This window comes from Nothobranchius furzeri, chromosome 1 (assembly GCF_043380555.1).
Source record: "Nothobranchius furzeri strain GRZ-AD chromosome 1, NfurGRZ-RIMD1, whole genome shotgun sequence".
Lineage (NCBI taxonomy): Eukaryota > Metazoa > Chordata > Actinopteri > Cyprinodontiformes > Nothobranchiidae > Nothobranchius > Nothobranchius furzeri.
Genome location: NC_091741.1, coordinates 41,649,144 through 41,721,232, shown reverse-complemented (window position 1 = coordinate 41,721,232; position 72,089 = coordinate 41,649,144). Strand labels below are relative to the sequence as shown.

The 72,089-nt window shown below is 43.1% G+C and overlaps 1 protein-coding gene across 1 annotated transcript; it reads left to right on the top strand.

Moving 5' to 3' along the window:
- Nucleotides 1-32,361: 32,361 nt before the first annotated feature.
- Nucleotides 32,362-54,912, top strand: mtpn (myotrophin). The gene is made up of 4 exons (XM_015960894.3): nucleotides 32,362-32,704; nucleotides 37,249-37,362; nucleotides 37,908-37,991; nucleotides 54,454-54,912. Exons 1-4 carry the CDS (start codon nucleotides 32,633-32,635, stop codon nucleotides 54,538-54,540), a joined length of 357 nt encoding a protein of 118 aa, XP_015816380.1. The 5' UTR covers nucleotides 32,362-32,632; the 3' UTR covers nucleotides 54,541-54,912.
- The last annotated feature ends 17,177 nt before the right edge of the window (nucleotides 54,913-72,089 follow it).

The following is a 72,089-nucleotide window of genomic DNA, read 5'->3' as shown; positions in this document are numbered from 1 at the left end:
TGCGCCTTCGGGTTGGGGAACGGGTCTTGATTGTTGTTTGTGCTTATGGGCCAAATATCAGTTCAGAGTACCCACCCTTTTTGGAGTCCCTGGGATGAGTGCTAGATAGAGCTCCATCAGGGGACTCCATTGTCCTGCTGGGGGACTTCAATGCTCACGTGGGCAATGACAGCATGACCTGGAGGGGTGTGATTGGGAGGAACGGCCCACCTAATCTGGACTAGAGTGGTGTTTCGTTATTGGACTTCTGTGCAAGCCGCCGGTTGGCCATAACAAACACCATGTTCGAACATAAGGATGCCTGTTGGTACACTTGGTACCAGGGCAGCCTAGGTTGCAGGTCGATGATAGACTTTGTAGTCGTATCAACTGACCTGCAGCTGTATGTTTTGGACACCCAAGTGAAGAGAGGAGCTGAGCTGTCAACTGATCACCACCTGGTGGTGAGTTGGATCAGATGGCGGGGAAGATGCCGCATAGACCTGGCAGACCCAAGCGCACAGTGAGGGTCTGCTGGGAACGCCTGGCAGAAGAACCTGTTAAGACGGTCTTCAACTCCCACCTCCGGCAGAGCTTTGACCGCGTCCCGAGAGCAGTGGAGGACATTGACTCCAAGTGGGCCTTGTTCCCCTCTGCGATTGTTGAGGCAGCTGTTGCTAGCTGTGGTCGCAAGGTGGCCGGTGCCAGTTGTGGTGGCAACCCCCGTACTCGCTGGTGGACACCAGAGGTTTGGGGAGCCTTCAGGCTGAAAAAGGAGGCCTACAGGGCGTGGCTGGTCTGTGGGTCTCCGGAGGCAGCAGACAGGTACCGGATAGCCAAGCAGGGTGCAGCAGTGGCAGTTGCTGAGGCAAAATCTCGGGTGTGGGAGGAGTTTGGTGAGGCCATGGAGAAAGACTATTGATCGGCTCCAAGAGGTTCTGGCAAACTGTCCAGCACCTCAGTAGAGGAAGGCAGCAACTCGCTCACACTGTTTACAGTGGGGATGGGGAGCTGCTGACGTCAACTGGGGCTATAGTCGGATGGTGGAAGGAATACTTTGAGGAGCTCCTCAATCCCACCTACGCGCATTCCGAGGAGGAACCAGATTCGGGAGATCTGGGGATGGACTGTCCAATCTCGGGGGCAGACGTTGCTGATGTAGTCAAACAACTACACAGCGGCGGAGCTCTGGGGGCGGATGAGATTCATCCTGGGTATCTCAAGGCTATGGATGTTGTGAGGCTGTTGTGGTTGACACGTCTCTGCAACATTGCGTGGTCATCAGGGGCAGTTCCTGTGTAGTGGCAGACCGGGGTGGTGGTCCCCGTCTTTAAGAAGGGTGACCTGAGGGTGTGTTCCAACTATAGGGGGATTACACTCCTCAGCCTCCCTGGAAAGGTCTACTCCAAGGTACTGGAGAGGAGGGTCCAATTGATAGTTGAATCTCAAGTTGAGGAGGAGCAATGTGGTTTTCGTCCTGGCCGTGGAACTGTGGACCAGCTCTATACCCTTGCAAGGGTGATGGAGGGGGCATGGGAGTTTGCCCAACATATCCACATGTGTTTTGTGGATTTGGAGAAGGCTTATGACCGTGTCCCCAGGGGCACCCTGTAGGGGACGCTTCAGGAGTATGGGGTGGGTGGCTTTCTGTTAAGGGCCATTCAGTCCCTTTACCAGAGGAGCGTGAGTTTGGTCCGCATAGCCGGTAGTAAGTCGGGCTTTTTCCCGGTGAGGGTTGGACTCCGCCAGGGCTGCTCTTTGTCACCGGTTCTGTTCATTACCTTTATGGACAAAATTTCTAGGCACAGCCATGGTGTGCAGTGTGTTGAGTTTTGTGGCAGGAGAATCTCGTCTCTACTTTTTGCGGATGATGTGGTCCTCCTAGCTTCATCCAGCTCTGATCTTCAGCTCTTGCTGGGTAGGTTCGCGGCCGAGTGTGAAGCGGCTGGGATGAGGATCAGCACCTCAAATCTGAGACCATGGTTCTCGACCGGAAAAGGGTGGTGGCTTGCCAACTCCGGGTCGGGAGAGAGGTCCTACCTCAAGTGGAGGAGTTAAAGTATCTTGGGGTCTTGTTCACAATTGAGGGTAGAAGAAATCGGGAGATCGACAGGCGGATTGGTTCAGCGTCTGCAGTGATGCGGACGCTGAGCTGATCTGTCGTAGTGAAGAGGGAGCTGAGCCAGAAAGCCAGGCTCTCGATTGACTGGTCGATCTACGTGCCAATCCTCACCTATGGTTATGAGCTTTGGGTAATGACTGAAAGAACGAGATCGAGGATACAAGCGGCCGAAATGAGTTTCCTACGTAGGGGTGGCCGGGCTCAGCCTTAGAGATAGGGTGAGGAGCTCGGACATTCGAGAGGGACTCAGAGTAGAACCGCTGCTCCTCTGGATCGAAAGGAGTCAGTTGAGGTGGTTTAGGCATCTGGTCAGGATGCCTCCTGGACGCCTCCCTGGGGAGGTGCTTTGGGCATGTCCTGCCGGCAGGCGGCCCCCGGGTCGACCCAGGACATGTTGGAGAGGTTGCATCTCCAATCTGGTCCGGGATCGCCTTGGGGTCCTGCTGGAGGAGCTAGTGGAGGTGGCCGGGGAGAGGATGGTCTGGAGCTCCCTAGTTGGGATGCTGCCCCCGCGACCCGGACACGGATAAGCGGAGGAAGACGACGACGACTTTGGTACTGAACCGAGCTGACCTGAGGTTTTATCTGTTAAAAGGAGGGTGGGGCCCTCTGCTGTAATCTAAGAGTTTAGAGTAGTTTGCCTTCCAGTGCAGTGCTGCAAATCCTAAAAGTGTGTTGTGAATTATTCTTAGAAGATTCAGTTGAGATTCAGTGTTTAAGAAACTGTAGGGACAAATTAACGTGCTCGAAAAAGTTGTGACTTCTTTTTTTAGAGATAAGATCAAAACAGGCTCCATGCAGCAAAACTCATAATGAAAACGACCAACCTGTTTTTTCTTGTTTAGCGTTTTCCAGGGAAAACATAACAAAGATCTTTGAGAACATATCAGTGTAAACCCTCTTTTAAACCCATCTTGACCTTAGAACTCTCCTTTCCCACCATCGCTGGAATGCATCGTCTCAGCTGACATGAAAAGAAATCAAATGAAAATATAACTGTCATGGTAGTGGGGAGTTTCCTGACCCAAGACATGCAGAATCACACTAGGAGGCAGAGGTAAGTAAAAATAAGAATGTTTTATTTTGTAAGGGAAACTAAAGGCGCACCGCCAGACGTGGCGGTGATGATCAGCACAGCTCCGGGGCTGGGTCTGCTGAGACAAGCAATGGTCACGATAGGGCAGAGTAGAATGCTAGGAGGTATTGGTTTCTGTAGATCTTACGGTAGGATTGAGATCCAAGATACTGAGGGGAAAGTCAGGACTGGGGAGAGCTACGGAGGTGGGGAATCCAGAATCATAGGGGGGTGAGCGGTGGCAGAGAAGGTCGGTCCAAGTGTGGAGGGAGATCAGGCTCTAAGGTGAAATCCAGGTTATTGCAGAACTGGTCAGTGGTGAGAGTTCCCAAAGTGAGTAATCATCCAGCGAAGTGAAGTGATCTCCCAGCTCCTCATATCCTGGATCGGTTGATTAGGAATTAGCTGCAGCTGGCCACTCTCCAGAACCGCCCACCTGCAGAGACTGAAGCAAGGTGAACCGAATAGTGCAACACTCACCCCAGATCCTGACAATAACTAACACTCATTTTAGTGTTTTATTACCACTGAGGCTAGAAATACAAATTTGACTCTAAACAAAAAAATTTATAAATAAAATGTACATCGAGAGGAGCCAGTTGAGGTGACTCAGGCATGTGGTCAGGATGCCTCCTGGATGCTAAGGCTGGGCGGATCGATCTAAAATATCAATAGAATCGATCTAACGTTGGTATTGAGTATTTATTAGATACCTGGGTGATGATATCGATTCAGTTTCTTCTAGCCTGGCAAGCCATGACGTACTCACCGCTACAGATGTCGGTCAATGAGGCAGTCCACCAAACTCCGTCAAAGAAGATGCAAAACACATCCTTTTCCTAAATAAATGTTAATACTTCTATCTGATCTTGACTCAAACAAAAGCTAAAGTCATAACAGTCCAAACTTGATGCCAAAACCGTTTCAAACGAGCGGTTGACCGCCGACTTGTCACGTTTGTTTTTTCCAATAACATCCCGCCTACTTAGTGGTGCGATTGACCCATGAAATCTATAGAGCGCTATGATTGGACCACTACTGACCGGCAGCCATCTTGATTTGTAGTTTACCTGGCTGATATCTGTGATTGGACCATTTTGAGCGGCAGCCATGTTTGTTTGCAGGGACATCCTGCCTGCCTCGCTAAAAGAGTGCTGTGATTGGCCCAACAAACCATTAAAGCACTGTGATTGGAATGCCATGGATGTCAGTCAATGGGGCAGTCCGTTACATTTTAAAAAAGTAAAACCGCGCGCCAGCACGAGACAAGCGCAGAACAGCAGAGAGCACTGTTGTGGCTGCGTGATGGCAGACTGAAAAAGGAGCGCCATTTGGAATTATTTTTTACACAGCTTTATACATTTCAAATAGAAAAAAAAATCTTGAGTTTGTTAAATATTTTTAAACCATTATGAGTTTCCTAACAAAAATTTTATTTGCCTGAAAATGTTTCCTGTATTTTGTTATCATCGTACACATGATTTATTATGGGAAAACTTACAAAATAATGAAGTAATCAATATGAAAATCTTGTCTGAAAACTCAAGTTTAATTGATCTTATTTATATTAATAAATTCCACAAAACTAGATGGTACTAGACTAGTAGTAAAAAATATCGGTATCAGCAATACTGGCCCCTGTATTTACTTGGTATCGGATCAATACCAAATTTTGAAGTATCGTACAGCACTACTGGACACCTCCCTGGTGAGGTTTTCTGGGCACGTCCAACAGGGAGGAGGCCTAAAGGTAGACCCAGGACACGGTAGAGGGACTGTGTCTCTCACCTGGCCAGGGAACGCCTTGGGATTTCCCCGGAGGAGTTGGCCCACGTGGCTGGGGAGAGGGAAGTCTGGGCCTCTCGACTTAGGCTGCTGCCCTCATGACCCGACTTCGGATAAGCGAATGAAAATGGATGGATGGATGACATGTACCAGCAGCATTATTTAACATAACCATTAAACATAATTGTTGACTTTCTGATGAATGAATGGTCTTTTATGGACCTGAGTTGAGCAAGACCGATTCTGTTTATAATGCATAAATGAAAAGAGGAAATTGTTGTGGAGAAACATTCCAGTTTTTGTATAGAACACAACATGAGAATAAGTATGGTACATGGATTTGTAGTTGGTGTACATATTTGGCACAGGGCCTGGCAACTATATTAAGGGGGGATCGCCTGCCCTGGATCCAGAGGTGCCTCCAGAAAATTTTGATAAGGGTGGCGAGATGGGCCCACGAAAGTTTTGGGGTGGCACACCAAATTTTGGTCCTTTTGGTAACTCTGGGAGAGTTCAGATGTGGCAATGCATTGCATTGCTCTTTTATTCATTTTTATTAAAAAAAACACTTAACCCTTTAAGCGCAAAAGTTGTAATATTGCAACAAGTGTCATTGCTGACTTTGACGAGCCACAGGTACAAATATGATCCCTTTTGAAGTTACTACTTTACACCAGAAGATAGTGGAGATGTGTAACTTCAGGCTGAGCAACACTTATTGGTGTGTTTATGTTGAAAGTTTCGGAGTGTTGTTTGAACACTGACTCCCGTCAAGAGGTTGGCTAAATATGGCTTAAAAAGCATTTATCTTGTGTGAGGGCAATATAAATCCAAAAATACAATACAAAAGATAAACAATGAAATTAAATTGTAAAAGAGCTTTATATATGTATATATAAATTAAACATTTCAAACTATAATGAAATTTTCTAAATAATCTGTAAAAATGATGCATTCCAATAAGGCAGCCTGATGACCTCATAATATGCAAATTAGATGAGTGAATTTTCTCCCAACACAAACTTTGTGTCCAACTGAAGATTTTTCTTTCTTTTTTTTTTTTTTTTTTTTACCGTGTCCTGTCTGGCTGTGAAGCAAGCAGAATTGATGTCTGAATGCTGGTGACAAGCCTTACAGATTTATTCTCAGGTGGAGCATCAAAGTGTTTGCTTTTAATGTCACGCCTGATACTTAAAACTTTATTGTTATTGTTGTTGAATGCTTTGTAATTCCGACCAGACACGGAGACAGAGGTGAAAGAGAAAGGAAGAGAAAAGGTGGAGAGAGAGGGAGGGGGGGGGGCGCGGGGGGGGGGGGGGGTTCCATAAAAATAAACAATGAACAAGAGTCTGCTTCTAAACCAGCAGAAAAAGACAAAAAAAAAACAAAAGGACACAAAAAAGGGACACAACAACAATACAACAAGATCTACCTATCACTGCGTCAACTTGATGAAAAAAATACAAAAAAAAAACAATATATATATATATATATATATATATTTAATCAACATTGCTTAACTGAAGAATCACGATAATAAATCACAATGCATTAAGTGCCCCCCATAGTCTTAAGACATGTGTTGAACGTGCCCAAGCCCATACTTTTGAGAGCACCATGTGAGCACCTGTGTGTGTACACGCGCTTGTTTATTTAAGGTTTCTCTATAGGAGCGTCCAACAGAGAGTGTGAGGGACCACAGATCCGCCCCCCAAAGATGCGCAGGAGACGGGGGGAGCTCCAAGTCCCAGAGATCCAGGCGTTGCCCCAGAATGCAGGAACCCCAAGGAGACTGCAACCAGAAAGGCCCCCGCCCCCCTCGAGAGGCACAGAGGATCGCCCCGGGGGGCCACAACCAGCAGCCGGCAGAGTCCCTGGAGATATCAGCGGCAAGCCCACAGGCCCGCCCGCAGCCTCCCACCCCCTAGCCGGCCGAGCCCGGGACCCAGCGACCCGGGACCCAGGGGTGACCACCCCCGCCGGGGACCCAGCAGAGCCCAGGGACCCAGACCCCACCAGGCAGCCACCGGGATCTATCAGGCAGATGCCAAAATCTTAAACCCCCAGACCCGGTTGCTACGAACACTCAGGCAGACCATGGCACAAGCCCCCATACCAGGTGTGGCAGGGGGAGGGGGGACAAAGATCTATATCATCAAGAGAAGTTCCAGGAGAGGGGAGGACCCCAAAGGCCCCACCTGACATATACAGTCATACACAAACACAGTCACACACTCCCTCCCTCATGCTCACACATGCACATACAACCCAAGACTTACAAAAATGCATGCCGGACACTCACTCATGCTCCCCATACACACCCTATTAACTCTGGTCCCGGTACTGCTGCACATGGGGTACAACCATCACCGGTAACCAGAGTTTGACCCTTTCTGCTGGGGTGCTGATGAGCAGGCTCCCCCGCCCAACGCTGAGCACAGCAACCCACCACCCCAGACCCCAACCAGACGGCCAGATCTCCCTCCTAGCCTCCAGCCCCAGGAAGCCTAGCAACAACAGAGGTGGCTAAGACCCCTAGTGCCCCTAGGCAGTGCGGGCATCATCCGGCATATGCCAGCTGATGCCACCGCACCACCCCACTTACACCCTCAGCCATCAGTGTCTAAGTGCAGTTTAAAATTGGAAGTGGGCACCGGCACTCGGGAGGAGGCTGAAATATCCCCCTGCCAAATGCCGTTGAATGTGCTCACTCCCAAGGCCCTAAATGTGTGTTTGTGTGGAATGTCGTCAGTGGAAGTGTATAAGGTGCAAATAAAATTGGGGGGCAGGTTGCCACAGGAATGCGGAAATGGGGTCCATACCCGCACTCCCTGACTTGCCCACCCCCCAAGGTCCTATGTGTATGTTTGTGTGATGATGTGAGGGAGCAGGAGGAGAGAAATATGCGGGGATGGGGAGGAATGGCTGGTTGGGCTTAGCCCTCCAGGGAGCCAGCTCCCCTACTGGCCCCAATAGGCACCTCTGTTGTCAAACTGCCACCCAGGGCATGGAGACCCCAGCCCATCCTGCCAGGGCCCAAAGCAGCAGCATTACAGAGCCTCACGGAGTCCGAGGGCACCAACCCAGCCCCATCCCAGCAGAATATCTATGCCCACCCCTGCATTTGCACAACTTCCAGAATATATAAGACATGGGACATCCAGGTAAGGTTTGGTCCTCCCCGTCCTGGACCTCCCCCTCCCCTGTGATGGAACGGCAGAGGAGCCAAGGTCTACCTGATGCCCCCGAACCCGGGCCAGGCACTGCTGAGTGTTCCTGCCTTCTTCCCGGCAGCATACATGTCAGGACCTGACCCCCAAGGCCCCGCCCAGATCCCCACACGGGGCCGGCCACCCCCAAACCCCGAGCCCCCAGGCCCCCACCCAGACCCGCCTAGGGGTATTGCAGCCGCCAGGCAGTGACCCATGGCCGCCGCCAAGATCCCCAAGGGGCCCCACTCACAACCGCCAGCAGTCCACCCCCCGAGGCAACCCAAGCACCTCCAGAGGGGGGCAACAGCCCCCCAGTCCCAGACACCCCCAGTGAACCCACCTCCAGGGAACATCCGGATACTCCAAACTCAGACCCCACACCCCCACACCCCCCCACCCACACCATCCCGCAGGACAACATCAATGGCCCCCCCACCCTCGCTACGTGATGGAACCGATCAAAGGAGCCCAGAGAGATTCATCTGAAGTGGAAGCAGAGGCTATATCAAGTGCAATATGATCTAACAAAAGATTTCTATACTGGTTAATGCAGAGACTTTCTCTATTTTTCCAATTCAAGAGAATAGTTTTCTTAGCGATGCATATGGCAGTCAGAACCACGTGAACCAAAGATGTTGCAATCGGGACATCGTGCAGCTGTCCCAGTAAACAAAGAGAGGGGGAAGTTGGGATATGACATTTCAGACATTTTGACAGATCCTCACATACTCTACCCCAAAATTCCTGGACAGGTGGGCAGGACCACAGTGCATGAATGTAATTGTCAGAAATGTTGTTTGTGCAGTGTGTACAGGTGTCAGACGACACAAACCCCATCTTGAACATCCGATGACCTGTATAGTGTACTCTGTGTAGAATTTTGTACTGAATTAATTGTAAATTGGGGTGTCTGATCATTTTAAAAGTTTTTAAACAAGTTTGGGACCAGAAGTCCTCGTCAAAGCTAACTGATAGATCCACCTCCCATTTTTCAATAGGGATTGCAATTTTATCGTCTATTTTGGACAGTGTCTTATATACTTTAGACAGTAGTTTGGGGGGTTTGAGATTATAAAATTCTAATACCCTTGGTGGTGTTTGTAATTCTATTTTATTGAGCTTAAATTTTTGTTTGATTACAGATTTAATTTGGTGATATTCTAAAAAGCTATTCTTATCCATTCCAAATTGGGAGACTATTTGATTAAATGGGATGAAGTCCAATCCTTCATATATGTGTTCCAGGTATAGGATTCCTTTATTTTTCCAATCCGGAAGGTTCATCATTTTGTTGTTTTGCAAAATGTCAGGATTGTTCCAGATCGGTGTGCGTCTGCATGGTACTAGTGAAGACTCTGTCATTTTAAGATACTCCCACCATGCTGTCAGAGAGGTGCTGATACTAATACTTTTGAAGCTTTCATGTTTTCTTATGCTTGGGCTAATAAATGGTAAGTCTGAAAGCTCTATCGTATTGCAAAGTGCCTGTTCTATATCTAACCAGGACTCGTCTAATGGGTTATCTTGCAACCATCTTGGTATATATTGCAGCCTGTTTGCTAAGAAATAATAATAAAAGTTGGGTAAATCCAGTCCTCCTCTATCTTTGGTCTTCTGAAGCGTTTTTAAGCTAATTCGTGGAGGTTTATCCTGCCAAAGGAATTTAGTAATTGAGGAGTCCAGAGATGTAAACCAGTCAGCTGGAGGTTTGTTTGGGATCATCGAGAATAAGTAATTTATTCTGGGTAAGACCATCATTTTAATTGTAGCAACCCTCCCCATGAGTGATATTGGTAAGGATTTCCATCTTGCAAGATCATCTTCCACTTTCCTTAAAAGTGGGATGTAATTCAGTTTGGTTAGATCCGCTAACTTGGGAGAGATATTAATTCCCAGGTATGTGATATTCCCTGACTCCAATTGTGTATTAAGCAAATTGACAAATGAGAAATTAATTGGTAGAACTGTGGATTTTAACCAGTTTATAGAGTAATCTGAAACTCTGGAAAAAGAGTTTATCAGTTCTATTGCTTGGGAGAGAGAGGATTGAGAATTCTGGAGAAAGAGTAAAACATCATCTGCATAAAGACTGATCTTATGTTCTATTTTCTTACACTTTATCCCTTTAATATCTGTTGTTTGCCTAATTGCTGCTGCTAGTGGTTCAATAAAGATAGCAAATAGTGAGGGGGAGAGTGGGCATCCCTGCCTGGTCCCCCTCTGAAGACAGAAGCTAGCTGACATTTGGTCGTTCGTCCTGACACGTGCTGTTGGTGAACTGTATAATGTTTGTAGCCAGTTTATGAAGAAGTTCCCAAAACCAAATTTATGTAAAGTTGCAAATAAGAACTTCCAGTTAACTCTATCAAAAGCTTTTTCTGCATCTAGAGATAATATACTAGTTTCTATGTTTCTACTGTAACAGAAATTTATCAAATTAAGTAATCTACGTGAATTTGTGGGTGATTGTCTACCCTTAATGAAACCAGTTTGGTCAGGGTGTATTATGAAGGGGGTTACCTTCTCTAATCTTTTGGCCAGGGCTTTACAAATTATTTTGAGATCAACATTAATAAGAGAAATTGGGCGATAGCTGGTAGGAAATGCCGGGTCTTTGCCTGGTTTTAACAAGAGACTAATATTGGCTGAATTCATGTTTGGCTGTAATCTGCTGCTCTCTTTGATTTCCCTCACCATTCTGAAAAATATTGGAGCCAGAATGATCCAGAATTCTTTGTAGAATTCTACTGGGAACCCGTCTGGACCTGGAGCTTTCCTATTCGTCATGGATTTAAGGGCTTCCTGGAGCTCCGCTGATGTTAGTGGCGAGTCCAGGACTGTAACTTGGCTGTCTGATAATTTAGGAAGTGTTATCCTGTCAAGGAACTCATTGATCTCATTATCTGATGGGTTTATCTGTGGTGAGTACAACGTTTGGTAAAAGTCTCTGAAGGTGTTGTTTATTCTTTCAGGGTCATATACTATATTCCCGGTTGAGTCTTTAACAGCAGATATTGTAGTTTTCTCTTTATTTATTTTTAATTGGCTAGCTAAGAATTTACCTGATTTATTACTATGTTCAAAGTTTTCTATTCGCAGTCTTTGTGCTAAAAATTGTGTCTTTTTGTCAATAATTCCATGAAGTTCTAATTTAGCTTTACGTAATTTGCTCATTAACTCTTCTTCTGTGGACGCCTCTTAAGACTTGATGATTTCTTCTAACTCCTGAATACGTTTGTTTTCCGTTTTTTTCTTATGTGATGAGAAAGAGATTATTTTACCTCTCATCACTGCCTTTCCTGCCTCCCAAAGAATAGATGCTGATGTTCCAGCCAGGTCATTATGTTGTAAATATAAACCCCACTCCTTTTTAAAAAATTCTATAAAACCTTCGTCTTTAAGCAGTGATGTATTAAACCTCCAGTTTTTGCTTGGTGGGATTGTCTTTTTATTTACCAGAGTTAAAGAAACTGGAGCATGGTCGCTGACAACTATGGGGTGTATCTCAGTGTCTGAAATGTCAGCCAACAATGAGCTGCTGACTAAAAAATAATCCAAACGTGAATGAGAGTGATGGACGTGCGAAAAAAAAGTAAACTCTCTACGGTTAGGATGAAGAGATCGCCATGCATCACAAAGCCCATAATCACTCATGTACTGTTTAACTATGTTAGTGGATTGCCAATTGCGCTGAGTCCCAGCTGTACTGAGCCAGTCTGTTAAGGAATTCATCCAAAAATTAAAATCACCTCCAAGTATAAGTGGACAGTCCAAGTGTTCGGAGAGTACAGAGAAAAAATTATGAAAGAATGGAGGGTCATCAATATTTGGACAGTATATGCTGACGATACATAAGCGTTGGTTCTGTACAGATAATTTTAACATTATAAATCTACCCTCTGGATCAGAAACTGTGTCCAATACTGTGAAATTGATGTTTTTGTGTATTAAAATAGCTACACCTCTTTGCCTAGAGTTATAGCAGGCAGAGAACATGCTGGGAAACTCAGGTGTCTTAAGTTCATCTGCGGATGTGGCAGATCTATGAGTCTCTTGTAACAATATTACGTCTGCTTGCACTCTCTTTAACTGATCAAAAATTTTTAATCTCTTCTCTATGGAGCCAGCCCCATGTACGTTCCATGAGACAAACCCTAGTGCACCCATAGATGTGTGTGTGAGTAGCTAAAATGTGACGCCTTCATGTGAATAAGATGGAATAAGTATATAAATGTATAAATAGTATGTTAATAAATAACAAAAAAGTAAATAATAATAATAATAATAATAAAGATCCAACAGTGTTTGTGGTTGTATTATTTGACGCATAAATTATGATATTGTGCTGTGAATTTAATATATATGTGTGTGTGTGTGTGTGTGCGTGTGTGTGTGCGCGTGCGTGTGCGTGTGCATGTGCGTGCATGTGTGTGTGTGTGTGTGTGTCCGTGTGCGTGTGCGTGTGTGTGTCGAGTCTGACGCAGTGTTGGAAAGTTGTGTGGTTGTGCCATACAGGTGTAAAGGTACAGAAGCAGGTAAAAAGGAAGGGAAGGTACAGATATAGGTTAAAAAAGAAGAACTAAAAAGAAAAGGTAATAGGGGTGTGGGGTGGTGATTAACAGGTGATCTTATCATCTACAAAACGGATTTAGCAGCTGTTTAATCCTGACGTGATCAAACCCAGTGAATCCTGATAAGAATAATAAATGTCTGACCTGATGTTGGGCTAAAACAGCCAGTCAGTCACTCCTCGCTCCTTGTAAAGTTTATTGTCCACATAAAGCTTATCCACCGAGATGACAGCTCTCTTCCCATCCTGGATAAACTTTTTACGCAGCGGAAAGAGGACCCTGCGCCGATCCAGAATCTCCTTCGGGAACTGATCATTCACGCTGAAATCTTTCCCTTTGAGCTCTCTTCCGTGACTTTTAACAAGATCCTTCTGCTTAAAATGTTCAAATTTAGCCACGATGGGACGAGGTCTTCTGCTGTCTCCTCTTTTAGCTCCAAGGCGATGTACCCGGTGAAATGTGATGTTTTTAACTTTTTCTTCGGGTATCTTCATTTCTGTCTGAAGAAAGTTCTTTATTGTTTGCTCGCAGTTCTCCGCCCCTCCCGTCTGCTCCGGCAGACCTGCGAACACCAAATTATCCCTCATGCTGCGGGCCTGAAGGTCCAAAACCGTCTCCTTCAGAGTTTTGTTGTCCAGGGTGATCCGCGTCATTCCCTCTTCCAGGGAAGAGACGGACTTCCGCAGAGACGCGTTCTCAGCAGCGAGCCGCTCAACCTGTTCCTGGCTGAACTCCAGAGATGTTCGGAGGTTCTGAAACTCCTGGTGAAGAACCTCGAGCAGATGAAGTCGCCCCTCAAATCCCAGAAGCCGTTTATCTATAGAATCTAATAATTCTAATATGTCCTTCCGGGGAGATGAGGCCTCAGGCGAGTCCTGAGGACGGCTCCTCTTGGTCCCAGCAGGTGTTTCAGCCTCAGCTGCTGATTTCTTCGGACCCATGACGAATAACTCGAAAACTTCGTCAATATAATTTAGTAAACTTTCTGAATTCTCTTCACTTACCTCCAGATTGAGTGAGTTATACTTACCAGATTATTTTTTGCGTTGTCAGTAAATAAATTAGGCGAAAATGTGTCTTAATTGTTTGTGGATGTTTGTTAACGAGCTGCCATCAGCTTCAAACGCTGCCGTGTATCCGGTGATCGGCCGTCAGCGCATGCTCACCTCCTCCCAACTGAAGATTTTTCTCACTTTCAGTTTACGTTTATCTCTAACCATTTCCAAGCTACAACCTTTTGAAACAGTCTTGTCAAAATAGAATATTTTCTTAAAAAAAACTCTGGTGCCCAAAGGGTTAGGTCAAATATCAGAAGCATAAACATTTCAGAAAAATACACTTGTTATTTGAAATTTTATGTAACTTTTTATTTTAGAATTGTATTTGTCAGTGTTATTCACCTATTGCTGTCTTCACATAAAACTATGGTCTTTCCTGGGGGGGGGGCAGCAATTTTCTGGCAGTGGTGCCCCCTTGTGCCCCTGCCTGGATTTCACTCAGGAGCACTACTGCAGAGTCTAACTCTCTTATGTTAGCTGGCTGATCAAAACACAAGAACACAGCCTTACCAACTGCACAGTCTAAGTAAACTGAACTCATTAGGTTTGCTGGAGGTTCGCATGATTATTTTACAAAGGACAAAAAATGCAGCAAATAGGCATTTGCAAAAATCCAAAGGCTTTAAATAAACTTAGACAAAGAAAAAGAATGCTGCAAGTCATGAGATGCAGAAGTAATCCAAAAAGACGTAGCTAAATACAAAAACAGGCAGGAGAAAAACAAGAAACAAGGCTAAGCATTAATTATTTTGGTAAAAACAAGAAAAACCAGCAACAATCAAACTTTTTTTAATAGAGATAAGACTGTCTGCACATTTGAAGAACAATTTTTGTAAAGCTTCTTTGGGGTTCAAACTTTTACTTTGATGGTTAAAGTATTTGTTTCTTTTTTGTTAAAGTTTCAGTTCAACTCTCGGTTAAAGACCGCAAATCAATGGTCAATAAATATTTAACAAAGTCTGCCAAACATGGTTTTTATGAAGCATTTTAGATGAAAATGCCAGCATTTCATAAAATGTAAAGATATGATGTAGTGGGAAAAAAATTCTAAATGCAGGTTGATAAGTTGAATACGAAATAAAAATTAAAACCACAGAAATGTGATGTGATGTAAGAGTCAGATGTCCCTTAAAGGCTCCCGTAGCAAATAGTTGAAGGCAGGGTGTGATAATGTCAGAGACCTGAGGGTGTTTGAATTAAAGAGGAAAAGATTAAAGGAAAAAGAAGGTTCCACGCCATGAAGAAAACCACAGCTGGAGGCGTACATCGCTCACACGTCCAGCAGAGAATGGAAATGCGGCTGCCTGATTTGTGCTTAATAAAGTTGTCACATCCTATCAGCGCTCACATCTCCTACACAAAGCACAGCCCCCAAGTCAGGGCTAGTCAGGGGTGATCAAGGGCAGCCAATAGTGGACAACACCTTAGAGTGATGGATGATCGGATGGAGCTGTGCCTAATGGAAGTGGGGGCCGGATGATGGAGGGTAAAGCAGGTAAGCAACGGACAGCCATGAGTGTTTCTACTCAATTTATTACCAGTTAGCATCCAAGAATTATAGCTATGATCCTAGTCTTAATTCTGAGAAAAGGGAATTTTCAGAGTGTGCAGCTCAAAGCCCATGCTGGTAATGAGACTTCAGGAGGTATGAAGGGGGTTCATGTCAGCGTGGTCCTGTCCTCTCTCCCACTCATCACCCTTTATGGAAGCCAGCATCTATGACCTGACCTCCAGGGGGAGGCAGAGCGTAGAGCCACAAACCCCGGAGGCCTCAGTTAATACTCCTTTTCACAGACTGGAGTCAGACTGGGATGTATCACACGAAACAAGAAGCGTATGTATAAAGAATCACCTGTTGCTGCTGTCTGTTTGTAGAGATGATGACCTAATGTGCCTCAGATCTCTATGTCCTCTCTAGGATTAATCTATCAAAGCTTCTGTGCTGCTGCTTTTTTATAAAAAGCTGCCTTCATGTTGGTTTTCTTTCAGTTATCTCTTCAATAAACTAATTTCACACAACTGTCCATCAATTCATGAAGTATCTTTTTAAACTCCTGACAGGCATTCAGATTTAATTTCTCCTGGGATTAGACTCTTCTGGGTTTATTAGACTGGAAATCGTTCACTAATATTCTTTCAGCTGTGCTTAAACCTTTTTGTAGTTAACACTTAAAACATTTTTGTTATGATTTTTTGAATAATTTTTTTAAAGCTGTGTTTAAATCCCTAGAAGTTTTTGTACAATGGACATGGAAAACACCAGATGATCTTCCTACTTTCCATCATTTCCAGTTTAGGAACTACATTTTCTCCACGTGTGGTATCCGAGATCATCGGGCTAGATGTGATTGAGAGGTGGGAGGTCTAAATCAATCCCAGGTGGCATGTCAACAGGAGGTAAGAGAAATTGCTTTGATCTCTAACTCGGTAACGGTGCTTTTGAATAAAGCCGGAAATCCAGCAAAGACGTAATATAGAAACACAATTGTTGCAAGAGAGAGAGAGAGGGGGTTGTGCTGGATGAGTTCTGTGTGCACTAGAAATGCTTGTGTTCCTGTAACTCCTAACACAATTGACGGGATTGGTTTTAATCTGGTTCAGATCCTCCTTAAAGAGGTATTTCAGTCCGTTTTAAGTGTAACTACCGTACAAACATTAGAAAGGTTTTTGAATTTTCTCTGTTTAGAGAAATAATTTTTCTTTGAAAGAAGTTAACAGCTCGTCTGAACACAGCAAAGACCAAAGTCCTCTGCTGCCTTTGTAGAATTGCTCCAAACGCTCAAATCTCTAATCATTTATGCAACATTATTATCTAAACCTCACCACTACTGTCAATTTCTGGACTTTGCACATACATCAGCATGACTGCTTCAGCAGCAAGTGATGTCACTGATCAGCACCAAAAAGTACACAGTAACATTACATTTTATTCTATCAAAGTACGACAATTTCATTCATATGGAAGTCCTGCTGCATGATGTAAAATGACAAGAAGAATGCTCGGAAACAACAAACCCGTGAATGTCATTGTGGGGAGATTTCTGCTGCGTTTTTCAGTGTTTGGAATTTAGTAACAGCGATTTTTTATTTAGTTCGAAGGATCTTTCATGGCGGTTAAAACGAAGAGTCGGAGTACCCGGCCCGGAGGGTTACCGGGGTCCCACCCTGGAGCCAGGCCTGGGGTTGGGGCCCGTGAGCGAGCGCCTGGTGGCCGGGCTTTCGCCCATGGGGCCCGGCCGGGCCCAGCCCGAACCGGATACATGGGCTCGTCCAACTGTGGACCCACCACCCGCAGGAGGAACATGAAGGGTCCGGTGCAATGCGAATCGGGTGGCAGACCAAGGCGGGAGCCTTGGCGGTCCAATCCCCGGACAAGAAAACTAGTTTTTGGGACATGGAACGTCACCTCGCTGGCGGGGAAGGAGCCGGAGCTTGTGGCAGAGGTTGAGCGGTACCGGCTAGATATAGTCGGACTCACCTCGACACATTGCATTGGCTCTGGAACCGGAGACCTGGAGAGGGGTTGGACACTCTACTTTGCTGGAGTTGCTCCGGGTGAGAGGCGGAGGGCTGGGGTTGGCTTTTTGTTAGCCCCGAGACTCTCTGCCTGTGTGTTGGGGTTTACCCCGGGGGACAAGAGGGCAGCTTCCTTGCGCCTTCGGGTCGGGGAACGGGTCCTGACTGTTGTTTGTGCTTATGGGCCAAATATCAGTTCAGAGTACTCACCCTTTTTGGAGTCCCTGGGACGAGTGCTAGATAGTGCTCCATCAGGGGACTCCATTGTCCTGCTGGGGGACTTCAATGCTCACGTGGGCAATGACAGCTTGACCTGGAGGGGTGTGATTGGGAGGAACGGCCCACCTAATCTGAACTCGAGCGGTGCTTTGTTATTGGACTTCTGTGCAAGCCGCAGTTTGGCCATAACGAACACCATGTTCGAACATAAGGATGCCCACCGGTACACTTGGTACCAGGGCAGCCTAGGTCACAGGTCGATGATAGATTTTGTAGTCGTATCATCTGACCTGCGGCCGTATGTTTTGGACACCCGAGTGAAGAGAGGGGCGGAGCTGTCAACTGATCACCACCTGGTGGTGAGTTGGATCAGATGGCAAGGGAACATGCCGCGTAGACCTGGCAGACCCAAATGCATAGTGAGGGTCTGCTGGGAACGCCTGGCAGAAGAACCTGTCAAGACGGTCTTCAACTCCCACCTCCGACAGAGCTTTGACCACGTCCCGAGAGCAGTGGGGGACATTGAGTCCGAGTGGGCCTTGTTCCACTCTGCGATTGTCGAGGCGGCTGTTGCTAGCTGTGGTCGTAAGGTGGCCGGTGCCAGTCGTGGTGGCAACCCCCGTACCCGCTGGTGGACACCAGAGGTTCGGGGAGCCGTCAGGCTGAAGAAGGAGGCCTACAGGGCATGGCTGGTCTGTGGGTCTCCGGAGGCAGCAGACAGGTACCGGATAGCCAAGCGGGGTGCAGCAGTGGCAGTTGCCGGTGCAAAATCTCGGGCGTGGGATGAGTTTGGTGAGGCCATGGAGAAAGACTATCGATCGGCTCCAAAGAGGTTCTGGCAAACTGTCCGGCGCCTCAGGAGAGGAAGGCAGCAACTCGCTCACACTGTTTACAGTGGGGATGGGGAGCTGCTGACGTCAACTGAGGCTATATTCGGACGGTGGAAGGAATACTTTGAGGAGCTCCTCAATCCCACCAATGCGCATTCCGAGGAGGAACCAGAGCTGGGAGGCCTGGGGATGGACTGTCCGATCGCGGGGGCAGAAGTTGCTGAGGTAGTCAAACAACTACACAGCGGCGGAGCCCCGGGGGCGGATGAGGTTCGTCCTGGGTATCTCAAGGCTATGGATGTTGTAGGGCTGTCATGGTTGACACGTCTCTACAACATTGCGTGGTCATCGTGGGCAGTTCCTAGGGAGTGGCAGACCGGGGTGGTGGTCCCCATCTTTAAGAAGGGTGACCTGAGGGTGTGTTCCAACTATAGGGGGATCACACTCCTCAGCCTCCCTGGAAAGGTCTACGCCAAGGTACTGGAGAGGAGGGTCCGATCGATAGTTGAATCTCAGATAGAGGAGGAGCAATGTGGTTTTCGTCCTGGCCGTGGAACTGTGGACCAGCTCTATACCCTTGCAAGGGTGATGGAGGGGGCATGGGAGTTTGCCCAACCAATCCACATGTGCTTTGTGGATTTGGAGAAGGCTTATGACCGTGTCCCCAGGGCCACCCTGTGGGGGACGCTCCAGGAGTACGGGGTGGGTGGCTTTCTGTTAAGGGCCATTCAGTCCCTTTACCAGAGGAGCGTGAGTTTGGTCTGCATAGCCGGTAGTAAGTCGGACCTGTTCCCAGTGAGGGTTGGACTCCGCCAGGGCTGCCCTTTGTCACCGGTTCTGTTCATCACTTTTATGGACAGAATTTCTAGACGCAGCCGTGGTGTGGAGTGTGTCGAGTTTGGTGGCAGGAGAATCTCGTCTCTGCTTTTTGAGGATGATGTGGTCCTCCTAGCTTCATCCAGCTCTGACCTTCAGCTCTTGCTGGGTAGGTTCGCGGCCGAATGTGAAGCGGCTGGGATGAGGATCAGCACCTCCAAATCTGAGACCATGGTTCTCGACCGGAAAAGGGTGGCTTACCACCTCCGGGTCGGGGGAGAGGTCCTACCTCAAGTGGAGGAGTTTAAGTATCTCGGGGTCTTGTTCACGAGTGAGGGTAGGAGGGATCGGGAGATCGACAGGCGGATTGGTTCGGCGTCTGCAGTGATGCGGACGCTGAGCCGATCTGTTGTGGGGAAGAGGGAGCTGAGCCAGAAAGCCAGGCTCTCGATTTACCGGTCGATCTACGTCCCAATCCTCACCTATGGTCATGAGCTTTGGGTAATGACCGAAAGAACGAGATCGCGGATACAAGCGGCCAAAATGAGTTTCCTCCGTAGGGTGGCCGGGCTCAGCCTTAGAGATAGGGTGAGGAGCTCGGACATTCGGGAGGGACTCGGAGTAGAACCGCTGCTCCTCCGGATCGAAAGGAGCCAGTTGAGGTGGTTTGGGCATCTGGTCAGGATGCCTCCTGGACGCCTCCCCGGGGAGGTGTTTCGGGCATGTCCTGCCGGCAGAAGGCCCCCGGGTCGACCCAGGACACGTTGGAGAGGTTACATCTCCAATCTGGTCCGGGAACGCCTTGGGGTCCTGCCGGAGGAGCTGGTGGACAAGGCCGGGGAGAGGACGGCCTGGAGCTCCCTAAATGGGATGCTGCCCCCGCGACCCGGACCCGGATAAGCGGAGGAAGACGAAGACGAAGACGAAGACGAAGATTTTTTATTTTTATTTTTTCCCCGTTTCCTGTCTGGCTGTGAAGCAAACAGAATTGATGTCTGAATGTTGGTGACAAGCCTCACAGATTTACTCTCAGGTGGAGCATCAAAGCTTCTGCTTTAATCTCACGCCTGATATTTAAAACTTTATTGGTATTGTTTTTTGGATGCTTTATAATTCCGACCAAACATGGGGACAGAGGTGAAAGAACAGCGATTTTAAAGCAGTACGAACTGTGCTCATTGCCTGTGCTTCCATTCTGTTTCGTAAGCAGCCCTTCTAATTTTACTGATGCCGGTTGTTTTGAACATCTGCTGATGTAATTTCCTACTGAGTAAAGCAATCAGTTTGAGTTATCCAAAAGTTCTGCTCAGCTACTTTGGACTGTTCCAAGTAACTACCCCCATTCAGGTACTCTGATGGTTTCTGAAAATTACTCAGAAAATGGCCTGTTTGGTCAGCCCGGCGAAGTAGAGACACACGCATGCTGACAAATTTTAGTAAAATATCCTAAAAGTTCCAATAGTGGAAAAACACCTATTTTTTGCTGGCCTGCTCCTAAACAAATTGCTGTTATCTAAATATGGCTCCCCGGTCTTGGCCTTGAGGCTGAAGATATGCGAAATTCCCCTGGAGAATACAGACAGCTGCTCTTCCCTCCTGGATTCCTCTTATGGGTATGTGAACTCTTTGGAACAGCTTGCCAGAACTCGTATCACAACTAGAACACTGCGTCTGAACTGGGAGACAGGTCATGGACTCACCTATCATTGGCCCAACATGCAAGCATGAACACACACGATCTCAAAGAAACACACATACCCCCATGCTTCAATTCTCTCCTCCTACCCTAAACTCTCCACCCATTCCTGGAAAGCGGAAGCTGAATTCTGCGCTGATACATAGCTGTGGTCTACCTCGGATGCATGGGGATCCGCACTGCCTCCCACCGACCACACGTTTTATTATGTTGCGACTCCTAAAATGTGCTTTTATATTTTAGATGTTTTTTTCTGCAATCCATCTGTGTGCCCGATAGGGGGCAAAGTGGGTAGACATGATATTTCTCCCTCATCCCTCCCCGCCCTCATGTCATCTGCTTCTTTATCTACAAAATAAAAGCACTGTGACAGCCGCATGCCTACAGTCAACCGTTTTCCTGGTTACTTGTTTTATGTGCTGTATGTCTGATCTCAGAAAGGTTTTACTGAAACTACATTTCCTTGTACCAGGACGTTGGTTCAATGACAAATAAAGATATCCTAATAAGCCTGACATCTATGCAGCTCTTCGTGTGTTCCTGGGATGAGGCTGCTGAGCCAGAAATCTCAGATTCCTGTGACTACCACCACATGACCTACTAATTACATTACATCTGGCCATGACAAAAACAACCGAGCGTACAAGATGGATTACTCCAGTTGAGAAAGTATAGATTAGGTCTTAGAGCACTAATCAACTTGAGGAAAATGGTCTCAAGATACTCTATCGAGGTGAAAACCTAGCTGCTTGGGAGAGGTGAAAATTCAACATTTACACCTCCATTCATATATGTTTTTACTCTTAAACTTGGAGCTGCTTTATATCGAGTAATTGGCAGATTGCTCATTTATTATGAGAAATTTTTTGGCAAAAACAGAACCCAAACAAATGACCCAAATATTCTTAATAGAATTAGAACTTTTGTCATACTTTTTTTTAAACAGCAACACTTAATCTTTGCATACTTTTTTAACAACAAATTTGTCAAACCAGTTTAAAGATTTCCAAATTTAATTACCAATAAATCAAATGTATTAAACTGAATAGGTTTTATTTCCTTTAAATCATGAATAGTTCCAGCGAAGAATTATAATTAGCTTATGTGCTTTTCTCACAAATGAAGGGAGCTAAAACTGCCATTCAGGTTACAGACTTTATTCCTTTTTAGATGAATATGTGGCTTATGCATTTTGCATTTCAGATGTTAATATTCTATTTAAGACAGTCAGAAATACATTGAAGTAATACAATCATCCTGTAACTTTAAAAGGCAAAAGTATAATTACTTTAAGTTGGGGAGAGATCCAGTTCTTGTCTGTTCGCTGGCTGGCATTATTCAGTCATGCTCAGTCGCTAACTCTAAATGTACCCTTTAAACTTTAAAGCATCAATTCTAATCTCTACGACTGAGGAGAATAGACTGTTTAAATTCTTATGAAATGACTGGATCTGATCCATAAAGCGGTAATTCATTGACTTTTTGCAGAGGTTGTGTGTAATAATTAAATAATTTCTGCTATAAACTCATGTGCGAAGGATGATTTTTTAATGGTTCCACTGAAAGCTATTAGTACTGCCAGTGTGCCTTGATCCTGAAATTGGGTTTGAGTAGTTTGAGTTTTAAAGGTCCTTGATACTTAACACACCACTGAAAGGTCAAAGACAGGCAATAATGTCCCTTAACACACCACGCACATTTAAGGAAGAAGACCAGAGTTTGTGTTCCAACTAAGGAGAGATAACATTTCTTTGCCTCCCTACCGGATGAACCGACCCACCTAAATCACTGTTCCCATGTACAGAAGAGCTGGATCTAGTGGTTTGTCTGAATCTTACATTTAGGTGTAGCAATATGATTTTTGTGAACCTGCTCTTTATTCTTGCTAGGTTGGAAGAGTCATTGGAGTTTTCCCAACCAATCTACCTGTGTTTTGTGTATCTGGAGAGGGTGAAGTAATGATGGAAAGGGCCAATGTGTGTCTGAGATATTTGATGAGTGTGGGAAGGAGGGAGTGGGAGATTGGCTGATCACAGCAGTGATGCAACACAGAATCAGTCTGTTCAGGACGAGGAGTTCGGACATCTTGGATGAACTTGTAGAAGAGTCTCTACTCACATCAACACCAACCAAAACCAGCTGAGGTCTTTGGCCATTTGGTTAGGATGCTCCCTTGACAACTCCTGGAGACTCCAGGGCTGACCCAGACCATTCTGGAGGGAATATATTTCTAGACTGGTCTAGGAATGCCATGGGATCCCATTTGAAGAGTTTAGGTTCAGGGGTGGCTGGGGGAAAATGAACTTGTCACATTGGGGGGGATGGTTAGGACCCAAAATGCAGATACCCCAGGATGACACGAGGCAGGAGATGATGTAAAGTAAAATCCTTTATTTGCAGGAAGAACAAAAATAAATCCAAAAGTTCTGAGATCCAGGACACCGCAAGCTCAACAAAGAGCACAAAACCTGAGACTTGAACAAAAGCTCACCTAGAGCACAAAGTCTGGGGACGAGACAAAAAGCTCTCATTGAGCACCAAAATGCTGACAAACAACAATAATGGACCGACACAACACAGAGACAAGACAGGGCTTAAATACACAGGGAGGATGAGAGGGAGATGAATTGCAGGTGGGTGGGGGAGAGAGAGACCAGGTGAACACAATTACTTAATCAGGGAGGAACTAACTTGGCCTAAGAATAAAACCTTAATACAAAAGAGCAGGAAACATAACTACTAATCAAAGAGAGGAGATGAATAATAAACACTGGTGGGAAAAACATACTAAATCATGAAAGGCTGTAACTAAAGGAAAATGACCTAAGAGAAAAAACCCAAAAGACCAGAAGGGCATGAACCATACCTAATATTCTAAGGGGAAGCTGACCATGATATTTTGCTGGATAGACTTGAGTCATGGGTGGGGCTAAGGGGTACCTCACTTCAGTGGTTCTGCTCATATCTGTCAAACAGAGTTTTCAAGGTCCAGTTGGGTAATTGTTCCTCTGCATTCCTCCCACTTCCATGGGGAGTCCCGCAGGGATCTGTGCTTGGGCCTCTCCTGTTTTCAATTTACATCCTTCCCCTGGGTTTCATCCTGAGGAAATATGGCCTGGGCTGTCATATTTATGCAGATGATTGCCAGATCTACCTGGCTTTGAAAAAACCAGACTCCATCTCTCTTCTCGACAAATGTTTGGCTGAAGTGAGGGTTTGGCTTGCTAATAATTTCCTTAAGCTAAATGATTCTAAGTCTGAGGCACTCCTGATGACCCCTAACCAAACAACACAAGTATCTTCTGATTTGGCCATGCTCCCTTTTGACCTCAAGCAATGTGTTATCAACCTTGGGGTGAAATTTGATACACAGTTTTCCATGGGCCCTCAGATTAATGCAGTGGTCAGATCGTGTTTTTATCAGCTGCGCAGACTAGTCCGCTTAAAACTGATCCTGAAACGAGCACACCTGGAATCCGTAATCCATGCTTTTATCATCTCTCGACTGGATTATGCAAATTCCATTTTAATTGGTTTACCTGCATCCGCTCTTAACAGGCTTCAGGTCGTACAAAATGCGGCAGCCAGGTTTTTAACAAACACTCCTAGGAGAGAACATATCACACCTGTACTGGCGCAGCTCCACTGGCTACCCGTAAACTTTAGGGTCAAGTTTAAAATCCTGATTTTTGTTTTTAAGGCCCTGAACGGTCTGGCACCGGATTACCTGTCGGATCTTGCCACTAGATATGTGCCAAACCGGGCGTTGAGGTCTGCTGATTGCCTGCTGCTTCGTGTTCCATTAATGAAATACAAAACGCGGGGGCAGCGTGCTTTCGTCTATGCTGCTCCGACACTATGGAATGCACTTCCTCTTTCGGTGAGGCTGGCACCATCCCTCCCCCGGTTCAAATCGCTGCTGAAGGCTCACTTTTACGACCAGGCATTTTTTAAATCCCTGACTTTTATTATTTTATTATGTGTCTTTTTGTTGACTGTAATTATCTGCCTTGTTGTGCATTTTATTGTTGACCGTGTATTGTTTTATATTGTGTTTTTACTTTTTATTCTGTACAGCACTTTGGTCGGCTGCCATGCCGTTTTTAAATGTGCTTTATAAATAAAGATGGTATGGGTATGGTAAGCTGAAAACTAAAGGAAAACACTTCAGAAAGAAAAACTACAGGGGCGTGACTAAGAGGGGGCCAAGGGAGCACAGGACCTGGGAGGGGGATGTCAGAAGAGGGAAACCTAGAGGGCTGGAGATCTAGGGGCAAATGGGGAAAACCAGGAGACACATGAGGAAGACGCAGACACGACACATGAGGGCGCTAGAAGACACAAAAGGAGCACCTAGAGACGAATGGAGGACACAAGGAGACACATGAGGGGAGATGCAGACACAGACCATGACAGAACTTGGACGTTCCTGATGAAGTTTTCTAAGTCCACCATTTGAAGACATGGTAAAATTGCTAGAACTCCAAACTTATTTAAAACAATAAGATCTGAGCTTAAATTAGATGTGTCATCTGACAAGCATTCATTCTAGCATGTAGCTGATTCTGATGCTGCCTGTGTGCTATTGAGAAAGAAAATAAAGGAAAAGTGTGCTCATGTTAGATAAAACCACTTTTTGTCGGTTTGAAATCTTTTCTTAGATCAGTGAACATCAAGGAAGGAAACTTGTACAGGAGAGTTTCTTAGCCACACAAATATTATTTACTTTATAGAACATAAAATGCAGATTTTCAAACACTAAAAACAATTTCATCTGTTGTCCTAAAGTAATAGTCAATTTTCCAGCCGTATGAAAGTCAGATGTCTGTTTTTAGAAAGTGTGATAAAAGGCAGATGTCATTTTATTGGTGATTGCAGTTAACCGCATTTGAGTTCAGTGTGCTGCTGTACAGCCATGTATGTCTCATTAGCATAGCAAGCTGCAGATACCTGCAGTAATCATGTTTGTCCTTACAACCACTCATGTGTCAAATCTGCAACAAACTGGAGGGTTTACTGTCACACGGAGGAGTTTTAATACCTACACCTCAGTCTATTAGATGTGTATATGTGAAGGAGGTGAAAGGCATCGTGGGAGAAATGTTGTAAAAGGGAACTATAGGAGGAGGAAGAGGAGGAGGGGGAGAATTGGAGAGCACTTGGATCTCATTAGATGCATTTTTTATTCTCATCATATAGGCGTATTGAATTTTCTCTAAATGGTGCTCTATATCGTCCTTGTCATGTGTGGAGCCAACTGGTTTTTCCAAAGAGGCAGCTGATGGTGTGTTCTGATAGCACAATGAGACTTTTGTCATCACCTATAATTCACAAGCAGTCGCTATATGAGACATATACAGATGGTGTGACTAAAGAAAAGGTTTAAAGGTAGAAATAAAAACTAAATCGTGGGTTCTTTATGGACTGTGTTGCAAAAAGGTAGTCATGTGGCTTCAAACGTATTGCTCTGCCCTTGATCGTTACACACCAAGGTTAAGTAATGATTTTTCCTTCCTCCCCCTCATGCTGAGTTTCTTTCTGCTGCTGATTTATTGCGTCAGACACTGATTGAGCAGTTCTTTGTAAAACAATGGATATCGTCATTAAGGCAACTACCACCATCACCTGCTGGTTTGGCCCCATGAGTGCCTTGAAAATTACGATGCAAAAGCCACGTTCAGCTAAAACTCCATCAGTCATAGGAAGTCACTGGCTTTATGGGGATGTCTGCATCTCTCGTCCTCACACCGATTCATATAATGGGTACTTTACTGGGCTTGCTGTGAGTTTATAATGTGCAGTCATCTGCAGATGACTGAGTTTGATTTCAGAAAAATAAGGGTGGTCCTTCTTGAAAAGGTTTGACTCTTTGTTTTAAAAAGTTGGGATATTGCATAAAATGCAGAGATAATTTAGAGGGATGAAAGGGTGATATGGGTTGGATTAGTTTAGGGGTCAGCAACCTGTTCCCATCAAAGAGCCATTATTACCCGTTTACCACAGTAAAGAAAACACTGGGAGCCACAGCAGCCGCGATGTTGTGGATGGGACCTACCCTCAGACAGCAGAGCCCTGCTTTAACCAATCACAACAGGTGACAGCAGCCAGTACCGGTCGCTTGTGTACGTCTAAGTTATCTTTCATAAGACGATAATCAATAAAACGATTTATATGAAGTGGATCCAGAAGTTGTAGCCCGTCTCTGCCTACAATCTTTAGATATTTTTCACCCTGTTGATGGTTTTACTGAGCAGGTGCCACTTTTGTCATACGTTTCTTTTTAAAACATGTTTACACTGTTCAGAATACAAATCCAGGCACTGTCACGTTTGATTGTTGTAATTAAACTTTGTAGGTGGGGAAGGTCAGAAAAGGATCCGATCATTGTGTTTTTCCCTCATTTACAGTGACGGAGATAACGGCGCAGTGCGCCTGGCTCAGGTGTTAATCAAGTTAAATTATATCTCTTTGCAACAATTTTCACAAGAAAACAAAAGAGTTAAAAGCAGGGCTTGTGTTGTGTTGATCGGACAGTTCCCTTATTTGACCGTTTATTTTGACGGAGAAAGAATAGAAAGAATTACCCCGACGCATGCAGACAAACTGACATCTTATTCGTTTCGCACATCGCAGATGTAGCTAAATCACTCAAGAAAAGATTCCCATCTGAACGTCTGAGCTGGACACTGCTCAGCGCAGCTCGCTGTCAGCGCGTACGTACGGTACACAGCGAGCTGAAGATGTGGAGAGGGGCTTGGAGCGCGTCGCAGAACCAGAGCGCATGCAGGAAGATTCCTCCGACTGAAGCGAGACTTGTCACTTAGAAAATGTTCCCTGATTATGAAACTTTGGCTGAATAGTGCTTGTTCCTGTCTCCAATGTGGCGACACATCCAGGAGCCGTCTGAGGAGAATCCCAGAATCTCATATCCTCTTCAGCTCAAAAAGCGCCTATATGATTACGCACAAGCGTGACGCGTCAACCCGGTCTCACAGTAAGACCGGGTTAAAACTGTTCAGGTTTACGCAGACAATCTTTACATTTAGAATTGGCATACAGATGTAAAATTAATGCAGTAAAATATAAAGCATTTTATTTCAATATCCATTCATTATTTTACAAGCACAGAGAGCCGCATCAGATGGATGGAAGAGCCGCGGGTTGCCGACCCCCGGGTTAGTTCAAAACCTGGTAGCAGTACTAGACAGGACTGACAAATTCAATCAGATATGGGTTCGAGTAGATCTGTGGAAGACAGACTCAAAAAAATCCTACAAAAAATCTTGATCCCATTTTTCAAAAAATTAAATTGTTTAAAATGGATTGGGTAAAGAAATAACCTAGAGCCATCATTTCATCCATTCATTCATCACCAGGTCAATGGGTTAGTGGATGGAGTGACTAAGGAAATTGAATGGGTGATCTAGGAATTAGAGCGTTGCTTGTACAATCCCAGCTTCTATGAATTCTACTGCTGTGTCCTTGGGCAAGGTCCTTGAGGTTGTCGGCCACCTGACATACCTGTATTGGTTGTGTGTAGAAGGGCCGATGGCGCAAAATGGCTGCCTCACCCACTTCAGACTGCCCCAGAGTAATTGCAGCTGTGATGTAGTTGACCATCACCAACAGAGTATGGACGAGAGTTGGGTAAACTCTCCGTAAAGTGTTTTAGGCACTTCTGTTTGTAAATCTAACCCTTCATTATTATTACCAGCCTAAGTAGAGCTCATCAGGCTTCCTTCTACCCCTAGCTTCTTCTTTTAGCTTTTTCAGAGTGACTCTAAGGTGCTCCTAGCAAGCACAAGATCTGTGTCAATGGCTCCTACTGGTGGGGCAGTAGAATGCAGCCTTGCCAGATTCCCAAACCACCTCAACTGGTGTCTTTTGATGAGGAGGTGCAGACACTTGACTTCAGAGCACATCAATGGGAGGACCCCAGAGGATAATTTAAGCCATTTTGAGGAGGAGGCTAATTTTAGATGCTTGTGTTTGTAATCTCATTCTTTAGATCTTTACTCACAGCTCATTACTGTACAAAGTTCAACCCTAACCCTAAATAAACTACAAGATACTTAAACTGCTCTTCCTGGAGCAGTGGGTCAATCTCAACTTAAATGGTATTAGAAATAGCACAAAGAAGTCTTAAAAATTATAAATTGTGATATTTTATTGTGATTTTAGACAAAGGACTCAAAAAAGTGGAATATATACAGTAAGTTAAACTTATTATATGCTAAATGTATTGAGTGCTTTAGAAAAATGAGCAATTCAAACAAAGCTAAATAATGTTGAGGTGGAACTCTAAACTCCACCTCATATATATATATATATATATATATATATATATATATATATATATATTTTTTTTAATCCATTCATTTATCACCATTCATCATCATCATATATATATATATATATATATATATATATATATATATATATATATATATATATATATATATGTGTGTGTGTGTGTGTGTGTGTGTATATATATATATATATAATTTAATCCATTCATTTATCACCATTCATCATCACATATATATATATATATACATATATATATATATATATATATATATATATATATATATATATATATATATATATATATATATATATATATATATATATGCCTTGAAACGACCCTGGGTGTGTGGCTGAGTTTTGAAGGTGATCTGATTCAGATCATCTGAATTGTACTTTATTAATCCCAGAGGGAAATTCAATTGTTTCAGTACACACAGTTCTGAGATCATACATACATAGACACAAGACAAGAATCGGTGACTGTGGTCCTTCGCAACCCAAGTCGCGCTACCGTTATAGATCAAGAGGGTTTATATGAGGATAGAGTCAGGGGGGAGGGGGAATAGGCACTTCAGAGTTACCCTCTACAGAGAGGGCAGCTTTGCTATGCAAAAAAACACCTCAGACAGAAATGCACACAAACTTCAGACGATACACAAAGTAAGTGTCCACTAGGTGGGGAGGTAGGGTTGGGACTCTCCTCACATCAGTGCGTGCAGCCGCATGGAGCAGCGCTCATCACCTCCGTTTGGACAGGGGAGGGAGATAATGAGTTAGAGAGCATATTGATTCCTAGATACGGTTCCACATCTTCACCGGTCACAGTCCCACCCAGGCTGGGATAGGGAGAAAGGGTTTCCATAGCGACAGCAGCATTCCACATTTCAGCCTCACAGGCTCCAAGGGCACCAGATTCAGATAAGAATTGTTTTGGGGACAGACAGAGATAATTTCATCCCTGCCTTAAGAGTTCTGTTGGTCTTCAACCCCTCTAGATCCAATAATGGCATAATCAAACTATTGCAATCCGTGCTGATCCGTCAACTCTCTTTGATCGAATCCACCTTCTGTGCCAGAGTCTGAATCTCAGCCAAAGTTCCAAGCTTATGACTCATCTCGACAATTATATGAGTTTGAGAGTTTACAGCACGACGCATTCCATCCCTGAGCTCCGGGATTAAGCCAATATTCCTCGAAAGCTTGTTAATTTTCCGGTAAGCCAGGTAACCGCTCAGGCCAAACAGCAGGAATCCCGACACAAAAACGACGAATATCCAAATATCTTCAGAATCCTCTACAGACAGTTGAGACAGGCAGATCAGGTTCCACTGTTTCCAGGAGTCCATGAAATGCCCAGCTGGCTCTGTCCCAGAGGGGCATCCGGGAGCCCCTTCTCCCGTTCTCATCGTTGAAAAGATTTTGTCAATCGCGTTGAGAGACCAACTGACCAGATCCATGTTTAATAATTTCCAGTTTCCAGAAAAAATGCAGAAAGCGCCGCGCACAGGCAGACTGGACAAAGAGCCTTGGGAGGAGCTTGGAGGGAGAGGAGAAAAAAAGTGTCTGTACTCTCCAAGAGCTGGAAGAAGAAGTTACATGTGTAAAACTTATTGCTTTATAAAACGTGTAGTGGAGATAAAGCTACCTACATTTTACTTTTCAACACTTTGCTTTGTTTTCTTGTTTTTATTTAACTATTTTCCTGTCCAGTCTGTCTCTCACTTTCCTGCATCTCCTCTAAATTCTGCAGAAAAACTGCTGCCTGGATTTTTACCTTTTCACTTCATCAGTTATTTTTGAACTACGCAGATCAAAGGGATCTCCTGACCGCAAAGCGTAGTGCGTGTTTTGATGCTGCGTCAGTGAGGTGAAACACTGCAGCACACGATGAGCGGAGCGCATCAGGAACGATTAAAATTCAGAGTATCAGAGGATTTAAACAGATATGAACGATCATGTGTTATAAATAATGTTTTGTTGCGCGACCTTGAGAACGCATCGTGCGCCGGCTGCGTCCGACGTACCAACGATCAGCGCTCTGCGTCCTCTCCGCTCAGCAGAATCTGGCTACGCTGAGAGTCCATAAATATTGTAATATGGATCTTTCCCTGAAAGATATCTAGGCCCCCCACAACTCGGTCCCTGCTCCTGGATGAAAAACCGGACATTTTGATCTACGTAGGAAACCTTCCCGGACGGCCCGGACAGAGTGAAAATTGGACATGTCCGGGGAAAAGAGGACGTATGGGCACCCTACTGTTGTGTCCTTGGGCAAGACACGTAACCCGCCCTGCCTGCTGGTGGTGGTCGGAGGAACCGGTGGTACCGGGGCAGTGGCTACATCGTAGCTCATCCCCAACAGAGTGTGGATGTTTGTGAATTAGTGTTGTTAAGCGCCTGGGGGGCTTCTAGAATCTTAAGAAGGCCCTATACAAACACAGGCCATTTACAGTTCAGTAAAGGGTGGAATTATACGGGTCCAGAAGATTTTAGTGACTTTTGAGTGCTAAAAGTGCTATTGTAATTGTATTATTCGTGGTACTTTGTACATTCTTTGTACTTTTAAGTTTAAATAGTCTTTTCCAAGCAAAAACACATACAAGATGTAAAAAAATATGATAACAACCCAAATTATTAATTATGAAAATACCGTTTAAACCAGTGGAGCAAAACCACAACAACCTTGACAAATGAGGAAGTGAGTGACAAGAGCAGCCCTGGTCAGCACTATTTTTAAAACAAACTGCGGTTTGACCTTGTTACTTTCAGTTCAACTTTGATATGCATAAACTGTCTTTGTTCAATGAATGGCAGACTGAAATTCTGAGAAGTTGAATAAAAATCGTAAATGTGTCAAAATGCTTTTTTCCTAAAAAGGGTCGCTGAAACGGGAGGAGTGCCTTTAGAAGCAGAAATGCCTTCAAGGCCACTTTCTGACTCGAAATTTCTGCGATTCTATGATATATGACACAATTCTACAAGCATTTGATCATTTTTTTACTAGGTTTACGCATTTATATTTTAATAAGGTTTTTATTTTTTTATCATGAACCAGACAACATTAACGCTTTGTAAAATGTGACACAATAGTCTTAAATGAAGGTGAAACTTCCTCTTTAACATCCACACCCAAACGCATCATCAAATTGACCGTTAACTTCCGGGTGATGCTAGTCTGGAGTCGGAAACGCTTCTGGCATGCAGAAAGGCGGATCTCCTTTCCCACTTTGTCTTTCTGAACTTCCATAGAACCAGTTTTTACTTGTAAATTTATGCCGCGTTGCCACACCTAAAAGGAGAAAAAGAGTTGTTGAGCCTTTTTCCTAAACGTTTCTCGATTCAGTCGGTCTTTTCGGTTGCGAGAAGGAGATTTTACTCAGGCTTAGCTCGCTAACTTTGAACGCTCTGGTGTAACTTGACAACAGCAGGAAACAAGCAAGAATATGGAAGATAAAGAATTAATATGGGCATTGAAGACCGGGGATTTGGACGAGATTAAACCCAAACTGACACGGGTAAGAAAACGTACAATAATCTAACAGGTGGCGATTTAGCAGATATAATTGAACGCTTGTTTGTGTCCTTGCTAACTAGCTAACAGCGCCTACGAAACTGGAGTAATTTTGAGGAACCAGAATAAACAAGGAATTGCAGCGAGCTGGAGTAACAGTTGTTTGTGGACATTTACAGAAATGAATGACTTTTTCCAATTGCATAAAAGCTCTATGACAAGCCATATGATTGTTACCTTAGCGTAGTTAGCTAAATGTCACTGTACTCCAAAAGTGAGTTTTAGACGGTGAGCAAATGTTTAGTTGTATTGCCTATCAATAATTTATCGTAATATATATGTATATATATTTTTGATAAACGACGCGTTTCACGTGTGCATGTTGTTCAACTCGGCTAGCTTAAAACAACCTGTTGGTTAGCTAGCAAACACTAGTTTTCATGTATAGGTGCCCTTTTTTGCGATAACCAGTGCCCGCAACAACATAATAATAAATTCAGATTGTACATTTTTTAGAGAAGATTTATCAAAGTACTCGGAATAAAGGGCTAACTAAATGTGTGATTTGTGTGTAGCCGGAAGCTAGCTCTCTGACAAGCCAGACAGGCCCAGGACCTAGCAGGTGGGTGGAGGTTTCAGATGTCGCCTTATTAGAGATGTGACTCAGTAAAATCTTTGAAAGGTTGGTGATAAAGTGTTGCCATACGTTTATAGATAAAGGGAAAACTATTCAACAAAACTGTGGTCTGCTTTTAATTGTAATTATTTGAATAATGTCACCAGAATATTTCATTGTGTTGTACTGGACCACACTGATCACTGACACAAGCTTATTTTAAATTCTACTGGTTGTATTCGAGGTTCTTAATAGTGCTTGAAAGTCTTTAAGATCCTAATTTTTTTAAGCGGTCTAATATAGGTTTTGAACGTGAGTCAGATTTTCATAAAGTGCTTAAAATACTTGAAGTTGCAACTGAATTAATCTTGGCATACATTTCATTATAATTGAAAGCATGACTAAAACACATTTGAAAAGTCAAAACTCCTTATTTGTTTAGCCTTATTGTGTGTTTGTACTGTTCATTTAGGTTTAAATCAGAGTAAGATGGTAGAATATCCTGAAAACACCTTGAAAGTGCTTGAATTTCATCTTTGTGTATAAACTGTCTATTAGCAAGTGAGAAATAAGGACAAACTTAACAAAGTTAGCACCTTTGAAATGGCCAAAAACTTACCACCAACCACATGGCCATTGGTGTTCCTATTTGTGGATAAAAAAATTAAAATAACAGAAGAAGCTGATAAGAAAAGGATGTTTGTCGCAATGCCAAACGTTTTTTTAACCACAAGAAACCTGAAGGTCTAATTGACCCAAATTTTTTTAAATTTTAAATTGAAGAAAACTGGCTATTAATCTGTAAAAATAATGAAGCATTGTGTAGTGACTATGAATCCTATTTAAAACAAGCAAATTGGTCAGACGTCCTTGTACAGTAATGTTACATTTCCAAAGGAAATGATCAAATATATATATATATATATATATATATATATATATATATATATATATATATATATATATATATATATATTATTAGGGCTGGATGATAATTCAATACTTCAGTATATCTATCGATAGACATGTGGCACAATAGAAAAAAAATGGGTTGATAAAACTTTGATGAAACGGTTATCTTTTTTCATTATAACCTATCAGGTAGCAGCATACTACACTCACTACTTACTAGGGCTGGGGGTAAACGATTAATTTTAAAACGATTATTCAGACGATTGTTTTATTGAATAGTCGACTATTCTAATGACGATTTACACAATTAAATTTCTATTGCATGGTTAATAAAAACCAAAAAATCTCACATTCCTCAAAAAAATTGATAAATTGTTACTGCAAGAGAATAAACACTACAGGCCTTCCATTGTGTATAACACTGCTTTTATTGTGTTGTTTTTGGTTATGTTCTGGTGACGTGTAGAACTTAAGCGTGCAGGCTGCTGCCTGAGAGAACTTGGGAGTGTCTCCATGCTGCTTTGTTTTGGTCACTTATGTGCGTGAGGTGAGTGGTGTCCTGGGAAGTTTGGCTCGTGTGCAAAAAGGAAGGGACAATAACACGGGAATTTAAAAGTTTAAATGATGATCAGGTTTATTTACAACAACAACAAACATAATCTTTCCATCCACAGGCTGGGAATAATAAAACTAATTCTGCCTGTGGGGAATTAAAACAAAAGTACAAATAACTAAGGATGTCCCACTGGGCAAAGTTTACAGGGTTCTGGACCAAAATAAGGATCTCCAAAGGTCCAAACTCTAAACTGGGTGGTTAACTGGGTTGGAAATAAAATGGCTAGGGCTGAATGTGAAATGCTTTTTGTCCAATTTTTAAGATATCTTTCAACAACTATCGATATCAATCAATATTTAAAAAAATGTTATGGAAATACTTTTTTTCTATATTGTCCAGCCCGTGTGTGTGTGTGTGTGTGTGTGTGTGTGTGTGTGTGTGTGTGTGTGTGTGTGTGTGTGTGTGTGTGTGTGTGTGTGTGTGTGTGTGTGTGTGTGTGTGTGTGTGTGTGTGTGTGTGTGTGTGTGTGTGTGTGTGTGTGTGTGTGTGTGTGTGTTAGGGCTGAACTAGCTGTAGGGTTATTTAACCTATAGGATTTTATGATTGTTGATCTGAAATAACACAAAGGAGCTGTTGATTCAAATATTCAGAAAAGCTTAAGTTTTACTAAATGAAATGGATATTTATGTTTTTTTTCCAGATCATTTATTGAACTATTCATAAGTACATGTGTGCAGTTGTGTTGTGGAAGTCATTGTTTTTATGAACATCTCTGAGCAGAATTAGGTTTCTGGTTCATAAAACATTAGTGAGTGTGAAGGGATTTTAGTTTATGAGCATAATAATAATAATTTAGACTATTCATCATTGAAGGCATTTCCAGCTTCTTGAATATGTGTATATAATACACGATTGTAAAATTTGTGGGGGGTTTCTAACTCGTAAGCCTTGTAATGATCCACACCAGTCCAGCTATATGTGCTGGCAGCACGCTGTTTTGTCTTTTAACTGTGAAAATGACATTGTTGAAATTCTACCTGGCGTTCCAGCCGTGGCCATTGACAGAAACATTTAAACATGATTAGAAGAGGTTGATATTCATGATCCATCACTGCTAATGGATTCTGTGGGATTGGTTATAAAATGAAGATTCGTGTTCATTATGTTGAAGTTGACCTTCAGTAGAGGTGGTAATAAAGGTGAGTGGGTGGCAGTGGTGCCTTGTGTATTATGATGTGGTACTCGATTGGTTGGTAATCACAGAAGAGGCTTTGAGGAACATGGTTCTATGTTATTCAAATCCAGGAATTAAGGACGTTTTAATTGGAATAAAGATTATTTTCCTCACATTTTCAATGTGTGCATTGAAACAGATAATTATTCAAATCATGCTTTTTAAATACATCAAACATTCCTAAATGAAAACGTTTGGCCTAGAGCAAATGCTATTGGTAAACAATCATCTAACACTTTCAGAGCTAAGAAGACATTTGTATTTTGGACTTCAATAGTCAGAAGCAAAACAGGAAACTATTTAAAATGCTGGATGTTTTTCATTTGCTGTTAGTCTAGTCTCAAATCAAGTGCTTTCGTATGAATGGTCTTGTAGAACAGAGGGGTGTTACAGAAAGCAAGTTAGAACATCGGAGCTTTCCTGATAAATCCCTGCTTGACAAAGCGCTCCCTTCCCTCCGGGTTTCGCTGGCTCCAGGAACGATTCTCAGGTGGATTCAATCCCCTACAATTCAAGCGAGAAGCGGCAGTCAAGACTCATGCGCGTCTATAGGCAGCCCTGTTAATCGATGCTAGATAGATCAGAATGGAAGGAAAGGACAGCCTTGTTTTTGTCACAGAGGAAGAATTAATAATTGATGCCTATGAGGTCTACAAACATATCAGAACTAAAATGGAGACTGCTAGTTGCTTGATTAAAGCTGTGCGGCTATTTAGTTAAAACGCTCAGCATTCACGTGTTTCCATGGAAACGCTGAAAGTTCGCCAAACTTCAGCAAGCCTAGCTGCTAGCCTGACATGGAGCAGGTTTGTTCTCCAGCATGTGTTCCCATGGCGACTGGGAGTGGTTTCAGGCTAGCCATGGTCAAAAAACTAGTTTGGAGCAGTTAAACAGGGATTTTCTAAAGAAATCCCGGTTTTTGGGATTAGCTTGGTTTCTGGAACAGCCTTCTGCTCATTTAGGTTTAATTATTTATTTATTTATTAGACTGTGATTGTTCTTTTGCCTTCTTTGGTTCCTGAGAAGTCACCTGACTTAGGGTTGTAAGAGGGAAAAGTTGTCGGGTCTGTTTTGTCTGTAGGAAAATAAGCAACAGAACAGAACCTGCATGTAACTTAAAATAAATGTTTGTGTCGACAGTGAGGATTGCTATTTCAGTGCGGCAGTCTATTGCTTGCTTGTGACAGGACAAATTTTGTTGATTTCAAACGTACGCTTTCTCTTTTCCAGCCTGAAGATGTAAATCGGACCCTGGACAGTGGAAGAAAGCCCCTTCACTTCGCTGCAGACTTTGGTCATCTGGAAGTGGTGGAGTACCTCATTTCTAAGGGAGCAGATGTCAATGTGAGAAATAAAACAGCCACTACTACCTCAGCGTTTGTTTTTAAATAACTGCTTGTTTCCACTTCCTGTCCTGATGTGTGCTCATTGTCAGCATGCTTGAGTTTACGCCAGCTTTAGGTGCTTGACTTCAAACTGACTGTTTTTCCTGTTCAGCCAGCAGTTCTTTACGCTGACCTAGTGGTGGACTGGTAGATTAATCTGTTCATCTAAAACATTTTGTTTTTGTTTTTAGGGGTGCTGATAATACATTCAGATGTAAAAGACTATCATTAGTTTCAGCCGTTTGCCTCAGTAACATCTATTTGAGTCAGTCACACGTTTAAAGTTTTAGAACGTTAACTTGGATGTTCAAGGCTAAAATGTTAGCATTCGTCACATTCCACCACTGAAACAGCTGATTAACAATGGTGTTGAAGAGCACAAAATTCTGTCTGAGAGATAAAACTTTTTCACTGTTGGGGTTTGAATCAGGCTGCTGATGAATAAAGGAAAACTTCAGCAGATGTTGTTTTTCTTTAAACCTCTCTGACCTGTTCTCTCCACAGGCTCCAGACAAGCACGGGCTCACTCCACTGATCTGTGCCTGTTATGAGAATCACAGCCAATGTGTCAAGATGCTGTTAGAAAAGGTTGGTATCTTATTCGTGCATGCATCTGTAAACCGCGCCTTTCACTCATCGGTGCTTGTTGATGTGTCGAATGCCACAGCCTGAGTGCTGATGAGGTACGTCGATAGACAAAAGGCCCTTCAGCACTGTGCTGTGGAGGCTGTGCTGGAATGTTCACACAGAGCATCACATACTATGCTGCTGCTCGTTTTGTCCACTTGTATCATTCATAGCTGCTGTTTGCCCCATCTAAAATGCTCTGTTCCAACCGGGCCCTCCTCAGTCATTTACAACGGTCTGAAATCCTGCACTAGTCAGATGAAATCTGTCACTTTTATGCTGAAGTTGGTGAGAGTTGGGTGCAGCTAGCATTTGCTTTTATTACAGTTGAATGTCAAATTTATCCTGCATCATTCTGTCATGGAAACAGATTCATACACTTTTTGCTCTGGTAAAATGGTCCCAGTGTGTTGTGTCCAAACTTTATTGTAGGAAGCCTCTGCTTCCTCTTACCTAAATGTTTGACTCAAACTTAAATGAGTCAGATATTGACCTGTTTTCACCACCTGTATGTGGTTTGATTTTTGTGTGAGCTTGACTGCCCTGTATATGATAACTGTAACACCTTTAAAAAGGGTATCTGCAGGTCCTTAAAAAGTCTTAAGTCTTAAATTTGGTTTTCCAAATTTAAGGCCCTAAAAATCCTTAAAAAATTTCAAATAATCCTTAAATACAGTTTCCAAAGGACTTAAATTACCAAAGGCCCAACAAACAAGATTCTTTTATTTCTATAAAATTTTCGTGAATTTCTAGTTGGTGTTAGTGTTCATGATGTTGGCGTAAGCGGAACCGTTCACATTCAGTTTGTTGTGAAAGGGGGCTATATTAAATGAGCACATTAGCTGATTAAGCTAGTGGGAGCTTGCGCCATGGGGAAGTGCAAGTTTAATGGTAACTAGATGGCTAATCCCACGTCCGCGACGTGATTGGCACCAGTTCCAGGTAATAGCTGGAAATTATAGCTTAAATTTATTTTTAAAATTAGCTTAAATTTGGTCAAAGTGGCCTTAAAAAAGGTCTTAAAAAGTCTTAAATTTGGCTCCCTTAAACCTGCAGATACCCTGTTTAAAGGGGCTAGATCATGCAATTTTAAACCTTTGAGAGCAAAGGTTGGCCCAATATATGATAAAATATTACCGTTGGCACTATTGAGATGACATTTTATCTTAAATATGGGTTATGTTCTTCAGCCTGAATTTATACCTGGAAATGAAACCGTTTCAGTGACACTCCGTCCATGTCCGCTCCAACAAATCTCTCCTACAACAGCGTCTTAGCCAAATCTGCTGATGTATTGGCCTTGGTAGTCTAGCAGTTGAAGCATCTTGCCTTTCATCTCATTTTGCCATGTCCTGACGCAGGTTCAGCTCCTGCTGTCGGCAGTAATTTATGCAGGCAGCTGAAGCAGATTTCATGTTTTTACATTTTAGTTTTATTATTTTTCTGCAAAATATTTTGTTCCTTAAGATTTTTGAATTTGGTCATTTCCAAGCTGCATTTTAGCTGATTTACTCCACTGACCTCACTTGGACTCACACTGGCTAAATAAACAAAGAAAGTAAAATAAATAATTGAAATAAAATAACAGATTTGTTCTAGAGACCCGCTGATATATTACATTTTTTCAATATCTGGCAAAATTATTTTCAAAGACAGATAAAAGTAAAAAGTCAAAGAATTCTGGGACCTGTGTGGTCAACTGCCACCACTACTAGAATAAAGAAAGGACCCGAAGGACCCTGACACACGCTCACCCCCAAATTCCACTACCTCCGCTCCGCTCCGGCACGAACTCCGCAGCAAAATCGGTCCCGTTGTAGTCAATCAGAGCAATTCCACTACTGCGGCCGTGCTGCGGCAGTGCGGCGCAGTGCGCCGCCCTCTGTTCCGGCGTCCGGCAAAAATAGAATCGATCCTATTTTCGCCAGACGCCGGAGCACCTCCGCAGTCAATGGACAGGAATCACAACCGCCCAACAGGAAAGGGAGCAAGCATAACTTCCGTTTTTCACAATAAATCGATAAACAAAAAGCGTTTTTTGTTTCATATGCACAAGTTTAACAACTTTTAACAACTATCAATGGCGGCTGAACTTTAAATGCACAAAAGTAAGCCATAAATACAGTTCCCACTATCAAAGTACTCACCCTTTGTTGATCCAAACACTGCTGATCTCTCAACACAAATGATGGGCAGATTAAACAGTTCATTTCGATGTTTCTCCCACACAACGGGTGTTTGGATCTAACTTCAACGTTTATTGCTCGGACTGTATCGCAAGATCTCGAAAATCCTGCGCATGCTTGTTTGCGCACCTCAGGTCTCCGCACCGGAGCGGAGCCGTTGTAGAGCGGGTACCAGTAAAAACTGAGTTCGGAAGCGAGCGGCTGCGGAAGGCGGGGGCGGAGCGGAGGTAGTGGAATTTGGGGGTTAAATGTGTTTAATTTATATTGCACACAGTGAGTGCTCCGTTGTCTTTCACAATCAATGTGCTGCTAAACAAATATATATCGGCCTTAATCGGCTTTAGATATCGGCCATCGGCAACAAAATTCTTAAAAAATCCGTATCGGCATTGGCCTTAAATCTGTACAGTCGGCATTTCTGTCTTTTTTCTGATTGGTTTTTTTTTTTAGCTGGCTGTTTTCGCTGCCTGTCAGTAACCAGACTCTTTCTCTATGCAGAATTAGAGGATGAGTCTGGCAGGCCAGGCTACAAAATCACATGATAAAAAGCTCCAAAGAGTGATTTTTTTCATTATATGGACACTTTTAAGGACCACAATAGCAACTCTTCCTTTAAAACTGCTAAAAGGCTTGTATTTATATAATACCGTCTAGAGACTTACAACCTCTTAAGGTGCTTTACAACTCACCAGTCATTCACACACTGGTGGTGATGAGCTACATCGTAGCCACTGCTGCTCTTGGGCACACTGACGGAGGCGAGACTGCCGTCTATCGGCACGACCGGCTCCTCCGACCGCCAGCAGCAGGCAAGGAGGGTGAAGTGTGTTACCCAAGGAGACGCCGACTGAGACAGACTGAGCAAGGCTTAAACCTGCAACCCTCCAGTTATGGAGTGGGCACGTAACTCTAAAACCATTTCCCTGTAGAGAAAACCTTAAAAAAAAGCATAACATCTCTGTGTCCTTTAGTTTAATTAAAGATACCTGCTGTAGTAGTGTGGAACGAGGCTTTCGTGCAAGAACTCCAAATTTGTAAAACATCTGTAGAAAAAGTTAGCCGCATTCAGGTTTAATGTTTAGTTAATGGAGAAAGTTTATCTTCATTGTGTCACAGGAACTTGCAATGTGAAAGGCTGCATGATGTCGTGTAAAGCGCTTCACACAAGGGATGCTTTGTATTGTTTATGAGGGAGCGATGGAAAGAGACACTGGGGGAAGGGAACAGCAGCATTTTCCCCAGTCTGGGTTTACAAAAGGACCTCCACAATGTTTAATAGGAGCAGCATCTTAATTTCTGCAGGAGTAACAGACATCTGATTGGGGCTTTTATCATTCGAGTTGCTGTACTGTGGAACAGTCACATTTTTCCTTTTGCTGAATCATTTGTCGTTCAGTCACGGTTATCTGTAGGCTCAGTTTTAGCTGCACGTCTAAACAGTTACCTGGAATGAGGAAGTCATAAATTATATATGAAAAGTAGTGGTGTTGGGTTAGAGACTGTTCCATGCTGTTTTCCCCCAATCATTCAGCTCTCATAACCCCTTCATTTTTTCTTTGTTACAAATGGTGCCACATGTCTCAGTCCTGATATTAACAAACCAGCAAAGTCTCAGCAACTCAAAAATAAAACTAAAGGGAAACAATAAACATAACAACTGTGTTATGGCTTTATGTGTTGTGAAGGTTGTTGGCATCCTAGGGTTGATGTGTTCATGTTATATACAGCCGCTGGTCATAAAATTAGAATATCATGACAAATTGATTATTTTCAGTAATTCCACTCACAAAGTGAAACTTGTATATTAGTAATTCATCACACACAGACTGATATATTTCAAAAGTTTCCTTTAATTTTGATGATTATAACTGACAACTAATAATATTAGAATATTGTGAAATGGTTCAATTTTGAAGATCCCTGTTAAACTCTAATCAGCTAATTCACTCAAAACACCTGCAAAAGCCTTTAAATGGTCTCTCAGTCTAGTTCTGTAGTCTACACAATCAAGGGGAAAACTGCTGACTTGACAATTGTCCAAAAGACGACCACTGACACCATGCACGAGGAGGGCAAGACACAAAAGGTCACTCCTAAAAAGGTATAGCCTGGCAAGCCAGACAAAATAAATGTATTGTTTTGTAACTTGTAACAAGTTTTGAAACTGTAAATTTATTTTTGTAGCATGCAATTCTCATTTTGTAACAGGCAACTTTTGTTTTGTAACACATAACTTTTGGTACTCGACATGAAACTTTCATTTTGTAACTTGCAGAAAAAAAATCAATGTACAAGTTTCAAATCACAAATCTTAAAACACATCTCAGTCTACAGTTCCAAAACTCAAGTCTGCAGGTACAAAACATTTGTCCCAATTCTAGATTCCTTCCGAAATAACCAATGACGGGCTTCGTCTGACGAACCAGTCATGAGTCTTGGATTCCTGTCCAGTCGTAGCAAGAGGGCATAGGTCTGTTGTACTACTCACAACCAAACTTGCTTACATTTTTACTCTTTACCCGTAAATCAAAAACTATGTTTTATGGAACCTGATATTAGCCAAGAATAATCTTGTCCAGGTTTGAGATGTGTGTTTTGAAAGTTGTGGTTTGAAACTTGTACATTGAATTTTTTTTTGCAAGTTACAAAATTAAAGTTACATTTTACAAAACGTGAATTACATGCTACAAAAAATGTTACAGGTACAAAAGATGTTACAAGTTACAAAACTTGGTACAATGTACTTGAAATATTGTCTGAATCCTCGTTCCATATACTCACCACAACGGATGTTGGCAAATGAGGCAGTCCGCTGTTGAAAAAGGCGAAAAAAATACATCCTTTTTTCTAAAGAACTCATCGATCTACTCCTGATTCTAATGAAGCCCAAGGACAAATTTTTCAAGACACTTTTCTTTTGTTTCGTGGGTTTGGGAAAGGCATTCGACTGCATCCCTCTGGGGGCCCTCTGAGGGGTATTCCAGAAGTATGCGTTACCAGGCCCTTTCATGCAGGCTGTTGGGTCCCTGTATGATCAGTGCCAGAGCTTAGTCCACATTGCCGGCAGCAAGTCAGACTTGTTCCCAGTGAGAGTTGGACAACACAAATGTATTAATATATATATAAATCGTATACACACTTTCTAAAAAAAAATTTGAACAAGATATTAATTGCAGCTTTTCCGAGATGGTGCTTCAAATAAATTCGTCTTCGTCTTCCTCCGCTTATCCGGGTCCGGGTCGCGGGGGCAGCATCCCAATTAGGGAGCTCCAGGCCGTCCTCTCCCCGGCCTTGTCCACCAGCTCCTCCGGCAGGACCCCAAGGCGTTCCCAGACCAGATTGGAGATGTAACCTCTCCAACGTGTCCTGGGTCGACCCGGGGGCCTTCTGCCGGCAGGACATGCCCGAAACACCTCCCCGGGGAGGCGTCCAGGAGGCATCCTGACCAGATGCCCAAACCACCTCAACTGGCTCCTTTTGATCCGGAGGAGCAGCGGTTCTACTCTGAGTCCCTCCCGAATGTCCGAGCTCCTCACCCTATCTCTAAGGCTGAGCCCGGCCACCCTACGGAGGAAACTCATTTCGGCCGCTTGTATCCGCGATCTCGTTCTTTCGGTCATTACCCAAAGCTCATGACCATAGGTGAGGATTGGGACGTAGATCGACCGGTAAATCGAGAGCCTGGCTTTCTGGCTCAGCTCCCTCTTCCCCACGACAGATCGGCTCAGCGTCCGCATCACTGCAGACGCTGAACCAATCCGCCTGTCGACAGGCTTCAAATAAATTAATTTATAAAACCAAAGTTATTTCTCTAATTTTTAATTTAAAGTATAAAACCTTTAAAAGACCCTTAAATAGAGTTGCCTATTATCCTGTTTTGTGTTTCTGTAACAAGAGATAAAGGTTTTACTGTTGACATCAGGTCAGGGTTAGAATTAACAAATGTGGCTTAGACAAATAACACCTAAGGCGTAGGTATAAATGGCCTGTATTTGTATAGCACCTTCTATGGTTCTACAACCTTCCAAGGCACTTCCCAACAGTCATCCACCCATCCATTTACACACACATTCACATGCTGGTGGTGATGAGCTACAATATAACCACAGCTGCCCTGGGGCACACTGACAGGCGAGGCCTGCCGTACATTGTTGAATTGTGATCAGCAGAAGCTTTTCCGGTTCGCGCCTCACTTTCTTTGATTTCATTTCATTTATGTATAAAGCCCCTTCTGCGACCAATGCAGACACCCAAGGTGCTGAACACAACACAATAAAAACATCAAACCGTCAGAATAAAATATAACAATCGTAAAACCAGCATAAAATCAATTAAAAGAGGAGAGTAAAAGCAAAAAATAAAACCCAGAAAAATATTAAGAGGTCGGGGTAAAATTTGCTAAACCTGAAAAGCCTTGACAAAAAAATGGGTCTTAAGGCGAGTCTTAAAAACCCCCAATGAGGGTGACTGACACACCACCAAAGGCAACTGGTTCCAAAGTGCAGGTGCCAACACAGAGAACACACGGTCCCCTGTGACCTGCACTTAGTGCGTGGAACAATCAACAGCTCCCTGCCGGCTGAGCGAAGTGCCCGCGAGGGGGCATGCCTATGCAAAAGGTTTCCAAGATATGCTGGAGCAGTTCCGTGTAAGGCCCTGTATGCCAGCACCAAGATCTTGAATTTTGCCCTGTATTGTACAAGCAGCCAATGAAGGGATGCCAACACAGGGGTGACATGTTCCCTGCGCCTAGTGCCTGTCACAAACCTAGCGGCTGAGTTTTGAACTAACTGCAAGCGTGCTACCGCACCCTGACTAAGGCCGGCATACAGTGCATTGCAGTAATCGAGCCTTGAAAGAACAAAAGCGTGTGTGACAGTCTCTAGATGTACTCTGGACAGCAGGGGCTTAATTCTGGCTAGTCGGCGTAAGTTAAAAAAACACGATCGCACAACCTGGTTGATTTACAGCAGCGGCCCAAAACGATCTCCTAGCACATGATGTTCTGCTCCCTGATCACGTGACATGTAACGTATGTGGATGAAGATCGGCTTTAGAGCTGAAATGTTTGTTCTCACTGTGCGGCGGCTCGTTCCAATTCCCACACAGTAAAAAAAATGTAAATGACGACTTTAGTCATCATTGGCAGTGAATGAGTTAATAGTCAAACCTGTTAATTGCTACAACCCTACTGCCATGTGGAGCTTAAAGTCTGAAAACCCTGCTTAATTTCCTGCACTTAATTATTTTAATCACATAACCAACAAAAACTAAATATATATAAAAAGAAAATTTGAATGAGCATCAGCAATTTAAGAATTGCATACACCAACAAAGTAACATTTTGGAGTTATAATGAATTTTTTTTTTACTCTAGAAAATCTCCCATTTCTTTAAATGAACACAACCAGCCACTAGGGGCTAGACCACTTGCTTCAGATGGCCAGTTTCTACATTTCATTCCTGCATCTAGTTCTTTTGTCTATGAGTCAGATTGGGACGTCATATCAGCATGCATAATGTTTTCACAATCACTCCTTGAGATTTTTATTTTGAGAGGCACTTTTAAAAATCCTTTCTTTTTCACCTCAAAGTGGATATTTTTCCTATTTGAATCGGGTATAGTTTTAAACCTTGGCCCCTGTCATGGATAAAGCTTTTTAGTTGTTTTTTGGATCGCTGTATAACGTGAAGTTTCATCTGAGATTGGCAAGCTTTGCAAGAACCATCTCTGCTTTGTAAATCAGCATCTCTTAAGTAGATTGTTAAGTCAATATCAGCATGAGAGTTGAGACAGGCTGGGATAAATGGGGATAACGCTGGGTGAAAGGATTTAAGTAAACCCTCAGGATTTCTTGCTTTGTTGTTTTTTATATGCGTCTCTGCTAACCACGGAAAAGCTTCATCGTCCAGAAGCAACTAAAAGCTAAGCTGTCACCACTGGGATCAGATCTTAGTCTATATAACCCCGCCTGCTCTGAAGAAATGAGACTATTAGACGGTCCCAGAGCTGCGTCATTGGCTGTGCTTCTGTATGTCCACTCTACACCTGTGGCGCTACAGCCTCAATGATGCTGGGGATAAAAAGAAGCCACTGAGAATACTGGACTATGACTATTGGGCTGGCAAACAAAAAAGCTTAGTTGGCGCATCATGTTTGTTCACACCCACCTCCCCCAGCTGCACAGTTAGTTGTGAATTATATCTTGCCATTATTTACTTATTTTTACCCAAAGATGCCAGACCTGTAATATACGTACTCTCTCCTGCCGGCAGAGGCTACCAAGCTAAGTTTTGGCCTCAATTGAAAAAGCACACACCCTCAGACAAATACACACTCCTCAATGGACTGGTGTTCCACAGTGAATGTCTTGTTTCTTTTTAGTTTGTTTCTTTTCTGTGTTGTTTCTAAAACTCATAGTTTTAAAATTAAGAGAGCCAAGGAAATGTTGTCATTCAACATAAATCTGGTGTAACACAAACAAATGTCTAAACTCTAGTTACACATGTTTCACTAACCAAGAGTCAACAATTTGCTGAAATTGGAAACCAAACAGGGCCATACAAAGAAGACTGAGTATTATTTGTCCCTCATTCTCCTGAACCATGTTTGCGTGTTGGGTTATGTCTAGTTTATGCATCTGCGTTGGTGTGGACACATGCAACGCCATTATCTGCCCGTGCGAGGGCTCTCCAGCTGGCTCGCAAGGACGAACTGAGTCGAGCCAACTTTTCCACACCGCCATTGCACCCTCAAAAACAAATTGAGCAGAAGGAGTCACCACTCATCTGGGTGAGGTGCTGTATCAAAAGTAGAATTCAGAAAGATAAGAATCCGCACACTTCGAACTGCGATGTAAGAGCTTTATTTGTCGGGCTTTCGGTCAGAGACCTTCATCAGGACAACTCCTGATGAAGGTCTCTGACCGAAAGCTCAACAAATAAAGCTCTTACATCGCAGTTCGAAGTGTGCGGATTCTTATATTTTTGAACCCTCAAAAACAAAGAAAGCCGGAGATGTCTAGTGGCAGACGCAAAGCAACTTGAAGAATACCTTGTGGAAAAACTGAACATTGAGACGGTGACTGGAGGAGTGAAAAGATATGCAGCAAGCATTTTATTCGAGGACAGAAACGATGGGAAACATGGGTTTAGAGGTGGCGAGAGCATGAAGAGGTGGAGGAGAATGAGGGATACATTTGTCCCCGTCAAAAACACAATATGAACACAATAGTAAATGCACCACCTTGGACCGAATACATAACGGGATACCCCAGAACAGTGCTACGCCCTTTGTTGTCCTGGTGGGAAATTGCTTGTCTGTCAATGCATGTGCGTCTCTCCCTCGTGGAGCGAAAGCAGAAGCATAAACTAGGCTTTAGTTTTAAGTATTTGTTCATTCATTCATTGAAACCTGGGTTTGGTCCAGCTCCAAAACTAAAGATGTATCTAAGCTATAGCCAGGCTAACACACCACTCCAGTAAATATATTGATTTTCTTTTTCTTTTTTTTTTGCTGGATGTTCTAAAGGGCAATTGTTTGAGAGTTGATTCAAATAACTCCTGACAGAAGTGCTTAGCTAATATTTAGTCATACTTGGTAGACTATTCAATTCCATTCACTGGAGACTTAATGAAAACTTAATGGACGCTTTGGTAGTACAGTGTCATCAAGTTACTGACCCACTGCTGCTTAGTGTGGCTCCATAACCCAGGATCATGATGCATCTGAGTTTGACTGCAAGCACCTTGGGACTCTATTTTTATTCATTAGGCAGTGTCTCAGGGGGCCACCGGCTTCTCTTTGACTGGTCAGTGAGGTGTTCATAAGGGGTCGTTACTCAAGCTGAGAAAAGCTCATTACTGTAAGTGGTGGCAAGAGTGTATGTCTGAGCTGGGAGGCCTTTTGGGATGGCACGGTGCATCTCACAGGAGTAGCCCACATAAGTTATGTTCCTGGTCTCCACAATCCTGTTTTCAGGTGGCACGTACAGGCAGTGGAACACTCGTTATTACGTTGTTTTGAGTCTAATGCAATAGTGTACAATGGGAATACACAGGGGCCACACACAGACAGCCTGTTAGATACTCAGCAAGTGAAGTATTGATAGTGGATGGTGCTAAAGTCAAGTTCTATGGTGCCTTCAAACACAATGAGGTCCGAGTTGGTTACTAGGTATCATTTTAAATCAGCTACTAATGACTTCCCCAGAGCTGGAAAATGGGAAGGAAGAAAATAAAGCTTCCTCCTATCTTCACATCCTCCTTTTTACTCACCGGAGTACAGAGCTCAATGATTGGTGACTGAGTACCTGATATGAAGCAGCTATTGGAGAGGCTTACACATACAGCAAACACCTTATCACAATGTTTACCGTGGTTCAGAGGCTCTTTCTAAAAGTTGGATGAAGCTACGGCTTACATCAGCAGAGCACTCTAAAACATTATCAAAGAAACTGTAATCTGGTTTTCACCCAGGAATCATTCCTGTCTCATGCAAGATGAATTGCACCATGGTAACCCTCTGTGTATTTGCAGGTAAAGAAAAAATCGAAAGGTAATAATTTTCTCGTAGAAAATTTCAGAGCTTGAAACTAAACGATCCATAACAGAAAATGACACCCCTGCTTTGCTCCTGGTTTTTTGTATTTGAATCTGTGCAGTATACCCGAATCATTGGGTAATTTTATGTTTGCCCTGAGCAGAAAACTTGTTAAAACCCAATTTGTGAAACTTCTTCCAACATTTCTTGAAAATATGTTATAAAACTTTCATTTTGTTTAAGAAAACTTGACAAATCAAGCTTGTGGTCATCAAGATTGTATCTAATAGCAAAAAAATCCATGTAAACTCTGGGTGTAATGTAGATATAATGACTTGTCTTTCATTTCTGCAGATGAATATATCACCTTGCACCATTTCATGCTGAAACAAGAGCTTATGGCTACTTTGTTTTCCTACATAAATTATTGATAGACTTCAGATTTAACTCCCAAAAATTAGCTTACCTTTAATAATTTTAGTTAACTTATAAACACTTTGCCGTAATGTCTTTGGTGTGTTCTTACTGTGTTTAGTTTCTAATTCCATTTTTGGTTCTTTTTAAAACACAGGAAAGGTTTATTTTATTTTATTTTTTTTTACCTTGCTAACATTTCGTTTGATGACTGCAAAACATCCTCAGAGCTGACGCTGATGGTGGCGTCATTTCCTACGTTTATCCGCGGGTAGCAGAGGACGTTGTCGCCCTCTGCTGTCTGCTGTCCGCTCTCCAATGATGCATTCCCATTTACGATCCAAAGAGTAAACCCCATCGTCCCTGTTCATGGTCCCTCATCCACGTCTCCTTATCTCGAATGCTTCCTTTATCCATCTTTTGTATTTCTGTTCGGTGTTTATGATCCTTGTGTTGTCCCAGTCCATTATGTGGTTTTCTCTTGTGCAGTGATCTGTTACGGCTGACTTCTTTATTGTGCTTTCTGCTTCTTCTTTTGCTGCTCTTGTGTGTTTTCGACTTGCCTCTTTCTCGCACTCCTTTCTATGTTCTATTGTTCGTGTGTTGAGTTGGCGTCCGGTTTCTCCTATGTATGTTTTATTGCAGAGTTTGCATGGGATTTCGTAAACGACTCCACATTTAAGTCCAGCTGGTATCTTGTCTTTTGGGTGTACTAGTCTGTTTCTAACTGTTGTGTATGGTTTTGTTGGTGTGTTTATGTTGTATTTTTTCATTGTTGCTCTTGTTTTTTCTGTTATGCCTTTGATGTATGGTAGGGTTATCACTGGTTTTGGTTCTTGTCTTTCTGGGTTTCTGGTTCTTTGCTTAGGTTGTTCTTTTCTTTCTGTTGTTTGTTGTTTTGCTTCATTCATCGACCATGTCTGGTATCTGCAGGTCTTTTTAGTAAGTCACATGTTCTATCCCTAATGTCACTAGATTTATGAACCCATTTAAACTGGTCTCCCTGCCATTTCAACTATCTTCAATACAAGTTTATTTATAAAGCGCCAAGTGAGGACAAGAGACATCTCAAAGCACTTAACAAAGTAAACATTCCAATATAGTTCCGTTCATTAAGCCAATCAGAAAAAAGTTTCCTATATAAGGAGTCACTGACTAGTGTCAGTGACAGCAATCCTCTTACTAAGCAAACATTTGGCGACCGTGGAGAGGAAAATTCCCTTTTAACAGGAAAAACCCTACAGAGGATCCTGGCTCAGTACAGGTGCTGGCCAGTAAATTAGAATATCATCAAAAGGTTGAAAATATTTCAGTAATTCCATTCAAAACGTGAAACTTGTACATTATATTCATGCAATGCACACAGACCAATGTATTTCCAATGTTCATTACATTTAAATTTGATATTCATAAGTGACAACTAATGAAAACTCCAAATTTGGTATCTCAAAAAATTAGAATATTCTGAAAAGGCTGAATATAGAAGACACCTGCTGCCACTCTAATCAGCTGATTTACTCAAAACACCAGCAAAGGCCTTTAAAAGGTCCCTCAGTCTTGTTTTGAAGGCACCACAATCATGGGGAAGACTTCTGACTTAACAGCTGTCCAAAAGACAATCATTGACACCTTGCACAAGGAGGGCAAGACACAAAAGGTGATTGCTAAAGAAGCTGGCTGTTCGCAGAGCTCTGTGTCCAAGCACATTAACAGACAGGCGAAGGGACGGAAAAAATGTGGTAGAAAAAAGTGTACAAGCTCTAGGGATAACCGCACCCTGCAGAGAATTGTGACGACAAACCCATTCAAAAATGTGGGGGAGATCCACAAAGAGTGGACTGCAGCTGGAGTCAGCGCTTCAAGAACCACCACGAGGAGACTCATGAAAGACATGGGATTCAGGTGTCGCATTCCGTGTGTCAAGCCACTCTTGAACATGAAACAGCGCAAGAAGCGTCTCGCCTGGGCCAAGGACAAAAAGGACTGGACTGATGCTGAGTGGTCCAAAGTTATGTTTTCTGATGAAAGCAAGTTCTGCATTTCCTTTGGAAATCAAGGACCCAGAGTCTGGAGGAAGAGCGGAGAAGCACAGAATCCACGTTGCATGAGGTCCAGTGTAAAGTTTCCACCGTCAGTGATGGTGTGGGGTGCCATGTCATCTGCCGGTGTTGGCCCACTCTGTTTCCTGAGGTCCAGGGTCAATGCAGCCGTCTACCAGGAAGTTTTAGAGCACTTCATGCTTCCTGCTGCTGACCAACTTTATGGGGATGCAGACTTCACCTTTCAACAGGACTTGGCACCTGCACACAGTGCCAAAACCACCAGCACCTGGTTCAAGGACCATGGTATCCCTGTCCTTGATTGGCCAGCAAACTCGCCTGACCTTAACCCCATAGAAAATCTATGGGGTATTGTGAAGCGGAGGATGCAATACGCTAGACCCAACAATGCAGAGGAGCTGAAGACGACTATCAGAGCAACCTGGGCTCTCATAACACCTGAGCAGTGCCACAGACTGATCGAGTCCATGCCACGCCGCATTACTGCAGTTATTGAGGCAAAAGGAGCCCCGACTAAGTATTGAGTGCTATACATGCACATTCTTTTCATGTTCATTCTTTTCAGTTGGCCAACATTAGAGAAACAAACATTTTTTCATTGGCCTTTAGAATATTCTAATTTTCTGAGATACCAGATTTGATGTTTTCATTGGTTGTCACCTATAAATATCAAAATTAAACGTAATAAACATCGGAAATACATTGGTCTGTGTGCATTGCATGAATATAATGTACAAGTTTCACGTTTTGAATGGAATTACTGAAATATTTTCAACCTTTTGATGATATTCTAATTTACTGGCCAGCACCTGTATAAGCAGCCCTCCACCTCAACTCACTGGGGATCGAGAAGACAGAACAGACACACACACGCACGCACACACACCTACAGAACATATATACCAAGTAATGTGTCTATAGTTACATTGTGATTTCTTAGTAAATATTCATTTGGTGAGAGATGAACTTTATTGTATTTATCCTAGTGAATCTATAATTAAACAGGTAAACTAGTAGTAGCACATCCAATGTCAAGGAAAGTCAAATGTTATTATCAGGAGAGGGAGAATGTTTAAGTGGTTAGCAGCAGTGTTCAAGCCGATGGCCCCCTCCATGAGGCCACCACAGCTCAGCAGAACATCATTGTAGCTTCTTCTGGGGAGAAAAACACTTTGAGAAAAAAATAAAGTCAACAGCTGAAATTGCAGGAAATAATACAGTTAAAGAGCAGATTGTAGAAGAAAGTAGTAGAGTGTGAAAAGTGGTCAGTGTATCCTCCAGCAGTCTAAGCCTATAGCAGCATAACTACAGAGCTAACTCTGGATAAACTAGCCTTTTAGATGGAGGCATGTTGGAGGCAGGGCAAGGGAGAGCCGTCTTTACCGACTGTACACTCCACCTCCCTCTACTCCCCCACTTATCCAGATTTAGGCTAACGTCAGATTTTAACCATAGGCCCTATCAAATAAAAATGTTTTAAGTCGAGTCTTAAAAGTAGACAAGTTGTCTGCCTCACGGACTAAAGCTGATCAGAACTCTCTAGAACTTGTTTTGATCCTTTGATTGTAGCATTTGAGTTAGAAAATACAGAAATTGTTATACTAATCTAAAGACCAAATTCTGTGGCTAAGATGCTAGGAAGAACATTGGCACAAATGTCACATGTCGCAGTGACCCAACCTTATCCAATACCTCTCATCAGAGAGTACGTACCAGATTTATGGGATTCCAATTGCAATCGTACATCTTCCTGTAATTTATGGTCTTCAACAGTTGCAGTCCAGTGATTTAATGGCTTTTTCTATACATAAGTTAACAGCTTACATGAACAGATGGAGAAGAGAAAATATCCTTCTTCTCACAACACTTTTTTTTTCTTTTTTCCTTTTTTTAAGTTTCTCAACATATTAGAATTGGTCTGTTTAAAAGATAAAAGAATAAACGGCTCATCAGAGTTGTCAGACTTTATGTGCTGCATCACAAGTCCCAGTCTAACATAAGTGGTGACAGGTGCACACTTACTAGAAATGTGAGACATGTTGCGTATTGACAAGTCTCTTTAACGTTGTCTTTCGTCTCCCTACCAATTAGAGATGCAGATCTGACAGGTTACTCAGCCCTGGTAAGTCTGTCTCCCTCAGGATACACTCTGTTGCACTTTAGCTTGGAGTTTGCACTCGGCACCAACATTGGTCACAATGTTGTCGCTGTCCTGCTTCTCCACGCAACAAGAAGTTTTCTCTGCCTTGGTTCTCTAAGCCTTATGCTAAGAGGCTGACGTTGGCAGCTCAACAAAGAACATCAATCTACCACGTACCCATCCAAACACCCGTCACCTATTAAATCACTACAAGTGCATTCAACACGTTGGCGATCTCATTCCTTTTTTTTTTTTGTTTTGTTTTTTGTTTTGTTTTGTTTTCATGGGTGGGGGAGAAGTTTACTATCCTCAGTAATCCAAATAGTTGTGTCCACCACGCTTTACTCTTTCAGATTGGTTGTGTTAATCCTCAGAGCTTAAATAGATTCTGCTGCTGGCTTCTTTGACTGCTTTTGCATGTGTTGTCTGGATTAAGATGAGCAGACAGACAAGTCCTCAGTGACTGAGTCAGAGAAAAGTGAATGTGAAGGTTTGTTTTGGCTGGCTTTGTGAAATACCCTCAGAGCTGCTCTGAAATAGCCAGTGGCCATTTACCAGAGATCTGAACAGAGTAGGATAGACAAGGATGGCTGCTACGTTTATCAACAATTAAGGACTTCCTGTCACCTGTTATTAACAGGTTTCTGTCAACACCATAGACTTGGGACTCCTCCAGGAGACCTGATAGTAACAGGCGCAAAATAATTAGTGGAAAATCTCCAAGTTTCTTTTCTGATCAAACTGTTTTCGATCCATATCATGAATGAAGTTGTTTAAGAATTAGCACAGCTAAGTTGAGTCAAGATGTGAAGAAAACTCTTGCAGACAGTTCGTTTTATGTCACTAATTCATGTGTAACATTATGGCCACTGGGCTCCAAGTCATTGTATAGAACTTTTTTTATGTGGGAAGAGAAACAAAGTACTTTAAAATGTAGTACCTGTTCTCATTCAGAACATGAGTGTTTTGTTCAGAGGACTACAGAGCCTCCATGAGCCGCACAGTAACCTGTGACCAGATGTGAGAGGGACTTGGTGCACTTATTAAGCATATTTAATATTCATGTCCTTCACCTCCGCAGGGAGCTGACAAAAACACAAAAGGACCGGACGGCAAAACTCCCTTAGAAGCTGCTGAGAGTGACGCCATCAAAGCTCTGCTTAAGTGAGAGACCACAGTATCGGAGGTGGCTGGACAGGTGGATGAACAGGCATACAGATGGATGCAGTGGTCCCCCGACAGAAGATGGACTCACCCCCTTTGCCCTCATCAACCTCTCTGTCTTAACACTGCGTAGGTCTGTTTGTTGGAGGGTCATTTAGTCTTTCTGGTGATTTTCTGTTGGTTTGTTTTTCTTTTTCTTTTTTCCCCCCAAGTATTTGGGAAAGTATGTTTTCTTCTTTTGACCTCTGCTAGCCAAAGGACACATTAGGTCTCCCTTAGGGACCAAATACTGGGGGAGTCGGTAGAACCTGGTTCCTATAACACTGTTCAGACTAGAAATCAGACTCTAACTTAATCGCAGGTTTGGCGTTTTAAACACACACCTTAAATTTCATCTATTATAAAGTGTTACAAATTTAATCAGTACTAGATTAATAGTGTGTTAATATTTATTAAATTTTAGTACAAGTACTGTAAGGCCGGGGCTCAGTCTCATGAGCTGTAATAGCACTCCGCTGAACTAGATGCATTCACCAATAATGTTTCTTTATACAAACAATCAGGCTTTTTTTAAACAGTTCCTGAAATCCTATTCATCCTTTCAGATGTTGTGTTTATAACGATGAGGTCAGATCCTTCCCTCTCTTTGAACCGTCGGCCTAGCATCACTCATATCAATTAATGACACGTTCTACATTATTCATAGATTTAAGAGCTTGTGTATTCTTTGACCAATCACCATGCTGGTTAACTAGAGAGACTTGAATGTTGCAGTTTTAAAATGTTCAATCTATTTTAAAATATTGCTAGTAGCACATAATAGAACTAGACCTTGTAGAAACGTTTCTTCATCCAGTTTTCTGAGCAACAAAGTATTTTTTTCTGTTGCAGCGTCCTTTTCAGATTAGCTAGTGATTGGCTCAAGGAGCTATGAATTTTGGGTAAACGGGGGTTTGAGTTGATAGTTGATCACGAGGGTTGTTTATCTCTCCTTGCCTTGGATTTTGTTCGAATTCCTGCCTTTTTTGCTGCATGTCGAACTGCCTCTGCTTTTATGCGCTGAAACAGTTACTGTACTCTCAGTTGCTTTTGAATCACTAAGATGTAACGGACAAAAAGATGCTTTCTGAATTTGTTGTGACAAAAGTCTGTAAAAACAATTAAAAACATAAAACGTTTCCTGTCTTGTTATTTTTTCAGATTCCACGTGATTTTGTACTTGGCTCGTTTAACTGATCATTAGTTTAATTTTACATCAGATCCGGCTGCTTAACTTTTCTTGACATTCTAGATTTTATGTGTTGCCAAGGTACAAGTTCTCACGTCTGCATTAGTGAACTATTACCCATCATCGCCTTGACGAGAGTCAACAAAGCTCATGAGAAGCAGATTATTATTGGATTATGATGTAGTTACCTTAGTTTATAATCTTCAAAGTAGCTGCCTGGACCAGTTAACAACGGCTCTGACCCTAATTATCAGAGTATATGACAGAATCACGTAAATTTAGACTATTAGTGGGAGTTAAAACCGGCTTTATAACTCAGGAAGTCCGTTGAATAACCTCTAAGGAAAACAAAGACAAAAGTTGATTGTAAACCTGCCAATGGATTATCTGTTATAAAAGACTTTGTAATCTGATTTGTCAGAACAGGAACATTCTGCTGCTTGGCTAATTTTACCTTTGTCCCTCTTGCAGCCTTGAGCGATTTCTAATCCATGTTTGTGAACTTTTACAATTCTCGTTCTTTTTTTAAATCCCTTACCAACTCTAATCTTTCATGTCACATCGTTGTTGCCCCAAGCCGTTCTATTGGTTTAGGCTCCCGCAAGATGTGTCTACAAGGGGCAGATGTAGCAGTCATATCAATAGGTAGCATTATTTTATGTGAGCAGCAATTTACTGATTTACGTCATCTTTAATAAAAGACAAACGAACGATCAAACATTCCCTATTTCTAACTGCGATGTCCCTAAAATCTCTAGATATTCTTGTATTGATGCGCTTGATTAACATACAAAATTGATCTTTGAGGTCGTACTGATCGTTGCATTTGCTTTTGTTACTTTAATGCAAACTAAGTCAAACAGCCAAATGTACCTGTCTTAAAATGATTTTTGCATGAACAAATATTTTAAAAATTAGGATTTAATTAAAGGTCTAGCCCTGGGGTGCTCAATCCTGGTTCTGGGGGGCCGGTATCCAGCATGTTTTAGTTGTTTCCCTGCGCTGACACACCTGATTCAGTGGCTGAATCACTGGTTCAGCTGCTCAAGAAGCTCTGCAGAAGGCAGTTAAAGGGATACTAAGCAGTTTTGGCTTGCCTTTAACACCCTCTAGTGTCCATTAGTGAAACCAAATGTGAAACTTACAGTGCTCAGCAAAAATAAGTACACCCCACTACATTTGTCAGAAAAGCTTTAGTTTCCTTTCAGAATGAATATTTTCTGTAAGATACCATACTACTAAATACTCCAACAAATGTGGGCTAGTGATTGCAAAACCATTCGAGCCCATGTTGCAAAAATGAGTATACCCAATTATAGTCCTAGGATAAAAGCCACACTTAAGACTATAAAATTCCAATTAACAGGCCACAGGTGTGTCTAATGGTTCATTTAAGAGGTGTCCAGCAGACAGGTGACTATAAGGGCATTACTAACAAAGAAAAGCCCTTTCTATTTCATGCTGTCAGCAATGGCTCCATATATAAGAGAAATGTAACAAAATTTGTGGACGGACAACATTTATTTGCACAAAAAAGGTGAGGGTTACAGGATCAGCAAAGCTTCACATATGAGTCAAAATGCTGTAGCAAAAGTCATCCAAAAATGTAAGAAAGATGGAAGTGCAACCATCCACAGATGTCCAGGCCGTCCATGGAAGAAAGCATCTCGACAGAAGCGTCTTCTGATGAGATGGGTTAAAGAAAATCACCATGCAAGTTCACAGCAGTAAGCTAAAGCTGTAGAAAGCCAAACTGGAGTGACCATTTCCCATGACACCATACAGCGCACACTGCAGAGGAATGGCGTGCATGGGTAACATCCATGAAGGAAGCCTCTCCTAAAGCCCATGCACAAAAAAAGCACACCTAGGATTTGCTAGGGCCCATGCTGAAAGAGATGAAGACTGCTGGGACTATATTGACGCTCTTATTGTGTTCTCCTTATGTAAAGTTACGCATAAGTAGGGTGATTGTAGGCAGGATTTAAAAGGACGTGTGTGTACAAGTGCAGGAGGCTGGTGTTACCAGCAGGAGCTGGTCGGTGTGTAATAAAAGGAAGAGAAGTACCACTGCGTTTTTGTCAATTTATTGACAAACAGAATATGGTGTCTGGAGTTGGATCTCCTTACTCAGTGAGTCCAGTTTGGGTGTCGGAGACCAGCACCGATCTTATCATGGAGAGCTTGAGGCAGCCAAAAGGTCTGAAGCTCGTGGGCAACGTGGACAGCAACTGGTGGTGTTTCAAGCAGTGGTTCGCGCTGTAAATGGCAGCCGTAGGAATGGATTCCAAGCCGGATGTCCCAAAGACTGCTTTGCTGTTAACGGTAGCGGGTCCTCAAGCCATCAAAGTCTTCAACATGTTTGAGTTAGACGAGGATTGAGATCACAGCAAGTATGTCAAGGTGAATAACGCTTCGACGCACATTGTTCACCACAGAAGAATTCTCTGAATGTGTACCACTCTCGGATGCACTACCTGGAAGAGAGCTTTGATAGCTTTGTGACTGATTTCAAGCTGAAAGCACAGTCTTGTGACTTCGGTGAGTTGAAAAAGTCTATGGCACGTGACCAGATTGTTTATGGGATCACTGATAAACGGACTCGAGAATGTCTGCTGCGTGATGCTAAGCTAACGCTAGAGGAAGCCGAGAGACTCTGTAATGCAAGTGAAGTAGTGCAGCAAATGCTAAAACGTTTGCTGATGCTAAGCTAGCCGACGGAGAGCAGATCACTATGATAACGATGCACCCAAAGAGTAAACTCAGTGACGCTAATCCAGTGTACTCCTGCAAACGCTGTGGTGGCAGGCATCTACCTAAACAGTGTCCTGCCTTCGGAAAGGGGTGTTTAAAATGTAATGGGAAGAATCACTTTGCAAAACAATGTCGATCCAAAGCCAAGTCAAAGGCGGCTGGTTGAAGAAACCAACTGGAGTGACACTTTCTTTGTGGGCGTGTGTTAAGCTCCACACTAGTTTTACTGCAAAGGGACACTTTGGGACAACTCCTTCACTTTCCAACAATCTTTATTATTTCAGTTAAGTGATTATCAGGTTGATAACCATTGGCGTCTTTAGCATCAACTCATGAGTAGAGCTTGCTGTGCTGTTCCTGTTTGACTGAGGACTGAGACCCCCACCGTCTTTGCCCAGGTGTTTTTCATCAGTGAAAGGCAGCCGTTATGCTCCCAACAAGCACAGATTCCGTAGATGATTCTTCCCCCGCAGCAGTTCACCCTGATGACCAGAACAAGCCAGTGGATGGCCAAGTCCCCGCTGCTGGTTCGGAGACTGACAGATCAGGAGAAAATCCCACAGGAAGGCCACAGCCAAGGCGTCAAAGGCCAAGACGACCACGACCGGAAGAGCAAAATGGTGATGAAGAGCAAAAAGATGCCATTGCAGAAGGAAACGGGCCTCAACAGCGGCCACCGCGGCGCAGATTCTGGCGTCCGTACCGCAGACCATTCCGCCCTCGCCTGCCTCCTAATCAGTCTGCAGGAGACTGCAGCAAACAAGGACCTCCCCACATCTCCGCCTAAGGAGTCAAACAAGCCATTGACCAAGACATTAAAAAATACTGGGTTAATCACACTCTCCTGCAGGACCTGGTTTTCCACCCCTACAGATAACAACAGCACAGAACAGTTAACTAGTCACCTGCTCATCATTGTAGTCAGTAATCATCACACCTGCTCCCTCAGTCAATTTCTGCCCAGCTCAGTCCTCCACTCATTGTCGGTTCCTTGTGTGTGTTTTCATCCTTGTGTTTATGCACTTTCCTGTTCCTGTTCCTGTACCCCGACTTTGGAATGAACTTCTTTCATCAAAACTTCCTTTATTTTTATGTGTTATTGGCAGTCCGGTCACCTTTAAAAAGCAGCTGACAACCCTTATATTTAAAGTTGCTTTTACTTAAATCTATTGTGTTTCTCCTTTTCTTTTCATCTGTACAATCACTTTTCAGTTATCTTTCATTTGTTTTATGATATATGACCATTTAATAATTGTATGACCTTACCCTTTAATTTAAAACTGTTTCTAAATATTGTAGCGGTCTGCGCCGCCCTCTAGCGGGGTGTGTGTAAAGCAGCAAAGAAGAGTCGATAAGTAGCAGACATAGAACACTTTTAATAGTTGGATGGCTCCCCTTTTCATCCCCCCACACATACATTTAACTCACGGTGCCAACAGGCACCGGATAAGAAGAACACAGCGTGAACACCGAACTGGAACAAACAACACTGACATAACCCTGAACAATATAACCCCCAAAACACCACAAGCGGAATAAACAAACCCAATTTACCCTCCCCCCAGAGTGCAATGCGACCTTGCCGGCCTATCAGTGGCAGGGCCACCACAATATATAATGTTTTATGATTTTAATTATTTTTCATCTTTATTTTATGACATTTTGTGATACATTAGGACTTTTTAAAAATAAGTCTATGCTAGCATTGTTAGCACTGGCCCCTTAGTAAAGAGCTAGCATGTAGCAGAAGCTTGGTGACTTACCTTCATAGTTACGCAATTTAAAACTTTTGTCTTTATTGGATTAAGGCCTCTTTGATGTGGCCTAGATAATCCCATCTACCTTGATGATTGTTTTTCTGGGCAGGTCCTGCAGCGATATCGTACAAATGCCATGGAGAACACCAATGTTACTGAGACCTGGAAATAATTCAGCTGGGTCAAACATCAAGAAGTGTCAAACCAGGGGTCCATGGCATAGACACTAGTGGAGCAGATGGTAAACGTGGCTGGCGAGAGGACGATCTGGTATTATGAAGGAGAGAAGCATTTACCGTTCATTAATGAAACACAAACCGATTAAACTAAATTAATAAACAAACAGGAACATTCCATTAAAAAAAATATATATACATTTGCCGATTAACCCTCTGGAGGCAGGCGTTGCAGATTTGCAACAGTTAAAACCTACCTACCCGGTTACTCCACACACGTATTTCATGAGCATTTTTTAACTCAGAAGTACACCTGAAGGACTTAGTAGTTTGTCCTTTTATCAAAACTTATTTTTAGCCTGAGAGGGTTAAATGCGTTATTTTTGGCACATATGATTCAGCCATGCACTCGAGAAACCTCCAGACGTAGAGTAGAACTTTAAACCGCATGTGTGTTAGCCCCTTTCACCTGATGTGAGACGGTAATCAATGACCTGCTCCAGGTGTCTATGTGGTAGAAATCAATAGAAGCTTGTAACTGAGCTGCAGCCTGTGTTTGGTTGCATCAAGTCCTGGCAAATGAGCACATGTGGAAAAAGACGGGGAGATGGCGAGGAAAGTTAAGTTGTGCTTCTGTCTAAAACCTCTGCCACAATTATACTGATGCATGTGAACAAATACAGATCAGTTATAGCTGTGTGAAACATCAATATGGAATGCCTTAGCTACAAAATGACAGCCTCAAGTCCCTGCTCCCCACTCCACAACCGTCCTATTTACTCGTTTAAATTACACTGAAGCCAAACAACTTGGGAATTCCGAGGTCCGCCTTTGGTTGACAGTCTTGCATGATATAAAAGACCCAATTTTCTTCCCCTTTGTCTCAGTTAACCCAGCGGATAACCTTGAGGTCCGCACAAGAGCGCGTGCGATTGAGTCTGATGATTAAAAATAAATAAAAGCAGCCACGCATTTGAATGTATTACTCGATTTTCTCTGTCACTGGCTTTGGAGGATCTGCAGGCGATTTCCAAAGCTGCCAAGGCGACACTAATCCTCCTTGGGATCATTACATTTGGCGTCATCATTGAGTGTTAGTAAACAAAGATAGCGTGGATCTGGGTATTTTTGTCCCGAAAACCCATCCATCCATCCATCCATCCATTTTCTGAACCCGCTTTGTCCACGCAGGGTCGCAGGGGGGGCTATCTCCAGCAGTCAACAGGCAATCAGGCGGGGTACACCCTGGACAGAGAGCCAGTCCATCGCAGGGCAACACAAAGACACACAGGACAAACAATCATGCACACACACACTCACACCTAAGGACAATTTAGACAGTCCAATCAACCTAGCAGTCATGTTTTTGGACTGTGGGAGGAAGCCGGAGCACCCAGAGAGAACCCACACATGCACAGGGAGAACATGCAAACTCCATGCAGAAAGATCCCAGGCCGGGAAGCGAACCCATGACCTTCTTGCTACAAGGCAACAGCTAACCACTGTGCCACTGCGCAGCCCTGTCCTGCAAACTTTACTGAAAATCATCAAAAAGGTTTCTAAAAACACAAACTTTACAAGATTCTTAATGAAAATATATAATTTTGTTTTGTTTAAAGTTCAGTTGAACTCACCTGCTGATTCCAATCATCCACTGAGATAAATGATCTCCCAAATTCAAGACATGTGTTTCCCTACACATAATTACACAACGCTTGTTTTTATTCAAATAGAAAACAGTCAGTCGACATAGTTAGACATATACTCACCCCCATCCCAGTAATGAGCCTAATTGATTTCAGAGTGTCTTTACAGTAATTACCAGATGCAATAATTAGCACATGCACCCTCATAAATGCATGCAGGGGTGTGTCGGGGGTGTCGGGGTGTTGAGCAGGCCTACCGTCGTGATCAACCAGCACAAAATGTTGGGTAATGAAGTAGCAAACCCAAATCGTTAACATAATTAATACCAACTCCTGATTGCCTTTTGGGCATCTCTCGCTGTCTCTGAATCTATTGTTGCCTCCCTGTTTGGTGCATTTTCATTTAGCTTTTGACTGACTCAACAAATCTTTCAACAGTTTGAACTTAGAGTTTCCGTTTTTCGTGAGACCTGAAGGAAAGCTAACGAAATTTAAAAAAATGTAAAATTAAATCTGTGGAAATACTCAATTTCTCCGCAGGGTCACTGAACACGTCCTCAGAGAGAAGCAGTCATCCGGGAGGGGTCATTTGGAATCATAGGATGTCCAAGGAAGATCCTGGCTTTCTCGCCTCTGATTGGCTACAAGAGCTCTTCTACGATTAGCTATTTCATTTAGCAGCAACCCGTCTTTCCTCGCTAAGTGCAGACTGTCCTGCCACCAACAGAACAGCTGTTTTGGGAAGTTTTGTAAAGAAAACGAGAACTTAGCGCTATAATTACCATCTGGTCTTGTTTGCAAAATAGTTTTTTTTCTGTTCCTTTCATTTAAAAAAAAACAAGAAAAACACAAAATGTTGACTTATAATTGTTGCATTTATCACACTGTTGAACTTTATATCTGTTGGCTCTTAAACATTGAGGTTATCTGCAGAGTACATGTATGTTATGTGCCTTACCTGGGTAGGAAGGGCCCTATTTTGCTCAGATCTGTGCAGCAGGTCTGTTTATCTTGAAGAATAATGAAAACTGGTGAAAACAGGTCTAAATCGTAATTAGCCTTGAATTAAATTTTGATTAAATGATACACATTTAAACAGATGATGAGAGATGTGTTCTACCTTGCTAACAGCCTTTGTATTCTCCATTTGTGGACGTAGGAATCCTCCAAAATCAATTAAAGCTGTTAGAGCGAATTTAAGGACACCAGCTCGGTTTTGAACGCAAACACGTCACGGCGCTCTCACCCCTCCCCTCGGGTATCTTCCCTGCAGGAACCAGAACCGCATCGCCAGAGGAAGCAAGCTAGCTCTAAACACCAGTCGCCTTTTTCTAGGTCCAAACGTCTTTTGGTGTCCGTGACTTCAAATGGCGTTTTTCTTTTTGAGACTCTGATAGTTTGTCCTAAAGTTGAAGTGGTAGCAGCCGGCTGTTTCTCCTTCTCTGATATTACTGAGTGGAGAACCTCTCACACCAGCGGTGTTCTGCTGCTAAATTCGTCAGTGAGGACCCAGGGAAGTGTGGGAGTACGGCGGTTTGGCAAGACCGGCAACCGAATGGTCTAATGGTTGCTTTTGTTTGTGACGTGTTATTGTTGGAGGTTTTAGACAAATGCAAAAGACCCACTTTTTTCATATTTTAAAAAAATATGTAGAGTATACAGTGGAATGCAAAAGTTTGTGCAGACTTGTTAATCTACGTGATTTTCCTGTATAAATTGTCGGCTGTTACAATAAAGCATTTCAGTTAAAGGGACAATGTGTAGTTTTTATCGTTAATCTGATGTGCCTGTTAAATTTTCTGAAGTTTGCGCTCCCCAGGGCTTTTTGACCCTAATGGACATCTGTTGCAAGGTCTCAGTCCAACACAAAAATACAGCTTGCTTGCAACAATTTACGTATCTACTGCCCCCTATCGCCAGAAAAAATACACACTGTCACTTTAAATATATCATATAGAAGGCACACACAGAGATGTTTGAGAAGTGAAACAAAGTTTATAAGGTTTACAGAAAGTGTGCAATAATTGTTTAAACCAAAAGAGGCAGGTGCAGACATTTGGGCACTGTTGTCCATCCATCCATCCATCCTCTTCCACTTATCCAGAGTCGGGTCGTGGGGGCAACAGCCTAAGTTGAGAGGTCCAGACCTTCTTTTCCCCAGCCACTTGGACCAGCTCTTTCGGGGGTAACCCCAAGGCTTTCCCTGGCCAGGCGAGAGACATAGTCCCTCCAACGTGTCTTTTAGATCTCTTTCTGGTTGGACGTGCTTGGAACACCTCACCAGGGAGGCATCCAGGAGGCATCCTAATCAGAAGCCCGAGCCACCTCAACTGGCTTCTCCCGATGTGGAGGAGAAGAAGTTTATAGGATAGCATCTACCTCCTGTCATTCACTGTCTTAATGAAATGACATAAACGGTGATGTTGAAAGAGCCTTAAATCCTACAGATGTGTATATATGCATGGAACAAACTACTTCATGTGTCTGTCACAAGGTTCCTGTTGGGTGTGTCTTGTTTAGTGATGGTACAAGCTAATAGTTATGGCTTTATTAAGTGTTGTATTGATATATTATTTTATATCGGCCTAATAGCATTATTGTGTTGCTCACTCAGTCAAGACAAAGTTGTATTTTTAGTTAATAACATAAGAGCAGCATCCCCTTAAAGCATGAACTGTCTCCGTTAGCAAAATGGTGGAAAGGAGACATGAGGTTGTCCACAAATTAAAAATAATCTTACATGTATCGCTTCCTCTGCCAGTCAGCTGTCAGAAGAAAAAGTGATGCCCTAACCCTGTCTGCATCTCTGTCACTCTGCAAAGCCTCGCAGAAAGATGGAGAGCACAGTGAGCTGGAGATTTCCATAATTAGTGTCTTCAGAGTCCATTGAGTAGATATAGAGGGCAGCTGCAGATGCTTGAAAGCAGGCAGTTGTGCGTACACACGCATCAGCATAAATCTTTTACTTATCACTCACTCTTTGTTTGTAGGAGCCAGTGTGCGATGAGCCTGATGGAAATCCCACTAGATGCCTCAGTGCAAACGTTCTCCACTGAAAGCATTTGTAGCTCAATCAATTTAACCACAGCGCTATTAGGAGCGTTTTAATTGGAAACGAACATGGGTTAATTATCACTGTTGTGATGGGTGAGCTGGTCTAATGCAGCGTGGCTGCCGGCCACAGGCGTGCATGAATGTGTCAGAAAACTCCACGGTTCTGTTGTTGAGCCTTTGGATCACTAAAGCGTAAAAAAGTGCCCTAACTCAAGGGATGAGCCTGGGTTGTGCCTGCTAATAATAAATCACTTAATTATTTTTATGTAGGCACTTACTTACTCACAGTTATTAATTGCATCTTTTAAAAGAACACATCAGTTTGTCAGGCATTAAAGCAGCTTTCAGGAGTTTTCTTTTTTCAGAAATGATGTGTGATTTTTCAGAAATCTGTAAAAGTGATCATCTTATCATGTACTGTGATATATCGTATTTTTACGACCATCGGGCGTACCGTGTTATAGGGCACAGCTTCAGTTACTTCAATTCAATTCAATTTTATTTGTAGAGCACCTTCCACAACTTTATCAGAAGCCCAAGGTGTTGAACAGCGTCATCATAAAAACATTCCCATTACCTGGGCATAAAAGCAAGATAAAAACCTAAAATCATAAAATATCAAGCAAACAATATTACAAATACAGAAAAAAAATGGAATAAGACTAATCAATTAAAAACAAATGGTGGACAAAATAAGATCAAGCATCCTGATCAAAAAGAAGAAGAATTAAAACCATAATGTCATGGCAATTTAAAGAACCCTAGTGCTGAAAAGCAATCAAATAAAAATGAGTCTTCAGACGAGACTTACAAACTGGAAGGGACGGCGCCTGCCTAATGCTCAATGGCAATTCATTCCACATAGATGGAGCCAAAACAGAAAATGCACGATGACCCCTCGATCGATATTTCGACCCGGGGACCACCAGAAGTTCCTGCTCGGTTGAGCGAAGAAACCGAGATGGAGCATACTTGTGCAAAAGTGCAGTAATGTAAGAGGGGGCACTGCCCTGAAGGGCTTTATAAACAAAAGTTAAGATTTTAAATTTAGCTCGGAATTGCACCGGGAGCCAGTGCAGATCAGTCAGCACTGGTGTAATGTGATCTCGACATCTAGTACCTGTCAGGAACCTAGCCACTGAGTTCTGCACAAACTGGAGTCGTGCAACCGTGCACTGGGCCAGACCAGCATACAGAGCGTTACGGTAGTCCAGACGGGACAGGACGAAAGCATGCAACACAGACTCCAGATGAGCTCTGGACAGCAGAGGCCTGATCCTGGATAGTCGTTTCAGGTTAAAAAAACAGGACCTCACCACTGTATTGACGTGAGTGTCGAGATTAAGTGAGGAGTCCATTTTAATCCCCAAAATTACTATTTTCTTTTCATAGGGGGTCAATGGGCCAAGGTCAATATCAGCACCTGAGCCATTTCTTCTGCCAGGACTAAATACTATGACTTCCGTTTTGCTCTCATTTAGGTGCAAAAAATTAGAAGCCATCCAACATTTTGTGTCCGTCAAACAGTCCAGTAAAGGAGAAACAGATCTATCCTCCCCACGTCGAAGAGAGGTAGATCTGGCAGTCATCAGCAAAAAAATGAAATTTCACATTATGCTGACGAAGTGTCTTTTTGGTATTTTAACACATACAAAAGGCGCACCGGGTTATAGGGCGCGGGCACGGGCACGGTAAAACGTACCGGTAAAACATCTGTGCGGGCTCGGGACTCGGAACATATCAGTGCAAACCAGACATTGTGAAAATTATAAACAGCCAAAAGCATGTTTCACTTTACTGGTCTAGTCCTGGTTCAGACCTGGTTTAGAGCGCACGTGCACTTCCTCATTGCGTGCGCTGACGGCTCGTGCTCTTCTAATGGGCTCGACAAACGGGAGGCAACTTTGCCTCTCCTCCATTCATTTTCAATGAGACATGCACGACAAAGCGATAATCGCGGGTCTCCCTCCTACTAAAGGCCGGCGTACACCGGGAGTGCTGCAGGAGGACACGCAGGGATTTATGGGGGTTGGATGAGGAAAACGAAATAAAGAAAGTAAATCTGTGTTTTGTGATCAGTTTAATTTGACATGAACACGACAAACACGCTTTCTTGACAATCTTTGTGAGTAAAAAGATGTGTAGAAATAAAAACGAACAGAGTGTATTATTAGGGAAATAGCAGGCGAGCGGTGTTGATGCATGATTGTGCATGCGCCGAGAGAGGTTCTGGTACTTTTTGGGTCGCAGCTGCTCGCAGCGCCGCTTCAAGCGCTGATGTGCTGTGTTGAAGTTCAGAATGTGTTTACCGGTAGTTGGTGGATTTAACCACATAAACTTTCCACATGAACAAAATCATATGTGTGTTATTAACTCATTCACTGCCATTGACGACTAAAGTCGTCATTTGCATTGTTTTACCGTGTGGGCGTCAGACGAGCCCCCGCACCTAAAGCCGATCTTCATCCACATACGTCACACGTCACGTGATCAGGAAGCAGAACATCCATGTGTTAGGAGATCGTTTTGGGCCGCTGCTGTAAAAAAAAAAGTGAGGTGCGAACCGGAAAAACTTCTGCCGATCACAATTCAACAACGGATTATGAAAGAACGGATAACGCGCGAAACGCGCGGATTCTTCCTGATGTAAGAGGCGAGTCTCCGCTTTGTTTTGGTTGTTAAGGCGTCACTCTTAAAAAAACAGTAAAAACGGTGAGAAACGCTGGCAGTGAAAGAGTTAATAGGCCTAAGAAAATAGTGTGATTTGAATTGTGTTTTATTAACCCTCTGGGGTCCATGGACGCGTATCCGCGTCTTTTGAACAGGTATAATTTGGGACGCTGTAGCAGCAAGACTCCGCCTCCCTGAGTTTCGATTTTAATTCAGCTTTAAAAAGGAGATTATAAACTACACCCTAGTTTTTAAATTTTGTTAACAGGCAACGTAAAAGCGGAGTTATACTAAACTAAAAAACAACCTATTTTTAGACAATCTGGTAACTTGTCAAAACAGCAGTTAAGTAATCCGTGAGAGGGAATGTGCTTGTGAACATAAAAACCAACAAAAACATGAGATCCTTTTGCTGTTGGCGGAAGTCTCACATATTCAATTGATAAAAAGTATCATTATGTAGCTGAGAGAGAGAGGAAGGCCGCATGAGTAACGAGATGTGCACAAAAAGGAGCTTCGCGGGGAAAGGAGTGGCGCGAACGGAGTAGCAACAAATAATTAGACAGATATTGACGGTAAACTTCATATTTTGGAGCGATACGGACAGATATGTTGCCTCTGCAATTTAGTAGGCTTTTATTAGGCTTTAATAAAGGATGATGAGAAGGATAAATGTCCACCAGGCAGTTCAGATAGTACGGCTGTTTTTTGAAGTGGAAGCTGAGGAAGTGGACGGAGACTCGCAGCCGGAGTCTGGGGCAAATAGCGAGGATGTTGATGACGATGTGGCAGATCCACAGGTCTGTCTTCGCTCACGTCCGCACGTTCACGCCACGCCCCTTGTCTTCTACTACGTTCGCGTATCACAATAACACAATAGGCGCACTGCACCATAGGGCCTGTACGGTTATTTTTAGTTTCTTTAACCCTTTAACCTGAAATAAGCACACACACACAGAGGGGAGTTAGTTCAATTTATGTTGCGTTACGAGCGGAGGGAAGACGCTGGCACAACCCCCACCGGAGCTCTGCCATTATCTCTCAACCCTTACTCAGTTCCACAGCAGTTTTATTGAAACCCAGGACGAAGAAGGCGGGGCCTTCTCGAGTTACAGAGTTACAGAGTTACAGGCTCGTCTCCTAGGATACCGCATTCCAGAGTTATCAGCGGGCCTACAGAGGAGCATTCACACAGTCAAAATACGGGAAAGGAAAGAAAGAATGTCCTGAGACGTTCTCCAGGACTCAAAAAGGAACATTAAATACAGAAAAAACCTATCAATGCCCCCTGCCCCGCACAGCTCCGTGCAATAGGAAACTAAGCACCGTCCAGAACTAACCAATGGCGTTAGACTACCGTTTACGTGCTTGTAAAACAATGTGTTTGAGCTCTGTTTGTCGGCTACAGAAGCACATTTATAAACTAGAAATGTGAAGTTGCAATCTTAAAAAAAACTTGATTTGTGTGTCAGCCACTAGATGGCGCCATCGGATAAGGGAAATATTATGGAAAGATGCTTTAAAAACTAGTCACAACATGTGGTTCTCTAATAGGTATGGTAAAAACAACTTCTCTTCGTGGTTTGCATTGTGACCTCAACATTATGAAGAAACTGGCAAGTGAAAGATAAAAAAAAGAAGTAGAACGCTCAAACAAAACACTTTACAGCTGATTCAGAAAGTCGTGGTTAGAAAAAATACCCAGCACAGACCTGAGGTGGCTCATCCTTCAACTGATCTGGGTTCTTATCTAAAAGCTCTCTGGGAATCACCTTGTTGCTGCTAGGATCTTTATTTATATGCCTGTAAAACTTTTTATAGACAGGAAACAAAACAAACGGCGTGTCCTTACAACAGGCTGCAGGTAAGAACGTCCTCGATAGAATTCTAATTTGTCAAGTCAACTCAACAAACTCCATCCACCCATTTTTCCTCCCTTAGAGATCGGGTCGTGGGGGCAGCAGCCTAAGCAGAGAGGCCCAGACTTCCCTCTCACCAGCCACTTGGGCCAGCTCTTCCGAGGGAATCTCACGGTGTTCCCTGGCCAGCCGAGAGACATGGATCATCCAGCGTGTCCTGGGTCTTCCTTCAGATCTCCTCCCCATTGGATGAGCCCGGAAAACCTCACCAGTGAGGCGTCCAGGAGGCATCCTAACCAGATGCCTGCCACCTCAAATGTGGAGGAGCAGCAGATCTACTCTGAGCCCCTCCTGGATGACTGAGCCCTGTCTTTATGAGAGAGTCCAGACATATGAAGAAAACTCATTTCTTGTATCTACAACGTGGTTCTTTCGGTCACTACCCAAAGGCCGTGATAGATGAGGGTAGAAACATAGATCGAACGGTTAATCCACCTTCTGGCTCAGCTCTCTCTTCATCACAACATATCGGTACAACACCCGCATCACTGCAGACGCAGCACCAGTCAGTCTGTCAATCTCATGCTCCATCTTCACCTCACTCGTGAACAAGTCCCCGAGAAACTTAAACTCCTCCACCTTGGGCAGGACCTCATCCCTGACCCAGAGAAGGCTTCCTACCCTTTTCCCACTCAAGACCATGGTCTCAGATTTAGAGGACCTGATTCTCATTCCAGCTGCTTTAACAAACGTTATCCATTACTTTTAAAATAGATTGGTGTTATTTGTCTTTGAAAAACAAACAAAAAAAAAATCAATTTGTAAAAGTTCACAGGGAAAAAGCTGTTCTCCAGTCTCATTGCCAGGGTTGTGAGGCTGCTCCATCTTCTGCCTGAAGGAGGGAGGGTGGATGTTCATAACCTGGATGGGTGGGGTCAGGTTTTGCAAATAAGAATGAGTTGCAGTCAATGTGTAAACAAAATGTTAGAAATCCTCCCAGAAAGCCCGGAGCACCGCTCCTCTTCCACAACAGCGTACTATATGGTGCTTCTTTACTCAGCTCATTAGCTCTGTTTGTAAATTCCCCTCACACGCTCCACACTTGCAGGCAATTATCATTCCAGTGAACCTCTGTAACCTTTGTGCTACCTGCTTAGGCCGGGTGGTTCATGTAATTACTACAAGACGGTCCCCTCCAGATGGATAGTTTTTATCAATATGCTGTGGTGATCTACATCCTGCCATGTTTTGACATTGAATCATTTAGAGGTCAAAGTTTTAGTTGTTTATCTCACGAGCTTCAGCTAACCAAAGTGTGAAACTGTTGTTGTACTGCATGTTTTGTTGGGATGTTTTTTACTAGTTTATTTATCCTGAAGGGGGAAACGGCCCACGGTGATTCTGAAGTGTCACCATGAATGAATAAATTACACATGTGGGGACACGATGAAGGCAGAGTAGGAACGGCACGTCCATAGCATGAATCTGAGATGCCTGTTGGTTTTTAAACACGTCTTTTTGAGTAGAAATGGAATCCTATGATAACTCAGAGGAAAAATACAGGAATGTTAATCACTGATGTGCACCGCATTCATGGGGAATAAAGGCGGGTTTGAAGCCACCGTAACTCTTTTTGGGAAGCAGAAACGAGGCTTTTATCATTATCAGGTTAAGTTTGAAGAGGCATTTTAGGAATTTTAGCAGGTTTGTTCAAAATTCCAGTGCAATCCTTCAGATGAAAATCACAATTTCAAATGAAAAATATTTTATTCAAATTATAATAGCAAAGCAACACTAAACACCAACAAAGGTAAGAAAAGCTTTGATTCCATAAATTAAAACCTAGATAAAAGTCCTTGGTGAAATATTTTATTTTACTTTATTTTAGGGGTGTATTGATGGTCGATATGCAAAGGAGAGAAAGCTGCAATTTTGATTTTGACCTCATTTGGACCTGAATATCTGGATGTCGTGGAGACAACAAAACAGAACATCCAGAAAATGTCAAAGAAAAGACGTCATCTGACATCACAGTCTGCACCTTCAGGGGACCAAAGCTGGATGTGCAGAAATGGCCTGGAAAAGATGTCGTTGCGATATGTCTTTGCACAGTGGGCAACAGCCAGCCAGCCTGCCTGCCTGCCCGAGATGTGAGATGAATGATGTATATTTGTGGAATGTTGTTATCAGAACCTTGTATCTGGAGAAGCATTTAGTTCTGAGTGGGAGGGAATGTTTCGCTCTAAACTTTAGTAGGAGATTTATAACGCACATGAGATGCCATCTGTCGGTCTACGTACCACAGGGGAAGCCCCAGTTAGATCCAGAATGTCGAGGTCCTCTTGGACCCTCCTTGGAACTGAAGCCGGTAGCAAAGCAGCGGTGCCGACCAAACTAGTCTTGGAATGC

Excerpts from the sequence above, each read along its gene's own strand:
- mtpn (XM_015960894.3), top strand. The coding sequence starts at position 32,633 with ATGGAAGATAAAGAATTAATATGGGCATTGAAGACCGGGGATTTGGAC. Across the intron at positions 32,705-37,248 it reads TTAAACCCAAACTGACACGG|CCTGAAGATGTAAATCGGAC; the intron begins GTAAGAAAACGT and ends TCTCTTTTCCAG. Across the intron at positions 37,992-54,453 it reads TCAAGATGCTGTTAGAAAAG|GGAGCTGACAAAAACACAAA; the intron begins GTTGGTATCTTA and ends TCACCTCCGCAG.